This window comes from Physcomitrium patens, chromosome 7, assembly GCF_059467195.1.
Source record: "Physcomitrium patens ecotype Gransden chromosome 7, ASM5946719v1, whole genome shotgun sequence".
Taxonomy (NCBI): Eukaryota; Viridiplantae; Streptophyta; class Bryopsida; order Funariales; family Funariaceae; genus Physcomitrium; species Physcomitrium patens.
This window is the reverse complement of record NC_143416.1, coordinates 8997669-9065788: the sequence shown is the minus strand read 5'-3', so window position 1 is coordinate 9065788 and position 68120 is coordinate 8997669. Positions and strand designations below refer to the sequence as shown.

Here is a 68120-nt window from a genome sequence, read left to right as displayed (position 1 = left end):
CTGTCACAACTACAAAGAAGCTACAAATAAGGATTGAAAGTAGAATGTTATCTTGCCTAGATCTTGTTTCTTATATAAAGAAGGTTTTTATCTTAATTTTGATGGATGTCGTTCATAAAAAGCCTCCATCGCCTTTGTTGCATTTGCAAGATTCTTTACTGGCTCCCATGTGCATTCACTAATATCATATCTGTGCCAATGGATAAGATATTTCAATTTATTTTGGCGCCGCCTTGAATCTAAGACTTCTTCTACTTCAAACTCTTCATTATTGTCTACTTCTCAAGGAGGAGGTGGAGCTTGTCTTCTTCTTGGTATGTCCACTGTCTTGTATGGTTCAAGAAGAGACACATGGAATATTGGATGGATTTTCATTGATTCTAGTGTCGTAATACGTGAAGTCTTGCTTGAAAATGCTCCGGATACCTGGTTGTAGAAGGAAGAATGGAAATTGCAACAACAAAATCTTGATTCTAATAGAATACTAATTAAACTCTAATTTGATCATAATAATGCTAAGCAAGCTTCAATCAAATTCAAAAAAACCTCAAGAAATTTTAAACAAACAATAAGAATTCTTAAAAGAATATTAAAAAGATAACAAATATCACTCAAATACATCTCAATTCAATCTTAATTTAATTCTACTTAAAATCCTATTGAACTTCATTCAAACTTTAGGCCAAACCTAATTAAATCTTAAATCCTAATAAAATCCTAAATCCTAAATGAAATCCTAAACAAAACTTAAACCAAATCCCAACTAAATTCTAAACCAAACCTTAACAAAATCCTAACCAAATCCTAAACTCTAAATCAAACTCTAATCAAATCCTAAACCAAATCCTAATACAAATCCTAAACCCTAAATCAAATCCTAACCAAACCTTAAATCCTAAACCAAACTCTAATCAAATCCTAAATCCTAAATTAAATCCTAACCAAACCCTAAACCTTAAATCAAATCCTAACCAAATCTTAATCCAAATCCTAAATCCTAAACCAAATCCTAATCCAAACCCTAAATAAAATCCTAACCAAATCCTAAACCAAATCCTAAATCAAACCCTAAACAAACCTTACACCAAATCCCAACCAAATCCTAACCAAATCCTAACCAAACCCTAAACCAAATCTTAATACAAATCCTAAACCCTAAACCAAATCCTAAATCCTAAATCAAATCCTAACCAAATCCTAAACCCTAAATCAAACCCTAATCCAAATCCTAAATCCTAAACCAAACTCTAACCAAACCCTAATAATTCCTACAACAGATTTAAACCTCAATAACTAATGAATAAACTATTGATCTTAACTCAAATTTTGTGCACTTCTTAAAAATTAGGTTAGAAACAAGAAAAAAAAAAATTTAAATGATCGAAGTTACCAAATTGATGTTAACTTCAAAAATGTGCTCGGGTATTGGCTGGCCTCCTTCTCCAATCTTGATGCCAATCTTCCAAAGCCGATATCTCTCTTTTGCACTGTTCGATTGATCTCAAAATTCTCAAGCACATAGAAAATCAAGTCTAATATCCTCTTACATAAGTTTCATTCCAATCCAACTAGTAGATTGCAAGAAATCTTAAAAATCCCAACTAGACTTAAAATTCTACTTTCTACGACCTTGATCCACTTAAACCTCAATATCCTTCAATTCAACTATTAGATTGAACTCAACTTCACAACACATATTGAACACAACTATAACCATAAAACCACAAAATTTCACTCATAGATCTACTAAAAAACTCTTGAAATCACCCAAAATGTAAATCCTATTTTATTTCATAAAATCCAAGTCATCCAAAACAAACCTTGACTTGGCAAAGCTCTTATAAAGTCATAACAACTCCAAATCATCCAAAATCAATGCCTATAGAAACCCTATCCAATTTGCTATCAAATTCTACTCTTCGATTTGCTAAAGAGTCCTAGAATCATTGTCGAGACTGAGTTTTGTGCCCTAGGGTCTGATTTCGACCCTGATTCATAACCGGCCCTCTCCGGATATCAATATCTAATGTTTCTGAGTAATTTTTACTGGAATTTATTCTTAACTTCCTCCTTAAGATGTGTATATTATTTATTTTTCCAATCTACATTGTTTTGCCTTATTTATGGTCCATCAAAGTAAGTAGAAGTCACCTTTCTAAAAAGGTAGCATTGCTACTAAAAGTTTTACTACCTTCCTATCTTTTATCCATATTTTTCTATTTTTTCTTTTAACTTGGCTCTTCTATAATAAGATCCAGGCTATCATCTTTCACTATATAGTCTTGTTACAACACGACATTGGTAGGTATAAACGATATGTAACAGGATTGATTTGTGCAGAAATAGAAAATGGTCCATGCCTTTGATAGTCCAACTTGTCAAAAGGACGAGTGGTCTTGACATTGTGATGAAGTAACAATACCTTATCACCCATGTGGAATAGTGGTTGTTCCTTACGATAGACATCCACATTGACCTTTTGTTATTCTTGAGCTTCTTTTAATTGTGCCTTCATTGTTACATGTAGCACTGACAAATGAATTATCAAATCTTTTGCCACAGGATTATCAACTTTTGAAAAGTCAAAAGTATCAAGTCATAGATGATAACCATAATTGGCAAAGAAAGGTATTTGTTTTGTAGAAGAATTTACTGTGCTATTGTAAGCAAACTCTACTAATGGCAAAAGAGTTGTCCAATCATCTTGTGAGTAGTTGATGGTACATCTTAAAAATTGCTCCAAAACTTAGTTCACACGCTCCAATTGTCCATCAGTTTAAGGATGGAATGTCAAAGATAGTTTTATATCCACTTTTAGAATCTTAGAAAGAGTTTGACAAAATCTTGATACAAACTGAGTTCCCCAAACTGATATAATATCCTTAGGTAGTCCATGATAGAGATAGATATTATCAAGAAAGAACTTAGCTATTTCTTCACCTGTGATGGATTTTGTATATGGTACAACATGTGCTATCTTGGTAAAACGATCTACTATCATGAATATAGAGTCATAAGAACTTAAGATTGGAAGATCTGTGACAAAATCCATGAAAATAGAAGACCATGGTTGTTCTAGAATGGGTAATGGCTAAAGAAGTCCGTAAGGTCGATGAAGAGGAATTTTTCATCTTGACCAAACATCACAAGATTGTACAAAATCTTTGACTACTTTCCACATTTGGGGCCACGAAAAGTCCCTGGATATTAGTTCCAAAGTTTTATTGTACTCAAAATGTCCTGCTGCTAGAAAGTCATGAAAAACTTGAAGAACACATAATCGAGCTTCACCTTCTGGAACATATAGGCATTCCTTGAAATATAGTAGATTGTTCTTAAATTCAAACTTCAAAGTATCATGAGATTTTGAAGGATTTCCCTTAATATCATGAATTAGAGGATCAGAAGACATATTTGACCGAACTTACTTGAAGATGTTTGAGGATCAGGTAAGTTGAGCATTAATTTTTTTACCTCCTATTATAATTCGTAGAAAAATTGGCTAACAAGTGTAGCATCATCCCACTTGATATCAGTTGCAAGTTGTCAAAATTGTGAAGTGTACAACGTTATTGATCGATTGCCTTGTCTCAAAATATGGATCTTATTGGTTGCAACATGAATTGCATCATGTTCTCTATACATGGATTGAAATTCTACCAGAAAAGCCTCTAGATTATCCAATATTAGATCTCGTCATTCAAGAAAAGATAAAAACCATGATAATGTTGAACCTGAAAGAAGCATACTAATGAATCTAATTTGCAATCCTGAAGTTGGATAGCTTTAGGATTGAAGTTCAATCACAAGTTGTATTTGATTGATAAATCTTCTAAACTTTGATCTGCTGCCATCAAACTTCTCAAGTAGGGCAATTCTAGGTTCTCTAACACTAGAAGGGTATTCCACTATAGAAGAAGGGATATGATTTGGTACAGATGTTGAAGCAGCTCTAATCATTTCTATATCTTTATTTCTTGCCAATCTTGTTGCTCCTTGTGGTAGTAAATTGAATGATGCATCGCAAGCATTAACTCCCTCAATTGCTCTTGCATTTGTACCATTGTGCTCTTTATTTCAACAAGTTCTACCATGATAATACTTAAAAAAAAGATGTCTAATATTGCTCAAGACAAATAGAAGAGAGGACTTAAGAACAAAAAAAATACTAAAAACAATATCAGTTTAGAAGAGGATAATCTTCAACTTCTAATATACTTATATCTTATTAATAGAAATAGATAATCCATTCTTAATTAAGATTAGACAAAGTTATGATATTATAAGTGTACTCTTGTCAATCTAACAAAGAAAAGAACTTGATAAAAATAAATAAATAAATGAAACTTTCCTCAAAAAAAGATGACAAAATAGAAATAACTTGATATGTATATTAAGAAAGAAACTAGAATGGCTATTGCCAAAAGACAAGAAAACTAGAGACCCTTGAAACTAGACTAGAAGCAAGAAAGAAATTGACAAGTATGAAGAGGGCTTCACTCTTGTCTCTATATATACTATCTAACTATGGGCTATGTGGCAATGTTCTATAGGACCTCCAATATGTGTTGACTTTGTAAGACACATGCCTTAACTTAGAAGGCAAGTTTTTCTACATGTGGGCCACATAATAAGCTTGGTATTCAAGCTAACAACTTGTGTGACACATGTCCAACTTGTTGACTACGTTTCTAATTCAAAAAGCCAATTAAAGACACTTATAAAGGCAAAGTAGCATCTATGAAGCTTCTAAGATGCTTCTATAGTAAATATTATAGAATTAATTTTCTTTTACTTACTTTTACTTACTTCTACCTATTTATACATGTAATTCTTGGCTTACATGCATATATCCGTGACACCTTGTTACATCCAACTAAGTCTTAAATTTCTCTTAACTTAGCCACCACCTAAAATCCTAACTACCATCATAGTAACTTGCTTTAATCCTTCAATACCTTTTGATTATTAGAAACTTACTATGGTTTTACTCTATGTGGTGGCAACTATGAAGATCTTGCTGATCTTCAATACTTCTTCTTTGTTAATTGTCAAAAACTTTCAAGCCTAATACCTCTATTAGTTCATGGTATCTATCCTTTATCAATCCTTTTGTAAGTACATCAACAAGCATATTTTTTGTAATATAATATTTCATACTTATTATACCATCTTCAATTTTTTCTTGTATAAAAGAATGTTGAAAATCAATGTAATTGGTTCTTGAATGGTGTTTGGAATTCTTAGCAAATTCAAGACATATTTGATTGTCACACATTATTGGAGTTGTTTCCAATTGCACTAGTCCAATGTCTTCTACGAGTTGTCTTATTGAACATGCTTCCATTGCACAATGATTTGCTACTATGTACTCATCCTCCATAATTGATCTTGCAATAGAAGGTTGTCTCTTATAATTTCATGAAATGAATCCCACTTGAATGAAGAATATATATATCTCATTATAAATCTTCTATTATTTTGATTTGCAATCCAATCCACATCACAATAAGCTTACAAATCAATATTTCTTCCACCAATGTATAATTTGAAGTTCTTTGTAGCTTTTAAGTACCTCAATATCTTCTCTATCATTGTTCAATGCAAAGGTTCTGCTTTAGACAAAAGTTTATTTACAACACTCATACTAAATGCAAGCTCTACTCTTGTGGCTACTATTACATATATAAATGAGCCTATTATTGCTTTATATAGAATACTTTATATTTTATCTTCAACTTCTCCATATTCTTCATCTATGAGCCTCATCAACTTCAAATTGGTCTTGAAAGGTATTCTAATGGGCTTGCAATCCTTTATATTGAATTATTTCAATATTTCTTCAATGTATTTGTTTTGGCTCATTATAATAGTCTTGTTATCACAATCTCTTACAAATTCTATTCTTAAGCAATAGTAGAATTCTTCAAAATCACTTATCTCATATTTCTTTTCTATTATGGTGCTCATCTAATCAAACTTTTTTATATTATTAGCCAAGATGATTGAGTCATCAATATAGAGGATTATAACTAGCAAGAACTTTTTAGATTGTATCACATATAATAAATGATCAGTCTCACTCCTTATAAATTATTTATTGATAAAAAATATGTCAATATATTGATACTATGCTCTTAATAATTGTTTCAATTCCTACAAGGATTTCTTCAACTTGTATATAAGGTGTTCTTTGCTTTGTTGTACAAATCCTTGAAATTGATCTATATTAATGTCTTTTTGGAATTCTTCATTCTAAAAAGCCATCTTCGCATCTATTTGATACATTTCCAAGTCCATTCTTATGCCAATTGCTATAATGGTCCTAATTATGGTGAATTTGGCAACAAGTGCATAAGTCTCATTAAAGTCAATATGAACAACTTATGAATATCCTTTGACAACTAATCTTGCCTTATGCTTTGCCACCACATCCATTGCATCTCTTTTAGTTCTAAATATCCACTTATAACCAATACTAGATCAATTTGCTAGAAGAAGTACCAATTTCCATGTATCATTGTCCATAAAATATTGATATTCTTCTTTTATAGCCTTCTGCTACTTGATTGTATCTTGGAACTTTATAACATCACACAAAAATAATGGATTAAGAAGGAGAATAATATTTGCATGTTCTTCACTTACTTAATAAAAGATGTGATTCTTCCACCATTTGCTATGTCGTCTTCTTTCTCTTAAAGAATATTTCTTTTTATTTGAAGAAGATTCATCTTATTCCATTCTATACTCTCTTCTAAGGTTCTTCTTTCTTAACGTTTTGTCTTTTTTGATTCAAAGGTTGATATTCATTATCATTATCATCATTATAAATTTCAATATCTTCATTGCTAGTCTTAGGAATTTATAAGGTCTTTTTCATCTTCTTTGCCTCTTAATCTTTATTCATACCTTCACCATCTTCATTTTCTTTATCTTATTCTTTATCTTTATTAAATTTAAAGATATGTCCAAAAACATACCATTATTCTCACTTAAACACATTTCCAAGTGCTCACAAGCACTCTTATGCTCCAAAAACTCAACATCACGACTTTTGATGATTTTTTGGTATCCAAACATATTAGCCTATATGCCTTGGTACCTTTATAATATTTCAAGAAAATATACTTTGTATCTTTTGTATTAAGTTTGGACTTCATATAATTTGATGTCTCTACATATATAATGCATCTAAAGGTCTTCATATGTGAAATGCAAGGTTGTCTCTTACTCTAAGCTTCTTGTAGTATCATTGATGTTAGAGTACTTATTAGACACTTATTCCTTGTATATACTACATTCACCACAACTTTTATCCAAAATTCATAATTAAGATTTTGAATATGAAGAATATTCTTTATTATCTCTACAATGGTTCAATTTATCATTTTAATAACACTATTTTGTTTTAGAGTGTATAGAGATATTTTTTGTCTAGCAATTCTTTCATTCTTCAAATAAACATCAAATTACTTAAACATGTACTCACCTCCATTGTTCATACATAATACCTTGATATTGCACTCATTTTTTTTTAACAAATATCTTAAATTCTTTAAACTTCTAAAAGCATTCACTATTGGCTTTATGAATCTAAATTCAAATCTTTTTTGAGAAATCATCAATGAAATTGAATATTGGCTCTGCAAATACTTGTGATCTTCATAGATCTACATATATTAGAATGGACAATCTCCAATAACTTTATAGCATATATTGTTATACTACTTGGAAATGAGGCCCTTTGTTGTTTGCCTTATATACATCCTTCATATATAAGTTGTATTATATTTAGGCATATTTTTCCAAGATCTAAGCTATTTACCATAGAATTAAACTTTGTCATATTTTTTATATTCAAATAGCCAAAGAAATGATGCTATATATTCAACTTATCTTGATTTAATATAAATTCATTAAATGAAGCTATTTCTACTCTGTTGACGTTCTTACACTTGAGGTAGTATAAATTTCCCTCTCTAGAACCCTTGGCAACCATGCTTCTACACAATGTTCTTACAAACCATCCATTTTTGTTGAATTGAATCATAAAACCTTCCATTACAAATTTACTCATCAAAAATAGGTTATGCTTCATCTTGGATTAATAGAGGATGTTTCTGAATCAGATTCTATTAGTTTATATATTCACAACCAGCTTTACAAATAATAGAACTAATTCTAATGACTTCACATGTGCCATTATCCTCCAAAATCACATTTGATGCAAAAATAACTTCATAAGTGTCAAATAAATATTTATAAGGTATCATATGCTTGGAGCAACTTGAGTCCATAACCTATATTGGTATAGCAGCCATGGAGGTACTATTTATTGCCATAAATATATAATCTTATCTTTCAAACTCATCTTGCATATTATTTACATTCTCTCTTTTTATCTTTCTACCTTTGTAATAATTTAAAACAAAATATCTTACTTTGCCACAAATGAAGCAAGTTTTGATATTACCTCATTGATTTGAATAATTGGCATTGTTTTGTCATGAGTGGAGTATTGAATCTTCACTTTGAGGCTCTTTTTATTTCCTCTTAGTCACTTCATGACTAAGTCTTGTTGTCACTTTGTCATATGTTGTGATTTTCTATCTAAAAATACACCATGTACTTATTTGCAAAGAGTTTGGCTCTAACTTATTAGATAAGTTCTAAAAAATAATGTATTCTTATTATAGATACCAAATAAATATAATAATAAAAAATCTATTAATAAATCTTTTATATTTAAGAAGCTTTATATATTAGGCTTTCTATAGCATCTAAAAATATTCTAACATCCTTTGCTATACCAAGTCATCACAATACCATTTACTCGTAAGCTTAATTTCCATTGAGCTCAAACAAAATCCATAATCTTCTTACAAAAATTCATCTTTACATCATAATTTTGTAATAATTTTAAATCTCTATCTTTAACATATATATAAAGTCTTAACTCCCAAAACACCCTTTCTTTTGCATAAAATGCCCAAATTATAGCACAACCCTTTTAAAATGATTTTTTCCTTTCAAAGATTTTTTCTCTTTGAACCAATAGTTTGGAATTTAAGAAAGAGAAAATAAAGATACACACACTGCCTAGTAAATAATATAAACACTATAAAGAATAAAATTGCATAAACACTTGGAATTTTCTACATAATATTGATGATGTAGTTTTTATACCACACTGAATGGAATAAATAGCATGTAATCATTAATATTTTCAACTAAAGTAGACACCAAAAGAAGAAAATAAAAATGATTTAAAATACTTTTTGTCCAAAAAAAAAGTGTATTTAGAATCAAAATGAAAAAGAAACTAACCTAACAATACGCATATTTATAAAACACATAAAAATGGTATCTAGACCTGTCAATATTGATTTAAATATTCACAATTAACTATTCCAATCGCATCTTCTACAAACAAAGCTACTCCCACCTACATATTTCTAAACTAAATTTATGATAAACATTTGAACTATTAGAATGTGTTGAAAAAAACAATATAAAAATTTGAAAACCAAATGGGGGAGGAGGGGAAATGATGATGGTGTGGGACTCTCGACCAAAAATGTGATAGCAAGCGTTGGTGAAGTGAAGTGGGAATGGGGGTGGGTCCTCCAATGCAAAGCAAAGCAAGGAAGCAAGATGAATGAAATCAGGAGAGAGCGGATGAATGAGTGGCATGGAGGACGGCTGGGCGGGGGGCGCCAAAGGGACACGAAGAATGAAGCCAAGGGAGGGAAGAGCGCCATGAAGGAGGAACAACAACAACGACACCACCAACAACGTGGAGCGAGAAGAAGAAGAAGCACCTTCAATCATCGCCATACAGCTTCCTTGCTTGCTTGTCTTGTCTTCTTGCTTTGTTTTGTATTCACTTTGGCCCTTTTTCTTCTGTCTGGGTTAGGGTTTCTTTCTCCCCCCACCCCTGTCTCTCAATCCGATTCCCTCCGGGACTGTCCCCGCTCCCTTCACCCCCCCCCCCCCACCTTGCTGATCTCCGCTGCATTGCTCGGTCCATTTGTTGCGGTCCCTCCGTCCCCAATTTGGTCGCATTTGGCTTCGGGTGCTGCTGCTCTGGCGCGACAAGTGCGAGGTCGGGTGGTGTTGGGCACAAAAGTTCTTGGAGTTGCTGGTTTACGGGGCAGAAGGCGTTCGCGGGAGCGTGCGAGGGGAATTCAGGCGATTGCGCGAGGCGAAGGAATGTGAGTGATTGGGGTGGAATTGTTTTTTGGTCTGTTTGGGAGTCTGGCTGGCATGTAGGAGATGGCGGGATGTGGCCCCTCGCGGTTCGGGTTTTGCGATGAGGGGTGCTGGGAGGAGGAGGACGGGGCGAGGTTCGGTGTGCGAGGTGGTTCCGGTTGGGTGCATGTTCGGGCGTTTCGAAAGTTTTTTCTCCCGCCTCGTAATTCCGAAGAGCGCATGTAGGTGTGTAGGGCGAAAGGTTTTGAGGGTCGGGGGCGTGAGTGCAGGTGCAATGGTTGGCGCGGTTTCGGTGAGTGCGTATCGGGTGTGTGTGTAGGGGCGACCACGAGGCGGTGGGGGTTCCTTGTGGTGATTAGGGCGGAGGTTCGAAATCACGGTTAGGGTTTTGGAGTGCAACTATTGAGGGAGGGCTGCGAGGTTGTACCTCGGCGGGAGCGGGCAGGCTTGCAGATGTGACCCCAGGTTATGGCGAAGAAGAAAGGAGGAGGCGGGAGAGCTCCCAAAGCAGGGGGCGCTGCTGTGGGGGCCTCCGTGGAGGCACCGTCCCGGGAATTTAACGTGGGTGACCTCGTGCTGGCAAAAGTCAAGGGTTGGCCGGCGTGGCCCGCGCAGGTGCGTTATCATGATTCAGCGAAAGAGCATTACCAGAATCTCGTGCAGAGGCTTGAGTGATATTTGAGCGGCAAAGTTTGTTTCGCAAGCAGGGAGAAACATGGCGTGAGGAATTGGCCTTGGAGCCGGATAGAATGTGTTGGCTCCTTCTCGACCCTCTCTTCTTGTTTCGCTGGCCGGGGAGCGGTGTCATTATCGTCGCGGCCGTCGGGGCGAGTTTGCACGGTTGCGTGGGAGGGTTGTGGGTTGTGTAGGCGGGTGGTGTCGTCGATTTCCTGGAAGTTTGACCGTACTGTCGGACCAGGCGAGGGTTGGATTGGATTGGAGTGGGCTGGAAGTTGTTCCATGTGTTCGGTGTCGTAAAGCTGAGAGAGGTGACCCTGCGCGCGCGCGCAGGCGTAGTGGGTAGTTTGTTGTCATGGTTCGGCTAGCGACGGGGTTCTGCTGTGTTGGCGGAGGTTCCATTGTTTCGGGGGCATCCGGCTATTTCCTTCCATGTCTACTCCATTTGGGCACTGTAGTTCTTGTCCCTGGCGTGCCGGGGCAGTGGATCACAATTTTGACTTCATTTTGGAACTGGACGTTGGCAGATTGGAAGATTGGAGACGCAAGGGAAACACGCTGGCAAGTATTACGTGACCTATTTTGGTCCAGGACAACAAATGTGAGTTTTTCGTCCGTGCTTTTGTCGCACAGTATTTTTCACATTCTTTGCGGCCGTAGAGATGCTAAGTAGTGCTGGTGCTGCGGCAGTGGTTGGTGCCTGCCGGTTGAGCTGTCGGAGTTTGATGCGGATCAGAGAGAAGCCTCTGTTCAGAAGTCGCTGAAGAAAACTGCGGACAAGAAGTTCATTTTCGCCGTGAAGGAAATATGTGCTTTGCAAGATGAGCGGGCAGGGGCCTCGCCCAAGGACTCCGCAGAAGAGGATGGGGAGGTATCCGATGACGACGGTCCTCGGGATATTGGCTCGGACGGTGGAGAAGAGGACGCGGTGGACAGGGAGACAGGTTTTACGGAGGAGGTTAAGCAGGACAGGTATCCCATGCCCGTCGTGACATTGAATCAGCAATGCGAGTCCGTTTATTTCAACGAGGGAAACGGTGAGGAGGATGTCGAAGATGGCGATGGCGACAAGGATTGGAGCGAGAGGCGACGCTACAATGATAGCGGTGTACAGACAGGGAACGATTCGGATGGAGGAGGGCAGGAACAAGAAGCGAGTGCCGATGGCGCGATAGGGGAAGGGTTGAAGCCGTTTGTAGAGCTTCAAAAGCCTGACTCGGAGTCGGTTGGAGGGAGGAGGCGTGCTTTCGGAAACGCGTTGGTGAGAATTAATCAGACTTCCGAGGAAGGTGTGGAGGAAAAGGCCGCGATGCCAGAAGGCGAGACCCAGGTGCTGACATACCAGTACGGGAGGAAGAAGCACCGGAACAAAATTAACAAAGATGTATTGCCTGGTGTTGTGGATGGGTTGGCGTCAAACCTTGGACAAGGAATCGTGGAAGACTCAGCTGCTGTGCATGCCGAAGCCAGCGATGTTCCGAAGAGGATGAAACCCAAAGTGGGCAGATCGTCCAAAGCCAATCAACAAGGTAAAGTGGGACAGGACAGCAAGTCGAGTGGTCACGCGGTTAGAAAGCCAGATGCTGGGGCGAAGAGATCTGAAATGGAAAAGGGCAGTGGAAGAGGTGCACATGAAGGCATCGGGAAACCTGGAAAGGACAATGACAGCGTCGTAAAGAGGGTTCCGTCCGACAATGGGCACAAGAGGAAGGGGTCTGATTTGAAGAAGAAAGACATGTACAGCCCTGGTGTGAAGGGAGAGGTTTTGGGCGGGGAGAAACGTGAACGCAAGTTGGAGGCGAAGAAGGACGTGAGGGAAGTGGCGGCGGAGGTGGGCGGATTGAAGAAAGAACCAAAGAAGTCGCAAGTGTCGAGCAAGGGTTCGGAGGTGGGTCTCGAGTTGTCAGGACTTGTGGTTTCCGTTTTGTGGTGTCATTGTTTGTTTGGAATTCGGAGTAATGGTGGATTATGAACCTTGATTTGTGGTGGCGGTTTTGGATGAGCGATGTGCAAGTTTTCGAGGCCGCACTCGCCACAGGGCGATGCCTCGTTACAGGTGCTACTGAGGTGTTTGTGAATACTGCTCCTTGGTGGTCCCGCTGTGATCGGTACATGGTGGAGTGACAGCGATGCGGAGTCTGGGAGGTGGTGTGCCGTGCACCAGTCAAAGGGAATGAGTGCAGTGAATGTTGTGCAGGGAAGTGGCGAGTTTTGGTATTGAAGGTTTCATGGTTTTGCAGGAAGTAAAGAAGCATTCGGCTACACCGAAGCAGCTGGGGGAGCACGTGAGAAGCGGTGTTGATGACTCGGAGAAGAAAGTTCCAAGCTCCTCTCCAGGTTGTTTTGGAGGATCGAAGGTGAAAGTTGAGGTGAAAGGGGAGGGTTCTGTGAAACGTAGAAGGTTGTCCGATGGCGAGGGCGAAGGGGAGGAAGGGAGTGCGGGAGGGGAGAAGGGTGATGGGGGGACTAGCGTGAAAGTGGAGAAGGATGAAAAAAGCCTTCCTTTGTCGAAGAGGCCTAAGATGGTCGCGTCGGAAGACAAGTCGGCGGAAGGAAAGCAGAAACATGTGTCCATCGGGCGTTCGAGTGTGGATGGAAGCAATGGCGAGAAGGATTCGCCCAGAGATGGCAAGTCCAGAGAAAGGGGAACCAGTCTACCCCCGAAAGCAGACAAGGACCGGATGAGGAAAGCGGCTCTGGATGGCGAGGCTGCCCTCCCTCCTTCGAAAAGAAGGCATCGGGCGTACGCAGCGATGAGTGCTTGTGAAGCGGAAGCCGCTACAGCAAGCGCGGCGGAATCCAGGGAGCAGGCAGGAAATGGAGTGGCTTGTAACCAAGACGGCAACGATGTGGATGCAGCCGCTTCCTCCGAGGGTGCGAATAGAGAGGGAACATCTGCGCTTGGGCACGAGGCCGGGAGTGTGGGTGGGTCCTTGAAGGATGCGACGGCGGCGCCACACGCTTGGGAGTCCACAGACGGAGGGCATAAGCAGCAGAAAGTAGAAAGCGGGCACGATAACGCGAGTGTCGAGGACAGGACAGAAAGCAAGAAACATCCACCCCTGAAAGACGCACAGGCAACAGATTCACCAAGAAAGCGCAGCGGAAGTGGGGATCCGAGCAAGGTGCAAACCGCGAGGTCAGAAGGTAGAGTGAAGAGTTCCAAATCGAGGAGTCCTGGTCCCACGAGATCGAGCTTTGAAGTGGCGACGGAGAAGCGGAAGGGGCATTGGGGCGGGTCCGAAAGTGGCAAATTGAGCACAAGTATGTCCGGGGGGACAGAGGCGTTCCCATCCCATGCAAAGTCAAGTTTCGAGGATTCAAGTATAAGAAACGCGTGAGTACCTGAGCATCATTTCGTACGCTGATGCGGTTGGAGTGACGCACGCAGTTGGGTGTGAGGGCCCCGATCCTTGATAGGGATTTTGAGCGTGTGCATTGACGTGATGAGTTTTTGGAGAGAGCGGTGGGTGTTCAACGTGCGTGCTGCACCGCATTGAGCATCACTGAATGCTTCACGTAGTGTAGATGTGGTGACACTGTTTGGAACTCGTGGAACGAGCAACTTTGTCGCCCTGAAGTCGTGTTTCTACTTTGGTTTTTGTTGTTGTCATGGTTGGAAAGGGCGGTGAGGTTTTCGTCCTATCGTGCGTGCGTGGCGTGCGGAGTGGTGGATGTATGAACGTTAGTGACGAAGGGGAGTTGAATGGAGTCTGTGGATTGTGTGCGGGCTCACGAGAGGTGTGTTGTTGGTGCAATCAGGGTTGCTCTCGCTAACGAGAAGAGGAATGCGCTGAAGAGGGAGGGGGATTCATCTGCCTCGATGAAGGCTCTGATCGCAGCAGCTCAAGTTAAGCAGCGAGCCAAGCAGAACTTCACAGGTGACAATTTGTGGTTCTTGTACCGTCCTTGTGGTTCTGAAGGTTACGCAGTTGACGGCGCACCTCGAAGGGTGTATTGCGGTGTCGGCGGTTGCACTGAGAGATGTTTGGGGATGTGTGCAGGCGGGTCTGGGCCGTTCGTGTTTGCAGAGCTCGACAAGTTTCCAAACAGCATGGTATGCAGCCCTTCTCCTTCACAAAGAAGAGGGAGTTCAGGGCTGACTCCACCAGTTCAACATGGGCAGGGCGGTGTCTTGAGTCATGAAGGACACAAAAGGCAAGATCTGGAGTACACTCGATACGGAGAAGCAGCGGTGGATACGGAAGCCACTATTGCACGGGATACCTTTGTGGGTATGTTGGAGACAGTTTCTCGCACAAAGGACAGCATAGGGCGCACGACGCGGCAGGCCATGGATTGTGCAAAGCACGGCATTGCGGAGCAGGTTAGTTATATGGCAGCGGTGTTGTGGCGCAGCGTGATTTGATTGTTCCGGCGTGCTCTTGTAAGCAGATGGTAAAGTTGGGAGTTGAAGGTGGGTGTTAGCGTGAGGTGGAGTTGTTGTAGGAGCATGTTAGTGTGAGGTAAAGGTGAACGTAGTGCTAACGGTGATGCATTGTCACATAGGATGCGTGGATATTTATGATTACTAGGCGGCTTCATGTTTACTAGTGTTGATGGAAAAGGCTGGCGTTGAGGCTTACTGAGAGCGGTACCTGAGCTTTTTGTAGATTGTTGAGGTGATTGTACGGAAATTGGAGAATGAACCCAGCTTTCATCGGCGGGTAGACTATTGGTTTCTTCTAGATTCTGTCACTCAAGTCGCCCATACGCAGAAGGGTAAGCTTTCCTTGCTATGGTTTGTGGATGTAATCCTTGATACCGAAAGCAAGGCGTAGTTTTATGATTTGCGTTGCTCGTTTTTCTCGTACGGGGTGGTAGCGACGCTCTCGATTTGTGCATCGTGTGGGATGTAGGTTGTTTGTGGGGTGCACAGGTGGGTGCTTGTAGGCAATAGCGCCGCATGTCGTGTCTGAGAGCGTGCGTGATGTATTGTTGGCGGAGTGGTTTTGATGGATTGCGTTATCGCAAGCGTTGGGTTGTGTGGGTGCTGATGAGTTGTGTTCGTGTGTTTGGGACGCATCAGTGGTGGCATACCTCCCGATCGTGCAATCTTTTCTTCCTCGAATACTTAATGCAGCTGCCCCACCAGGGGGTGGGGCGCGTGAGAATAGAAAGCAGTGTCTGAAGGTAAGCGGTGATGATGGTGGCTGTTGGGGCGTTGTATTTCGTGTGCATTTTCTTTGGTGGTGTAGGTACACATACATTCCAAGCATGCACTCGTTCATTCCTTTTATCGGTGTGTCAGGGGTGGGTGGGAACTTGTGAAATAGAGAGATTATTTGAGCGGTGCGTGGTGAAGCATGGGTAGCTACTAAGCTCCTTGTGCGTGGTCACCGTGTTGGGGTCTGTGTGAACAGCGTCTTGACGGTTGTAAAGCAAGGAATCTTTTGACGGCTGGTTCGTTTGTGGAAGTAACCGATAGTCGTGGTGCGTTGCAGGTGTTGAACTTGTGGCTGGAAAGGAAGGTGATGTCGGAGTCTGTTTTGCGACATTTCATGACTGAAATAGAGTCGCACAATGACGACAAGGGGTTGCCTGGAAACGGTGGCCGCCGACTTTCTCGATCTGAGCGTGCAGTGGACGATCCTATAAGGGACATGGATGGCATGCTAGTTGACGAGTATGGAAGGTAATGCTCCTGTTTCCATATCGCGTTGTGTAATTATGTAGTGAGCAATTACCTCATTTGGACGAGCTATTGAGTTGAGTATACTAAATCAGAACGCCGAAGGTAGATGTTGCGGTTTTCCACCGCTTTGTGGGTGATGCGATTGTTGAGGCGCGTGGGATTTTTGTACATGGAGTCGAAGTGGAATGTTGTGTTCATGGCCAGGCTTGGGGTGGTACAGAGCGTGTAAGCTTGTGCGGCTTGAAATGACAGTGAAGGGTGGCAACCGTCGAAAGTGTTTGAGGTTTTGTGGTCGAAGCTCGTAAGGTCCGGTGCGGCGTGAGGTGTAAGACGTGAATTTAGTGTAGAGGTTTTATGTTGGAAAGTCGTGCAAGTGGTGCGCTTTCATGAACGGTGGTTGTGTTCACTGCCCAGCAATGCGTCGTTGAGTTTGCCGGACGGGTTTTCCATCATTCCTCAGTTATACGAGGACGAGGAGGAAGGCAGCGAAGATGGGAGCAGGCAGTTGGAGACGGAGTCTGTGAGTGCCATCAACACCACGCGTTCAACCGAAGGGGAGGAACCGATCGACAGGCATCGAACCGTGCTGGAAGATGTGGATGGAGAGTTGGAAATGGAGGACGTTTCTCCAACAGCAGAGTCAGAGGTTTCAGGTATGAAGCTAAGGGAGCAGCTTTTGGGAGATGGTTATTCGGAAGACGCAAGGACAAACTGTGGGCAGCCTCCTCTGCCGTTGGGTCCTCCCCCTTCTGTTCCATCGCCACCTCCTCTGCCAGCAGATCCTCCTCCTTCACCCCCTCCACCCCCCCGATCCCCACCTCCGCCAGTGACTGGGTCGCAGGCAGCGTATCCAAGTATTGGGCGGAATCCGGCTCATTCACAGGATTCAAGTACTCATCAAGGGAGCGATTCACCGTCTACACCAAGTACCTACTCGGGCTTAGCTGGGTATCAAGGTCAAGGGAGCGGTGGGTTTTCTCAAGTAAGTGAAATCGGCCAGCGGTTTTGCACGCATTTTCACTGCAGACGCAGGTCCGATTGAACGGGAGCGTAGGTGTTTTGGAAATTGTTGTTGACAGTGCAGATGTGACGGCGTTTGTTTGCAGGCGGGGTCCAGGTCGAATGCGTATTCAAGTGGTGCAGGGAGTCAATCAGGCGCGTCGCTGGGTTCTCCGATTCCTCCCCTACCTTCTCAACACAGCAGTCCAGGGTTTGCCCTTGGAACACGTCTTCCACCCCCTCCGCCTCTCCCTGCGTCGTATCACCCTCAACGGGTGTGGTCGGAATCCCGGACTTCTCCAGGCGGCGATTCTGACGTTTCTCCCCGATCAGGGAGGGGCGGGGAGGAACCAGTGCGACAAGGAAACCAAGAGGTGTCTGGCAGCGAAAGAGTTGGGCAGTTGGGCGGCGGGCGACACGATGTTGGACCCTTCCCAAGTGGAGGTTGTACAAGCTCTGGACCTTCAGAAGGTGCAGAGGACTTCATCTTTTACACCTGTGGTTCCGGTGGGCCGCCGTCAGTGGCGTATTTGTGCTCAGTTTTCCGATGGTTTCTGGTTGGGCAGTTATAATGCAGCTGCAGAAGCGGATTGTTTTGACATCTGCTTTTGCATGTAAGGGGAGTTTGGTCATGTTGTGGATGCTTTCGTGTGTCGGAAGTGGCCGCTAGTGGAAGCTGTGGAGTGGACGTGGTATGGTCGGTGAGGGCAGTGCGACGGTGCTTGATGTGGATGTATGCCCGGCGAAAGTACTCTTATCTGCGTGGGCTGAAGTTTAGTTCCACGATGGTGTGCACGTGTGCAGGGGTGCAAGCGGGAGATCAGGGATCGGGAGTTGGCATGTCTGGTTATTCTTCGAATGGTCCACTTTACGAAAAGGAGGATAAATCATACAGAGTGAATGCGGGTGTTCGGCCTGGACCAGCAGGTGCCCAGTTTCCGTACGGGCCTCCCGGAGTTCAACCTGCGATGCGTGGTGGACCAGTCGGGGGACATTTCGGTTCACATGCACAATACCAAGGACCTCCCATGAACCCGTCAGGTACGCTTTGAGTGGCTTGAAGGGGCTGGGCGGAGGCTCTCGCTAGAAGCATGTATGTAGGACAGTTTGGTTCTGGAGGAGTGAATGGCTTCGAATCGGGTAGTTGCAGGCATTTGTGTGAGGTGTTGGTGTCAGGGGCTCTGTTTTTGAGTGTTGTGAATGTCTTGCAAGACGAGATGGTTGGAGATGTAGTGAGAAGGGTGTTGGGGATTGTATGGGATGGAGGTGAGCAAATGAGGAGGTTATGCTTGCTGAAGAGCTATTTTTTTCTGGTTGCACGGTCTGATGGGTGGGCGGCGATGTTTATAGGTGGTCAGGGGCCGATGCCGACGCTTGGGTTTAGACCCGGGGGTCCCTCTCATGGTTCGTGGAGGCCGAGTTAATTTATCCATTGGCGAGCAACGGGCAGATTTTGCCGCCTGCAAGGTAGGGAAGGTGTGCCTTCCGCTGTATAGAAGCTACGACTACCCGCAGGAGTGGAAGAAATGGTTGCTGGAGCTCTTGCTCGTAGTGGATGCCGACGATGACCATGCATTCATTGTTTACCATCTGGCAGGTTCATGTTTGGCGTTTTAGTGAAAAAACTGAATTTCCGAGTACGAACAGTGAACCTGGAGTTAAATGTGAGCTTGGTCACAAGTTGGGCTGAGATTCTCGAATCTTGGGAGGAACTGTAGAAGCTTTGAAGTTTGGGCAATGAGGCGATTTCATTGTTGGAGGGAGGTGTCGGGATGGAGTAGTATATCAAGGTACTGATTGGATGCTCGAGAAGGAAGCAGCAGCAAAGTAGGACGTTTTCCCCTGTTTTTTTTTTGGTTCTTGTACATTCTCTACTTTCCAATTAGAGGCTGCTGATTGCAGCCATTAATACTATGTAGATTTTGGGTCTGTATGGAAGAGTCTCGGTTACGTTTGCTTACGATGGTTTGTGGTTTGCGATCGTTTTGCATTATTGCGCGGTCTCCGTTGTTGGACTTGGGGTGGGTTTTACCGCATGTTTTTGTGCACGACAATTGTACGTTTGGACCCGACTGATTTGGCTAGAGTGCAGCAGTTGTGGTGCAATTGGACGTTGGGGGTGCACCTGTGAAGTTTTATGAGGATTGCCTGGGCGAATGTTTGGAATGCTTCTATTTTAGTTGTATGAGTCGTGGGTTCTGAAACGTCGCTTTTGAATCGGCAAGTGCCTGCGTGTGTGCGTTGTGTTTATTGTTGTTGTTTTTGTTGTTATTTTTGTGTCATTTTGTTGTTTGGTCTGTTTTCTTTGTGCACGTGTGCCTTGGTTCCGCCAGTGTTGTCTCTGGCTTTAGGCCCTTGCCTTAGCAACAACTGCGAGTTTTGTTTTTGTTGGAACTATGATCTCAATTTATGTCTTGTCTTATCATCCATTCTTGGATGAAGAGCATAATTAGTCTATGTCGTACTGTTGCTGTTGAGATTCGGAACTTACTCAACATGTGTATTTTTACTCTCTATTTTTACTCTGGGCTCAAAGTGGTCTTTTGTTGAATATATGTTTCTATTTGGCTCTTTGGGTCTCTCTGTTTTTTCTTACGTTCTGTTCATGTTGTGTTTATTTCCTTATGGTATTAGAGCGAATTTCGTTGCATAGTTTGCTTTTGAATCATTGAGATTTTTTGTTATCAAATTTTATTTTATTTTATTTTATTTTCTTCTTCTTCCATTATTTTTTCTTCTTCTATTAACACTGTCTCTTTTTCTACTTATCCATCGCACTCTTATTTTTATGATAAACTAGCATTTACAGATACTATTCCTTGTCCTTGGTGTATTCCAAGGTTTTTTTTTTTTTTTTTTTTTTTTTTTTCATACTTGTGAAATAACAAGCTCCTTCATAGACGACTTCTTTTCTCCTTCAACCTATATCTTCTTATGATACAATAGTATCCACAAATACACCACTACTTCCACTTGGACACATCTCCCACTTTTTACTACCACTCTTATGCTCCAAGAATTCTACATCATGACTTTTGATGATCTTTTTGGTATCTAAACACATGAGCTTATATGCCTTGGTGCTTTCACAATAACCAAGGAATATACATCTTGTGCCTTTGCATCAAGTTTGCCTCTCATACTATCTAGAACCTTGACGTATGCAATGCATCCAAAAATCCTCATGTGGAGTATGTAAGGTTTGTTATCAATCCAAGCTTCTTGGGGAGTCATTCCTTCAAGTGCACTTGTGGGACACTTATTTCTTGTATACACGCCATTTATCACAGCTTTCGCTCAATACTCATACCCAAGTTTTTGAGCATGAATCATACTCCTTGCCATCTCCACAATAGTGCGATTTACTCTTTCAACAACTCCATTTTGTTGTGGGGTGTAGGGAGTGGAGGTTTGTCTTACAATACCTTCATGCTTCAATAACTCATCAAAGTGTTTGGACAAATACTCACCTCCATTTCTCGATCGCAACACCTTAATCTTGTGCTCACATTGCTTCTCTACAAGTACTTTCCACTCCTTAAACTTGGGAAAACACTCACTCTTAGCCTTGATGATGTAAATCCATACCTTCCTTGAAAAGTCATCAATAAATGTGACAAAGTACCTTGCTCCACTCATAGATGGTGTCCTCATGGGTCCACAAACATCCGAATGCACAAGCTCCAGTAATTGGTTTGCTCTTGCTGCAACTCCACTAGGAAATCATGTCCTATGTTGTTTGCCTTGAATGCATCCTTCACAAGTAAGATTCATGGTAGAATGGCCAAGGTCTAAGCCACTTACTATAGATTAAAGCTCCTTCATGCTTTTGGCATTCAAATACCCAAGTCTTTGATGCCAAATGCCCACCTTGTCTTCATTTGATGGAAATTCAGCAAAGACAGCAACCTCCACTCCATTGGATCCTCTTGTAATTGATAATATAGATATTGCCATCCCTAATCCCTTTTGCTACTTCTTAGCCTTCCATGGTTCTCACAAAACATCCATTCATGTTAAATTGCACTTTGCACCCATGAGTTACAAGTTTACTCACCGAAAGGAAGTTCTTCTTCATCTTTGGCACATGCAACACATCCTTGTCTCAAAATTTGTGCCACACTATCTTTGACATTCAAGATTCCAAAACTGCTTGGAATCACAACAAGAACATGTTCCTTACTAACACTACATCTGACACCATAGTTGTACTCAATTGCTAGGAGTACACTACGATGCTACTTCCTTTATGCAACATATAAATGATGTTATTAGAGATCTAATAGTTGTTAATTTGAGGCAACCTTTAGAAGTCATAACTTATAGAATACTAAATTGTCTACCAAAGCATTTTAAAAAACCATCTATAAATGAGTTGTGGAATCGATTGCATGTGGAAGAAATTAAAGTGGCTTTTAGAAAATCTCAAAATTACAATATAAATCAAATATTTTTACATTAAAAAAGCATCATATAAATATTACATTCATAATTTTTTCTGTTGTAAAATTTTATTAAGGCTTATAGTGTCGCAAAGACCTCTATAAACGTTTTTATTTTTCAAAAATATGTGTTTCATTTTCTATAATTTAGGGTTTAGAAATCCTAAATAGGGTCTTCAGACCCTGATTAGAGATCTGACTTTCATATTTCTTCTCATGTGAGAACTGTGTATGGAATCTAAATGCATACAAAACTTTGCTTATCCAAAGCAATCCCCGATAGATAGTTTATTCATCTAGTCCAGGTCCAGAGAGTCCATCACGCTGCTCGTCCGTATGTCTTTGCATGTTCTCCACCTGCTATACCTCCGGCTCCCCTTCCATTAGGATCATCAGAGCATTTTTCAACCTACTCTTTTACTTTTCGTATGCTCTCTTCCACTTCAGATATTTCCTCTTCCACTCTTCCTATGTACTCTTTCAGTCCTCGTATCTGCTCTTCCATGCTTCTTCCTTGCTCTTCCAAGTTTCCACCAGCATCATCCATTCTCCTGCACAACCCAATGCAATAGACAACCAACGACCAGATTCCACTTCTTACCGGATTCAAGAATGAAAGATCCATAATATGGTGTTTGAAATCAGGTGGAGTGAGGACCTCCTAGAACCCAAACATGCGCCTTGAGAATACCTTCTCTTGCAATCCAGGGCCTCTATTGAAAGTACTCCAAACATGTTCAATATATTTGCAAGACTAATGTGAAAATACATAAGATAACTAGTCCATAAGCACAAGAGACACTAAACACTAAAATGAACATGCACCCACCACAATTCGCTACTTTCGAAGCAAAACTCAACGTAATCAAAACCTCTACCACATGACATACTTCAAAAATTTCCTCTTCCACTCTTCCTATGCACTCTTTCAATCCTCGTATCTGCTCTTCCACGCTTTTTAGCTGCTCTTTCAAGTTTCTACCGGCGTCATCCATTCTCCTGCATAACCCAATGTAATAGGCAACCAACGATCAAATTTCACTTCTTATTGAATTCAAGAATGAAGGATCCATAATATGGTGCCGAAAATTAGGTGGAGTGAGGACCTTCTAGAACCCGAACATGCACCTTGAGAATACCTTCTCTTGTAATCTAGGGCCTCCATTGAAAGCACTCCAAACATGTTCAAACTATTTGCAAGACTAATACAAAAATACACAAGTTAACTAGTCCATAAGCGCAAGAGACACTAAACACTAAAACCAACATGCACCCACCACAATTCGCTACTTTCAAAGCAAAACTCAACGCAATCAAAACTTCAACCACATGACCTCACTTCGGAATTCTCGATGTTGAATTCTAGCAACTAAATTGGTATGAATCAAGATTTAGCTCGAATATATAGTAAACACTATCTAGACTAGGTGACACATGATTGCGGATTGTATGCAATCTATTAGCATTCTATAAAGAAGTGCTGCCACCGTTCAGACATCGTAACGCAGTATGAATTACCTTTCTTTGGATTATGATATATTTCAAAAATATCCATGTTTGAAGCATTGTTGCAGGCAACAAGCTACAAATACTTCGTTTCAAATGTAGAAATGCCTCATGCTCACAAAAGATGATTAGACATTTCATATTTGGTTAGGTGATAATGGTATGGTACAAGCCATTGAAATGGGCACCATTGTAGTGGAGGTGGTGGTGAAGGGCATAAGCAAGAGAATCACTCTCAAGGAACATGTTCTTGTTGTGATTCCAAGCAGTTTTGGAATCTTGAATGTCAAAGATAGTGTGGCACAAATTTTGAGACAAGGATGTGTTGCATGTGCCAAAGATGAAGAAGAACTTCCTTTCGGTGAGTAAACTTGTAACTCATGGGTGCAAAGTGCAATTTAACATGAATGGATGTTTTGTGAGAACCATGGAAGGCTAAGAAGTAGCAAAAGGGATTAGGGATGGCAATATCTATATTATCAATTACAAGAGGATCCAATGGAGTGGAGGTTGCTGTCTTTGCTGAATTTCCATCAAATGAAGACAAGGTGGGCATTTGGCATCAAAGACTTGGGTATTTGAATGCCAAAAGCATGAAGGAGCTTTAATCTATAGTAAGTGGCTTAGACCTTGGCCATTCTACCATGAATCTTACTTGTGAAGGATGCATTCAAGGCAAACAACATAGGACATGATTTCCTAGTGGAGTTGCAGCAAGAGCAAACCAATTACTGGAGCTTGTGCATTCGGATGTTTGTGGACCCATGAGGACACCATCTATGAGTGGAGCAAGGTACTTTGTCACATTTATTGATGACTTTTCAAGGAAGGTATGGATTTACATCATCAAGGCTAAGAGTGAGTGTTTTCCCAAGTTTAAGGAGTGGAAAGTACTTGTAGAGAAGCAATGTGAGCACAAGATTAAGGTGTTGCGATCGAGAAATGGAGGTGAGTATTTGTCCAAACACTTTGATGAGTTATTGAAGCATGAAGGTATTGTAAGACAAACCTCCACTCCCTACACCCCACAACAAAATGGAGTTGTTGAAAGAGTAAATCGCACTATTGTGGAGATGGCAAGGAGTATGATTCATGCTCAAAAACTTGGGTATGAGTATTGAGCGAAAGCTGTGATAAATGGCGTGTATACAAGAAATAAGTGTCCCACAAGTGCACTTGAAGGAATGACTCCCCAAGAAGCTTGGATTGATAACAAACCTTACATACTCCACATGAGGATTTTTGGATGCATTGCATACGTCAAGGTTCTAGATAGTATGAGAGGCAAACTTGATGCAAAGGCACAAGATGTATATTCCTTGGTTATTGTGAAAGCACCAAGGCATATAAGCTCATGTGTTTAGATACCAAAAAGATCATCAAAAGTCATGATGTAGAATTCTTGGAGCATAAGAGTGGTAGTAAAAAGTGGGAGATGTGTCCAAGTGGAAGTAGTGGTGTATTTGTGGATACTATTGTATCATAAGAAGATATAGGTTGAAGGAGAAAAGAAGTCGTCTATGAAGGAGCTTGTTATTTCACAAGTATGAAAAAAAAAAAAAAAAAAAAAAAAAAACCTTGGAATACACCAAGGACAAGGAATAGTATCTGTAAATGCTAGTTTATCATAAAAATAAGAGTGCGATGGATAAGTAGAAAAAGAGACAGTGTTAATAGAAGAAGAAAAAATAATGGAAGAAGAAGAAAATAAAATAAAATAAAATAAAATTTGATAACAAAAAATCTCAATGATTCAAAAGCAAACTATGCAACGAAATTCGCTCTAATACCATAAGGAAATAAACACAACATGAACAGAACGTAAGAAAAAACAGAGAGACCCAAAGAGCCAAATAGAAACATATATTCAACAAAAGACCACTTTGAGCCCAGAGTAAAAATAGAGAGTAAAAATACACATGTTGAGTAAGTTCCGAATCTCAACAGCAACAGTACGACATAGACTAATTATGCTCTTCATCCAAGAATGGATGATAAGACAAGACATAAATTGAGATCATAGTTCCAACAAAAACAAAACTCGCAGTTGTTGCTAAGGCAAGGGCCTAAAGCCAGAGACAACACTGGCGGAACCAAGGCACACGTGCACAAAGAAAACAGACCAAACAACAAAATGACACAAAAATAACAACAAAAACAACAACAATAAACACAACGCACACACGCAGGCACTTGCCGATTCAAAAGCGACGTTTCAGAACCCACGACTCATACAACTAAAATAGAAGCATTCCAAACATTCGCCCAGGCAATCCTCATAAAACTTCACAGGTGCACCCCCAACGTCCAATTGCACCACAACTGCTGCACTCTAGCCAAATCAGTCGGGTCCAAACGTACAATTGTCGTGCACAAAAACATGCGGTAAAACCCACCCCAAGTCCAACAACGGAGACCGCGCAATAATGCAAAACGATCGCAAACCACAAACCATCGTAAGCAAACGTAACCGAGACTCTTCCATACAGACCCAAAATCTACATAGTATTAATGGCTGCAATCAGCAGCCTCTAATTGGAAAGTAGAGAATGTACAAGAACCAAAAAAAAAACAGGGGAAAACGTCCTACTTTGCTGCTGCTTCCTTCTCGAGCATCCAATCAGTACCTTGATATACTACTCCATCCCGACACCTCCCTCCAACAATGAAATCGCCTCATTGCCCAAACTTCAAAGCTTCTACAGTTCCTCCCAAGATTCGAGAATCTCAGCCCAACTTGTGACCAAGCTCACATTTAACTCCAGGTTCACTGTTCGTACTCGGAAATTCAGTTTTTTCACTAAAACGCCAAACATGAACCTGCCAGATGGTAAACAATGAATGCATGGTCATCGTCGGCATCCACTACGAGCAAGAGCTCCAGCAACCATTTCTTCCACTCCTGCGGGTAGTCGTAGCTTCTATACAGCGGAAGGCACACCTTCCCTACCTTGCAGGCGGCAAAATCTGCCCGTTGCTCGCCAATGGATAAATTAACTCGGCCTCCACGAACCATGAGAGGGACCCCCGGGTCTAAACCCAAGCGTCGGCATCGGCCCCTGACCACCTATAAACATCGCCGCCCACCCATCAGACCGTGCAACCAGAAAAAAAATAGCTCTTCAGCAAGCATAACCTCCTCATTTGCTCACCTCCATCCCATACAATCCCCAACACCCTTCTCACTACATCTCCAACCATCTCGTCTTGCAAGACATTCACAACACTCAAAAACAGAGCCCCTGACACCAACACCTCACACAAATGCCTGCAACTACCCGATTCGAAGCCATTCACTCCTCCAGAACCAAACTGTCCTACATACATGCTTCTAGCGAGAGCCTCCGCCCAGCCCCTTCAAGCCACTCAAAGCGTACCTGACGGGTTCATGGGAGGTCCTTGGTATTGTGCATGTGAACCGAAATGTCCCCCGACTGGTCCACCACGCATCGCAGGTTGAACTCCGGGAGGCCCGTACGGAAACTGGGCACCTGCTGGTCCAGGCCGAACACCCGCATTCACTCTGTATGATTTATCCTCCTTTTCGTAAAGTGGACCATTCGAAGAATAACCAGACATGCCAACTCCCGATCCCTGATCTCCCGCTTGCACCCCTGCACACGTGCACACCATCGTGGAACTAAACTTCAGCCCACGCAGATAAGAGTACTTTCGCCGGGCATACATCCACATCAAGCACCGTCGCACTGCCCTCACCGACCATACCACGTCCACTCCACAGCTTCCACTAGCGGCCACTTCCGACACACGAAAGCATCCACAACATGACCAAACTCCCCTTACATGCAAAAGCAGATGTCAAAACAATCCGCTTCTGCAGCTGCATTATAACTGCCCAACCAGAAACCATCGGAAAACTGAGCACAAATACGCCACTGACGGCGGCCCACCGGAACCACAGGTGTAAAAGATGAAGTCCTCTGCACCTTCTGAAGGTCCAGAGCTTGTACAACCTCCACTTGGGAAGGGTCCAACATCGTGTCGCCCGCCGCCCAACTGCCCAACTCTTTCGCTGCCAGACACCTCTTGGTTTCCTTGTCGCACTGGTTCCTCCCCGCCCCTCCCTGATCGGGGAGAAACGTCAGAATCGCCGCCTGGAGAAGTCCGGGATTCCGACCACACCCGTTGAGGGTGATACGACGCAGGGAGAGGCGGAGGGGGTGGAAGACGTGTTCCAAGGGCAAACCCTGGACTGCTGTGTTGAGAAGGTAGGGGAGGAATCGGAGAACCCAGCGACGCGCCTGATTGACTCCCTGCACCACTTGAATACGCATTCGACCTGGACCCCGCCTGCAAACAAACGCCGTCACATCTGCACTGTCAACAACAATTTCCAAAACACCTACGCTCCCGTTCAATCGGACCTGCGTCTGCAGTGAAAATGCGTGCAAAACCGCTGGCCGATTTCACTTACTTGAGAAAACCCACCGCTCCCTTGACCTTGATACCCAGCTAAGCCCGAGTAGGTACTTGGTGTAGACGGTGAATCGCTCCCTTGATGAGTACTTGAATCCTGTGAATGAGCCGGATTCCGCCCAATACTTGGATACGCTGCCTGCGACCCAGTCACTGGCGGAGGTGGGGATCGGGGGGGTGGAGGGGGTGAAGGAGGAGGATCTGCTGGCAGAGGAGGTGGCGATGGAACAGAAGGGGGAGGACCCAACGGCAGAGGAGGCTGCCCACAGTTTGTCCTTGCGTCTTCCGAATAACCATCTCCCAAAAGCTGCTCCCTTAGCTTCATACCTGAAACCTCTGACTCTGCTGTTGGAGAAACGTCCTCCATTTCCAACTCTCCATCCACATCTTCCAGCACGGTTCGATGCCTGTCGATCGGTTCCTCCCCTTCGGTTGAACGCGTGGTGTTGATGGCACTCACAGACTCCGTCTCCAACTGCCTGCTCCCATCTTCGCTGCCTTCCTCCTCGTCCTCGTATAACTGAGGAATGATGGAAAACCCGTCCGGCAAACTCAACGACGCATTGCTGGGCAGTGAACACAACCACCGTTCATGAAAGCGCACCACTTGCACGACTTTCCAACATAAAACCTCTACACTAAATTCACGTCTTACACCTCACGCCGCACCGGACCTTACGAGCTTCGACCACAAAACCTCAAACACTTTCGACGGTTGCCACCCTTCACTGTCATTTCAAGCCGCACAAGCTTACACGCTCTGTACCACCCCAAGCCTGGCCATGAACACAACATTCCACTTCGACTCCATGTACAAAAATCCCACGCGCCTCAACAATCGCATCACCCACAAAGCGGTGGAAAACCGCAACATCTACCTTCGGCGTTCTGATTTAGTATACTCAACTCAATAGCTCGTCCAAATGAGGTAATTGCTCACTACATAATTACACAACGCGATATGGAAACAGGAGCATTACCTTCCATACTCGTCAACTAGCATGCCATCCATGTCCCTTATAGGATCGTCCACTGCACGCTCAGATCGAGAAAGTCGGCGGCCACCGTTTCCAGGCAACCCCTTGTCGTCATTGTGCGACTCTATTTCAGTCATGAAATGTCGCAAAACAGACTCCGACATCACCTTCCTTTCCAGCCACAAGTTCAACACCTGCAACGCACCACGACTATCGGTTACTTCCACAAACGAACCAGCCGTCAAAAGATTCCTTGCTTTACAACCGTCAAGACGCTGTTCACACAGACCCCAACACGGTGACCACGCACAAGGAGCTTAGTAGCTACCCATGCTTCACCACGCACCGCTCAAATAATCTCTCTATTTCACAAGTTCCCACCCACCCCTGACACACCGATAAAAGGAATGAACGAGTGCATGCTTGGAATGTATGTGTACCTACACCACCAAAGAAAATGCACACGAAATACAACGCCCCAACAGCCACCATCATCACCGCTTACCTTCAGACACTGCTTTCTATTCTCACGCGCCCCACCCCCTGGTGGGGCAGCTGCATTAAGTATTCGAGGAAGAAAAGATTGCACGATCGGGAGGTATGCCACCACTGATGCGTCCCAAACACACGAACACAACTCATCAGCACCCACACAACCCAACGCTTGCGATAACGCAATCCATCAAAACCACTCCGCCAACAATACATCACGCACGCTCTCAGACACGACATGCGGCGCTATTGCCTACAAGCACCCACCTGTGCACCCCACAAACAACCTACATCCCACACGATGCACAAATCGAGAGCGTCGCTACCACCCCGTACGAGAAAAACGAGCAACGCAAATCATAAAACTACGCCTTGCTTTCGGTATCAAGGATTACATCCACAAACCATAGCAAGGAAAGCTTACCCTTCTGCGTATGGGCGACTTGAGTGACAGAATCTAGAAGAAACCAATAGTCTACCCGCCGATGAAAGCTGGGTTCATTCTCCAATTTCCGTACAATCACCTCAACAATCTACAAAAAGCTCAGGTACCGCTCTCAGTAAGCCTCAACGCCAGCCTTTTCCATCAACACTAGTAAACATGAAGCCGCCTAGTAATCATAAATATCCACGCATCCTATGTGACAATGCATCACCGTTAGCACTACGTTCACCTTTACCTCACACTAACATGCTCCTACAACAACTCCACCTCACGCTAACACCCACCTTCAACTCCCAACTTTACCATCTGCTTACAAGAGCACGCCGGAACAATCAAATCACGCTGCGCCACAACACCGCTGCCATATAACTAACCTGCTCCGCAATGCCGTGCTTTGCACAATCCATGGCCTGCCGCGTCGTGCGCCCTATGCTGTCCTTTGTGCGAGAAACTGTCTCCAACATACCCACAAAGGTATCCCGTGCAATAGTGGCTTCCGTATCCACCGCTGCTTCTCCGTATCGAGTGTACTCCAGATCTTGCCTTTTGTGTCCTTCATGACTCAAGACACCGCCCTGCCCATGTTGAACTGGTGGAGTCAGCCCTGAACTCCCTCTTCTTTGTGAAGGAGAAGGGCTGCATACCATGCTGTTTGGAAACTTGTCGAGCTCTGCAAACACGAACGGCCCAGACCCGCCTGCACACATCCCCAAACATCTCTCAGTGCAACCGCCGACACCGCAATACACCCTTCGAGGTGCGCCGTCAACTGCGTAACCTTCAGAACCACAAGGACGGTACAAGAACCACAAATTGTCACCTGTGAAGTTCTGCTTGGCTCGCTGCTTAACTTGAGCTGCTGCGATCAGAGCCTTCATCGAGGCAGATGAATCCCCCTCCCTCTTCAGCGCATTCCTCTTCTCGTTAGCGAGAGCAACCCTGATTGCACCAACAACACACCTCTCGTGAGCCCGCACACAATCCACAGACTCCATTCAACTCCCCTTCGTCACTAACGTTCATACATCCACCACTCCGCACGCCACGCACGCACGATAGGACGAAAACCTCACCGCCCTTTCCAACCATGACAACAACAAAAACCAAAGTAGAAACACGACTTCAGGGCGACAAAGTTGCTCGTTCCACGAGTTCCAAACAGTGTCACCACATCTACACTACGTGAAGCATTCAGTGATGCTCAATGCGGTGCAGCACGCACGTTGAACACCCACCGCTCTCTCCAAAAACTCATCACGTCAATGCACACGCTCAAAATCCCTATCAAGGATCGGGGCCCTCACACCCAACTGCGTGCGTCACTCCAACCGCATCAGCGTACGAAATGATGCTCAGGTACTCACGCGTTTCTTATACTTGAATCCTCGAAACTTGACTTTGCATGGGATGGGAACGCCTCTGTCCCCCCGGACATACTTGTGCTCAATTTGCCACTTTCGGACCCGCCCCAATGCCCCTTCCGCTTCTCCGTCGCCACTTCAAAGCTCGATCTCGTGGGACCAGGACTCCTCGATTTGGAACTCTTCACTCTACCTTCTGACCTCGCGGTTTGCACCTTGCTCGGATCCCCACTTCCGCTGCGCTTTCTTGGTGAATCTGTTGCCTGTGCGTCTTTCAGGGGTGGATGTTTCTTGCTTTCTGTCCTGTCCTCGACACTCGCGTTATCGTGCCCGCTTTCTACTTTCTGCTGCTTATGCCCTCCGTCTGTGGACTCCCAAGCGTGTGGCGCCGCCGTCGCATCCTTCAAGGACCCACCCACACTCCCGGCCTCGTGCCCAAGCGCAGATGTTCCCTCTCTATTCGCACCCTCGGAGGAAGCGGCTGCATCCACATCGTTGCCGTCTTGGTTACAAGCCACTCCATTTCCTGCCTGCTCCCTGGATTCCGCCGCGCTTGCTGTAGCGGCTTCCGCTTCACAAGCACTCATCGCTGCGTACGCCCGATGCCTTCTTTTCGAAGGAGGGAGGGCAGCCTCGCCATCCAGAGCCGCTTTCCTCATCCGGTCCTTGTCTGCTTTCGGGGGTAGACTGGTTCCCCTTTCTCTGGACTTGCCATCTCTGGGCGAATCCTTCTCGCCATTGCTTCCATCCACACTCGAACGCCCGATGGACACATGTTTCTGCTTTCCTTCCGCCGACTTGTCTTCCGACGCGACCATCTTAGGCCTCTTCGACAAAGGAAGGCTTTTTTCATCCTTCTCCACTTTCACGCTAGTCCCCCCATCACCCTTCTCCCCTCCCGCACTCCCTTCCTCCCCTTCGCCCTCGCCATCGGACAACCTTCTACGTTTCACAGAACCCTCCCCTTTCACCTCAACTTTCACCTTCGATCCTCCAAAACAACCTGGAGAGGAGCTTGGAACTTTCTTCTCCGAGTCATCAACACCGCTTCTCACGTGCTCCCCCAGCTGCTTCGGTGTAGCCGAATGCTTCTTTACTTCCTGCAAAACCATGAAACCTTCAATACCAAAACTCGCCACTTCCCTGCACAACATTCACTGCACTCATTCCCTTTGACTGGTGCACGGCACACCACCTCCCAGACTCCGCATCGCTGTCACTCCACCATGTACCGATCACAGCGGGACCACCAAGGAGCAGTATTCACAAACACCTCAGTAGCACCTGTAACGAGGCATCGCCCTGTGGCGAGTGCGGCCTCGAAAACTTGCACATCGCTCATCCAAAACCGCCACCACAAATCAAGGTTCATAATCCACCATTACTCCGAATTCCAAACAAACAATGACACCACAAAACGGAAACCACAAGTCCTGACAACTCGAGACCCACCTCCGAACCCTTGCTCGACACTTGCGACTTCTTTGGTTCTTTCTTCAATCCGCCCACCTCCGCCGCCACTTCCCTCACGTCCTTCTTCGCCTCCAACTTGCGTTCACGTTTCTCCCCGCCCAAAACCTCTCCCTTCACACCAGGGCTGTACATGTCTTTCTTCTTCAAATCAGACCCCTTCCTCTTGTGCCCATTGTCGGACGGAACCCTCTTTACGACGCTGTCATTGTCCTTTCCAGGTTTCCCGATGCCTTCATGTGCACCTCTTCCACTGCCCTTTTCCATTTCAGATCTCTTCGCCCCAGCATCTGGCTTTCTAACCGCGTGACCACTCGACTTGCTGTCCTGTCCCACTTTACCTTGTTGATTGGCTTTGGACGATCTGCCCACTTTGGGTTTCATCCTCTTCGGAACATCGCTGGCTTCGGCATGCACAGCAGCTGAGTCTTCCACGATTCCTTGTCCAAGGTTTGACGCCAACCCATCCACAACACCAGGCAATACATCTTTGTTAATTTTGTTCCGGTTCTTCTTCCTCCCGTACTGGTATGTCAGCACCTGGGTCTCGCCTTCTGGCATCGCGGCCTTTTCCTCCACACCTTCCTCGGAAGTCTGATTAATTCTCACCAACGCGTTTCCGAAAGCACGCCTCCTCCCTCCAACCGACTCCGAGTCAGGCTTTTGAAGCTCTACAAACGGCTTCAACCCTTCCCCTATCGCGCCATCGGCACTCGCTTCTTGTTCCTGCCCTCCTCCATCCGAATCGTTCCCTGTCTGTACACCGCTATCATTGTAGCGTCGCCTCTCGCTCCAATCCTTGTCGCCATCGCCATCTTCGACATCCTCCTCACCGTTTCCCTCGTTGAAATAAACGGACTCGCATTGCTGATTCAATGTCACGACGGGCATGGGATACCTGTCCTGCTTAACCTCCTCCGTAAAACCTGTCTCCCTGTCCACCGCGTCCTCTTCTCCACCGTCCGAGCCAATATCCCGAGGACCGTCGTCATCGGATACCTCCCCATCCTCTTCTGCGGAGTCCTTGGGCGAGGCCCCTGCCCGCTCATCTTGCAAAGCACATATTTCCTTCACGGCGAAAATGAACTTCTTGTCCGCAGTTTTCTTCAGCGACTTCTGAACAGAGGCTTCTCTCTGATCCGCATCAAACTCCGACAGCTCAACCGGCAGGCACCAACCACTGCCGCAGCACCAGCACTACTTAGCATCTCTACGGCCGCAAAGAATGTGAAAAATACTGTGCGACAAAAGCACGGACGAAAAACTCACATTTGTTGTCCTGGACCAAAATAGGTCACGTAATACTTGCCAGCGTGTTTCCCTTGCGTCTCCAATCTTCCAATCTGCCAACGTCCAGTTCCAAAATGAAGTCAAAATTGTGATCCACTGCCCCGGCACGCCAGGGACAAGAACTACAGTGCCCAAATGGAGTAGACATGGAAGGAAATAGCCGGATGCCCCCGAAACAATGGAACCTCCGCCAACACAGCAGAACCCCGTCGCTAGCCGAACCATGACAACAAACTACCCACTACGCCTGCGCGCGCGCGCAGGGTCACCTCTCTCAGCTTTACGACACCGAACACATGGAACAACTTCCAGCCCACTCCAATCCAATCCAACCCTCGCCTGGTCCGACAGTACGGTCAAACTTCCAGGAAATCGACGACACCACCCGCCTACACAACCCACAACCCTCCCACGCAACCGTGCAAACTCGCCCCGACGGCCGCGACGATAATGACACCGCTCCCCGGCCAGCGAAACAAGAAGAGAGGGTCGAGAAGGAGCCAACACATTCTATCCGGCTCCAAGGCCAATTCCTCACGCCATGTTTCTCCCTGCTTGCGAAACAAACTTTGCCGCTCAAATATCACTCAAGCCTCTGCACGAGATTCTGGTAATGCTCTTTCGCTGAATCATGATAACGCACCTGCGCGGGCCACGCCGGCCAACCCTTGACTTTTGCCAGCACGAGGTCACCCACGTTAAATTCCCGGGACGGTGCCTCCACGGAGGCCCCCACAGCAGCGCCCCCTGCTTTGGGAGCTCTCCCGCCTCCTCCTTTCTTCTTCGCCATAACCTGGGGTCACATCTGCAAGCCTGCCCGCTCCCGCCGAGGTACAACCTCGCAGCCCTCCCTCAATAGTTGCACTCCAAAACCCTAACCGTGATTTCGAACCTCCGCCCTAATCACCACAAGGAACCCCCACCGCCTCGTGGTCGCCCCTACACACACACCCGATACGCACTCACCGAAACCGCGCCAACCATTGCACCTGCACTCACGCCCCCGACCCTCAAAACCTTTCGCCCTACACACCTACATGCGCTCTTCGGAATTACGAGGCGGGAGAAAAAACTTTCGAAACGCCCGAACATGCACCCAACCGGAACCACCTCGCACACCGAACCTCGCCCCGTCCTCCTCCTCCCAGCACCCCTCATCGCAAAACCCGAACCGCGAGGGGCCACATCCCGCCATCTCCTACATGCCAGCCAGACTCCCAAACAGACCAAAAAACAATTCCACCCCAATCACTCACATTCCTTCGCCTCGCGCAATCGCCTGAATTCCCCTCGCACGCTCCCGCGAACGCCTTCTGCCCCGTAAACCAGCAACTCCAAGAACTTTTGTGCCCAACACCACCCGACCTCGCACTTGTCGCGCCAGAGCAGCAGCACCCGAAGCCAAATGCGACCAAATTGGGGACGGAGGGACCGCAACAAATGGACCGAGCAATGCAGCGGAGATCAGCAAGGTGGGGGGGGGGGGGTGAAGGGAGCGGGGACAGTCCCGGAGGGAATCGGATTGAGAGACAGGGGTGGGGGGAGAAAGAAACCCTAACCCAGACAGAAGAAAAAGGGCCAAAGTGAATACAAAACAAAGCAAGAAGACAAGACAAGCAAGCAAGGAAGCTGTATGGCGATGATTGAAGGTGCTTCTTCTTCTTCTCGCTCCACGTTGTTGGTGGTGTCGTTGTTGTTGTTCCTCCTTCATGGCGCTCTTCCCTCCCTTGGCTTCATTCTTCGTGTCCCTTTGGCGCCCCCCGCCCAGCCGTCCTCCATGCCACTCATTCATCCGCTCTCTCCTGATTTCATTCATCTTGCTTCCTTGCTTTGCTTTGCATTGGAGGACCCACCCCCATTCCCACTTCACTTCACCAACGCTTGCTATCACATTTTTGGTCGAGAGTCCCACACCATCATCATTTCCCCTCCTCCCCCATTTGGTTTTCAAATTTTTATATTGTTTTTTTCAACACATTCTAATAGTTCAAATGTTTATCATAAATTTAGTTTAGAAATATGTAGGTGGGAGTAGCTTTGTTTGTAGAAGATGCGATTGGAATAGTTAATTGTGAATATTTAAATCAATATTGACAGGTCTAGATACCATTTTTATGTGTTTTATAAATATGCGTATTGTTAGGTTAGTTTCTTTTTCATTTTGATTCTAAATACACTTTTTTTTTGGACAAAAAGTATTTTAAATCATTTTTATTTTCTTCTTTTGGTGTCTACTTTAGTTGAAAATATTAATGATTACATGCTATTTATTCCATTCAGTGTGGTATAAAAACTACATCATCAATATTATGTAGAAAATTCCAAGTGTTTATGCAATTTTATTCTTTATAGTGTTTATATTATTTACTAGGCAGTGTGTGTATCTTTATTTTCTCTTTCTTAAATTCCAAACTATTGGTTCAAAGAGAAAAAATCTTTGAAAGGAAAAAATCATTTTAAAAGGGTTGTGCTATAATTTGGGCATTTTATGCAAAAGAAAGGGTGTTTTGGGAGTTAAGACTTTATATATATGTTAAAGATAGAGATTTAAAATTATTACAAAATTATGATGTAAAGATGAATTTTTGTAAGAAGATTATGGATTTTGTTTGAGCTCAATGGAAATTAAGCTTACGAGTAAATGGTATTGTGATGACTTGGTATAGCAAAGGATGTTAGAATATTTTTAGATGCTATAGAAAGCCTAATATATAAAGCTTCTTAAATATAAAAGATTTATTAATAGATTTTTTATTATTATATTTATTTGGTATCTATAATAAGAATACATTATTTTTTAGAACTTATCTAATAAGTTAGAGCCAAACTCTTTGCAAATAAGTACATGGTGTATTTTTAGATAGAAAATCACAACATATGACAAAGTGACAACAAGACTTAGTCATGAAGTGACTAAGAGGAAATAAAAAGAGCCTCAAAGTGAAGATTCAATACTCCACTCATGACAAAACAATGCCAATTATTCAAAACAATGAGGTAATATCAAAACTTGCTTCATTTGTGGCAAAGTAAGATATTTTGTTTTAAATTATTACAAAGGTAGAAAGATAAAAAGAGAGAATGCAAATGATATGCAAGATGAGTTTGAAAGATAAGATTATATATTTATGGCAATAAATAGTACCTCCATGGCTGCTATACCAATATAGGTTATGGACTCAAGTTGCTCCAAGCATATGATACCTTATAAATATTTATTTGACACTTATGAAGCTTGTGATATAAAAACTTCATTATCAATATTATGTAGAAAATTCCAAGTGTTTACGCAATTTTATTCTTTACAGTGTTTATATCATTTACTAGGCAGTGTGTCTATCTTTATTTTCTCTTTCTTAAATTTCAAACTGTTCCTCTATATTTATATTTTTTTTGGTTAAGCTTGACTCTAGTTTTATAATTTATATTAATTGAGGATCTTCCCTTTACACTCTGGTGAACTGTCACATTATCCATAAACTTGTTATGTCGTGTTTTCTGTATGTCTCTTCATACATGTATATATTTGGGTGTCCGAAATCATTCACGTAATTAAATTTGATGTCTGAGATCAATCGTTATTGATGTGTGTACACAAAGTTATTTATCCTGCATAAAGTGTTGATATGTTTAGATAAATTCAATAAACCATTTTGACTTATTATTGAGGCAGGTTTGGTCGTCGAAGGACAGGAAGTTTCCGGCTGGAATGGCCCTTGGAGGATCGCAAGTTACTGAGACTTCGCAGAATCTGTCGTGTACAGAGAGGATGATTCTGGCCGGAATTGGCCATGGAGGGATGAACGTCACTTATTGCCCGCAGAATCGGTCGTCCTCTACGAAGACCTTTGTGCGGGGAGTGGGGCCTTAGTGCACCGAGGGGTGTTTTATGAAGAGAAGACTCTCGCCCGCCACAGCTCTCCGTGAATGCCCACTTTCGGAATGCTGCTCTGGTGTTCTTGGTCCCCTTGCAATCGTTTACGGGACGCTCTTTGACCCTCCCGCTATGCATTGCCAGGATTCTTCTAGCTGGTTCCGTTGCGTTGTCTGCATTGGTAGAATCAACTCCACGCGTTTCTACTCGTGCGGTGCGTTGTTGCTTTTGTGCCTCTTATGAATAGAGGAACTGTGCCGTCGGGATATTTAGGGCTTGAAAAAGCGATGTCACGTGTTCATTGATGCAGTCGGTGTTTTTCGGAGAATGGTTTAGTGTTCGGGGTGTTCGACTTGGTGGAAACCTGCTGTGTGGGAGGACGAGGAGATGATCCGTGTTGAAGAGTGTGTGGTGATGTGGAATGGAGACCGTTTCTGTGATTTGCGTTGGCGAGGATGTATTGGTCTTTGTGCAATTCGAAATTAGTAATGCCTGGGTGGTATCGTATTCAGGACTTGGTGATCTGTGGCGATCTGCTACGATCAGGTTGTCTTCTTGGTTACTGAAGCTAGGTTGGTGAGGTTCTTGAATGCGTCGTTCGCCTGTTTGGCAGTGCAAGCGAGCATCGATTTCTTGAACGAAGAAAGGATCTCCTAGGACCTGGTGTGTGGCGAGTGGCGTTTTGTGAGAAGTTGATTCAGGGATATACAGCTTAGTTCCAGTAGCGAGCGAATGCAAGATTGAAGTACTGGTGTTCGAGGTCAAATTACGGTAGCTTGCGAGGCACGTCGTGAGGAGGTATTAGACGGGAAGGCGGGATTCCATGTTTTGTTGTTGGAGAGATGAAGTGACGGTCATCCGTTGGGCAGCTAGAGTGTAACGGAGGCCCTCGTGGTCACTCTTTATGACTATGGTAGTGTATTCGTAGTTCTTCGCAAAAGTAGCAAGTGTCGATGGAGGATCACGGCGGAGCAAGTGACTATAAGATGCAAGGGGTGGGAGGTGGGATGCCTTTGGATAGAGTGTACAGCCAGGCGCGACGGGCGCTGCTGATGGTGCGCGATGGCTTGGAGAGGTTAGAGAGGTTGGAGATGGCAGGGCAGCATCCCAGCAGCAGCAGCAGTCCTAGCTACAGGGGAATAGGTGGCGTACAGGATTTGCAGGGGCAAGGGCCAGCGGCGCCAGATCTTGTAGAGCACCTGAAGAAGGAGATCGGACAATTGCAGATGTCGAGCGCCGATATGGACAGGATGTGGCGGAACCAGATCTTGGCGAAAGGGCAGCGGGACCTGTGGAAGCGACGTATCGAGCAAGTTGCGGAGGAAGTTGAGTCACTGAAGGCAGGGCTTGATCGATACCTTATGCGGCAACACCGTCGGCAAGTTGACGCTCAAGAGCGTGCGGAGCTTTTCCGTCGTGCGAGAGGAGACGGAGCCCACATAATGCAGGTAAGCTCCTTTCAAATTTGATATTTCGCAATTGGTTAGCATGTTATTTATTTATTTGTTTATATCGTCTGATGTTGTAAAGGTTTTGATCGATGTGCATAGATCGAGGATGTTGTACAGCTTATTCTTCTCAGTGAGAGAAACCATATAATTACCACTGATTCTTGTCCATGTGGATCACTGCGATTGTTTAGTGAAGAGTGTGTGGTCGTGTAGTATCAGCTGATAGTTGTGGATTCCGTTATGTGAAGGATTTTCTTAATTTGTAACTTGCTCCTTTGTAACTTCATTTGTTATGTTGCAGGTGCACGACCTCGACATGCAGGCACTGCAATCTGCAAAGAACTCATCACGAATGATAGACGATGCATATGCGACGGGAGTGGCTGTCTTGGCGCAGTATGCAGTCCAACGAGACCGCCTGAAATCTGCACAACGCAAGGCATATGACCTGTTGAACACTGTGGGGCTGGGCAACAAAATGATGCGGATTATAGAGAGACGACATAAAGTGGATCGATGGATCGCTTATGGGGGCATGTTTGTAACCATCGTTATTCTTGTTGTTGTGATCAGGTGGGTCCGATAAAGTCAAGTCTTTTAGGGTTTTCGTGTAGAATAGCAAGCAGTATGATAGGTGATCCAACCATCTGCTGTCTACCTGCTGTCTGTCAGCAGGTTGTTCTTCACAGCAAATACAAGTTTGCTGACAAATTATGTTCATTTCTTTGCTCAACATTTTTGCCCATTTGGTGCGGCGGACATGCTGAAGTTTTACGAGAATATCACCGCTGGATTTGCTTGTTTGTTTGCTGGCTTTCATATGAGAGTTTGTACACGATCTTTGTCGTAGCATTACTGCAGAGCTGTTTGCAAGGTTCTTTCTGTCTTTTTTTGTTCTTTCTTTGTTACGTTACTTGCTTGGCATGCATATGGTGAATTTGGAGAAGTACGCATGCAGGTTCCATGAAGTGACATAATTTAGCCAATAATAATAAATAGTAGTTTTATTAATTAATAGATTAGATTTATAAAACTATTTATATTTGTTAATATCAAATTAACAACTTAATAAAAAATAAATAATAACTTAACAAATAATTAATAAACAAATATAGAGACTATGAGCCTAGTATCATTGAGCTTCTTTAGTTTATGCCACAACATCACATCTAAATTCTTCCTAAAATGTTTGAGAAAAAACTTTTTGTTACTTTTACAAGTCATGTATTGAAGAAAATTTACACATAGAGACCTTTCTTCTATTAGAATATATTTTCATTTATTTTTTTCAATTTATCCTCCTACTTTGACATCTCGTAATGGGTCAACTCCAACACATTAACAACAAAGATTCAATCACGTTTTATCAAGAGTTGGGGACTTCACTTAGACAATTTTAGCTTCACTTCTTTTACCATTTATTTTATAAGTTTTTGCAACTTATTAGGTGACAGGGACAGAATAACAAAATATAACTTTTACTCTAGATATATTTAGATCATCTAAATATCAACTAGCTGAAACTAAGTATCCAAAACTCAAACAAAATATATGAGAAAGAAAACAAAAAATCAACCAAAGATTCAATGAAAAAGATTTCATAAGTCCAAACCTTATAGTGGTGATATTGCCCGAGTCAGACTTTAACAATTATGCACCTCATAGACAACATTTCATTTTTCGTTGACGAAAAAATCTTTTAACTTAGTAGCAATACAAGTCTTCACATAGTATTAGCAATCAACTCCAATTCTCAAAAAGCAATATTATAATGAAGATACAAGATAGAAAAAGAAATATACTACATAACAAATGTTTGACAATTAGTGTTAAAACCTTAACATCCAGGAATGTAACAGTACATTTTAAAAATCCACAAATACAATCAAATGTCAATGACTATAATACACAGAGGTAGCCTTCGAAAGGATGATCCTTCAAAAACAACTTAAATATGCAATGGAATCATCACTAGAACCGGAGCTATAATATTCCATCACACGTTACAATATTGTCAAATTAGGATACATTAAAAAATAATGAAAAGTTAAAAAAAGAATAAGAAGCAAGATTCCACATAATAGTAGAATGAACGAAGAGGATGCAATCGGAACAATGAGACAAACAAAAGCGCCCAAAAGAGAACACCATTAAACACAATCATGATAAAAGGATCTTGCAGCAACTGGAAGTAAAATGCAAAAATTGGAAACAAAGGAAAGCAAAATCTTTTGCGAAATATCAAGATACTCTACATCAAGCACGCTTCAAAACAATTGTGAGGAATCCAAATGTGTAGACCCTCTTCATTCTCAAGCCCATTAATCTCACTATAAAATATATATGCTCGTACAAATAACAAATACAAATGCACTCCTGCTTCTTTTTAGAAGCACAGCTTGAGGGTTCAAAGAGGCATCAAACTTCTGGAACCTAATAGGTGTTGATGATTGATTTGACCTTCCATTGTCTTACACTTCTGAAAAGTCGTTCGCAGTGAACCAGTTACAAGACTAGTTAGATTTCCAAACAAGCTGACGCGGACAACAGTCGAATGCCTCGGGAAATCTGTTGACTTCCTACACAAACCAAATTGGCAGACCTGATTGGTTGCTTCCTACATCTGTGAGGCTCTATGTAATCAGCCAACTCGTGACTGCTGGTATCCCCAACTCAGACGTTGAGAAAACAGATGCAACTATGATGACACTAATGCAAGATGATATTGAATCTACAGACTTTGGATGACATAAATTGCAGCAAAACGCATGAACTATTACCACACGAATTCCCATTGATACTCTGACCTGATTGCCTCCATCTCTCCTTGTCATATACCATTTCTCCTATTTCCTACCTCTAAAGAAATGCTGCACCAAAGCTCACAAGCAATGCAAGACTAAGAACCAACATCAAGATAACTACTGGAACTTATCGAGAGGTCTATTATTTACCAGCTGACCCAATACCACTTTTGAAGTTCAAATTGAACCACTTCTTCGACTGTTTGGCTTTGTCAGCACTTGATTCCTCAGTGGTAGGAGATTCGCTCTCATCTGCACTTACAGTGGAGTCTTCCCCAACGGCCTTGCCATTGCTGGTGCTGCTCACCTTCTTGGGGGCCGTCGGTACGGACGTGAAGGATTCTTGGATCTTTTCACGAGCTTTGAGCAAATCATCCACCTGTAACCCAAGGAGAAACAGGTTATCATCGCTTCTCCACCAAAGCAAGTCAGTTTGTCATAGTTTCGGAATCTTAAAAAACTTGTCTGTATGAGTTAGAATTATACCGCTTGTTTCTCTTGTGTATACTTGTTTGTAACAGCTTGAAAACGAGCCAATACCTGCACAAAAAAAATTATGCCCGTGCACAGGCTGTGAGATAAGTTATGATCATCCAAGCCAAACAGAAAGAACACGAAGAAAACTGGCAACCACGACGAAAGAAGGCGGTAGCAGCAGACATGAAAACACATCGTTCTAAACAAACATTATAATTACGCTTTCAAAAATAAATTCCAAATCAACTTACATCCCGATACTCTTTCTCAAACTGTCTTAGCTCGTTGCGTTTTGACAGTATCTGAGCTTCAACTTCCTTCAACTTGACTGCAGTTTCCAAGTATGCCTCAGCACAGATGGCCTCGATTGTGTAGCTGGCGCTTTTAAAGAAATTATCACCTTCAAAGGAGCAATAGCACTCGTCAGACTCAAAAATTGCTAAAATCACATAATAAGGTAAAACAAATAATGTGCCCTCCGAAAGAACGTGCCAAAATAGAAACTTAGTATTTCGAAAGCAAACATATCTGATACCGGGAGATCAGAGCATTACTCACCATACACAGCAAAAATGTGAGTGCCTGCCTTCAATTCTGACATTTCACAGGGTTGCAGACCTTCCAACCTCTTGAAAAAAACAGCATCTGGATCTCTTGATATTGCAAGCTGCATTCGCGCATGAAAAAGAGGTCAAGTACGGGCATATGAATAACAAAGAATGAAACCAATATTATACGAAGTAAAGGAGAATAAATGTAATTGCAATAAGTTACATGCATCGATTTCTTTAAACTATTCAGAGAGAGCGCGTTCGGTCGAGCACGGGGACATATAGCAAGGTGGAAGATTCAGAGGAATACCAAAAACTGAGGAGACTACACAAACTCCACCTTAATCAACAGAAGAAACACTAACCACTGTTGCAAACTACAGTTTAACTAAGCTTCAGAGGTGGACTGACTGTTAAAGGACAACTTTTAAAATTTCTTTAAAGATGTTCAAAATTACCAAAAATGAAGAAGTTGCCTGAATGACAAATAAAATCGATACAACAACTTGGCACTCGTTCAACCACTATATAACTTGAATAACTGATTGCAGCACAGCAAAGAATGCAGCAACTTACCGCATTGACTGTTGGGTCCAACCGATAAACTTGAAAATGTAAGAAATACATGCCGGCAGAAGTGACCTTTCCTGTCTTCACACTGTCTTCCTGAGCATGTTTTTTTAAGAGAGATAGTAAGAATATTGCGGCTTCATTCAATAGATTCGTCAAACGCAAAATCAATGTTCAATAACTTTTGAATAGTACATAGCATTGAGGTCTTAACCAACAAGACAAAATTAAAAAAAAGAAGAACAATAACAGTTCAATACGATCTTGCATGCTAAAGAATAAGCTGAGCGCAATCAAGAATCACTTGGAAGCGCAAAAGTATATAGCTGCTCTTACTGCGTTACTCTAATGAACGCATGAAATAATTGCCCATCACCTAAAACTCTTATATTTGCATCAAGACTGTCCTCAATTACCTGTAGCGCCAAACCTAATCCACCATTCTCTTCTTGCTCAAAGTATAATAACTGCAAAGACAGATACAGAACTACGTGAATGGTCGACTTTTTGTTATTATCCTTGGAAAAGACATAAGCAAGTATTAAAAGGTCACCACCTTCGTAGAAGAAATTTCATTAGAAGTTTGTTGAGTTCTGTAATATGCATACTTTGAACTTGCTCTGTACGTTTGAGACCACCCGTATCACAACACCTGCTTCTGCTTGTGCTTCAGAGATTGTAATACCAAAAAAGTTAGCCCCCTGCTTTTCAACCTGAAACAACCAGAAAATATACTTAACAAGACGGGAACCAAAGGAAAAAAAATATAAAAATAAAGAGATATTCACAAAAAAGAGAAAAAATATGAAAAACAAAAAGAAGAAGAAGATAAAAATTCTGTTCATGCAAAGTGTCACTCCGGAAACCCAACTAATCGATAAAGATACTGTATTGCTTCAACTAAGGGTGTAATCCAACCAACAATCCAAACCGCAACCACGGTTCAGAAAGTAATCCACGTAATATTCAGAAACTGGTGCTCCATTCAGCACGACACGAATTCTCAATAAGAAGTCTAGACTTAGAAAGCCAAATTTGGCTCACCTTATCATTCACAGGTCGTCCCAAGGGAAGCGGTCTTATTGTTACGGTACCGTTGAGAGCATCTTCCAGAACAGTGGCTGAGACAGTTGTTTTGATAGGAACACCCAACTTGCTGCTAGGAAAATGTAGCATGTCATCTCGAATGGCACTTCATACAGTATATAACACAAGACAGCGCTCATATTCAATCGTGTTCTGTAGGTGCGAGAAAGTTATACAAAGACGTGCAAAATGTTGTCAGAGGGGGGAAAGGAACAGTCCAGAAGGCATGACATTCAAGAGTAGAAGCCATACCTGAACAGCGCAGCAAACATAGTATTCACAGTCCCAAGGTTCGAAAGGTCCAGCTCCATGTCTAATCCCTCTAAATCAACAGCCTGAAACCATGCAAGAATTCCCAGGTTCATGAAGATTCATCGTCATTCGAATTTCAACTTTAAAATTCTTTGACCAAGGAAACCCTGAACTAATGGCACGTCAAACCACAAAAAAGTCATAATCTATGAACTTTGAAAACACAGAGAGTCCACCGCTAAAACATTGCGACCTTTGAAACTTAATTGGTGAAAAAACTATCATATAGTTGCATTTCAAGTGAGATACGGAAGACAAGTAGGACCAGATAGCGATACGTTAGATGATTATAACTACATTCTGAATGTATATACACAGAAGATAGTGACACCATCATCTGAATTTGAGGAGAAAACACATACATTAAATCCCGCAGAATCATACTGCCTCCGCTTCTCAGGATCTGATAGGATGCCATATGAATAAGCGACTTCCTTAAACTTTTCTGCAGCCTCTGGATTGCCTGTATTTTTGTCTGGATGATATCTGGTTTAAGCAACAATCACCGTGAAATAAATTTTCCAATTGTTTGGAAGCGCATCTTATGGAGGTCAACCCCAGCCGCAAAAATCAGAGTAAACCCGTGCAGTCCTCTACAGGAAACATGTAAAACCTACTGCAAGAAACTCGCACCGCCTTAATAATTCCAACTCCAAGTAATGAATCACATAAATGATGCTCTTGAATCTGGAGCCCTAGCTCATTTGCGATAAAAAGCATCAATCTCTGCACTGAACGCGGACAAACTCGATCGCTACTCACTAAAGAAAACCATGAATCACTTTTAATATACAGGGTTCCAGCTCCGATTGAAAGACAAACAAAGCATTTCTTCACTTGGTCCGACTAGGCTGCCTAACATTACTAGCATTGATAATGACTCAGTAAACCATGTTTTCAGCTCCAAGCCTCATACTTGGAAGGACATCCATCCTTCAAGGTAAGCCATTGCTCGAAAACAAATAAACACGAAAAAAAACAAACAAATATTAAATGGAGGGAGGCATGTTCCTAAATTTAAAATCTGGGATGTAATATTGTTTTTAAATGTTGCTGGGCAGCACTGTGTGACAACAATGCAGCAGACAGCGGAAACTCTAACAGGACTCAAAAATAATTTGTATCATCCCGACATGATGTTTAGGTCATAAAATTAATAATTGAACTTCTAGGGAAAGGGGAAGAGTGCACCACTTCATGCCAATTTCTTCTTCTCAAGGCTATAGTTTAGAATTTTATTAAGATAACGTTCATAATCCTCTAGCTAAAGATGAGCAAGCATCAAATCAAGAACACGTCCACTAAGGTTACATGGACACTCACTTCAACGCCAGCTTCCTGTACGTGCTCTTGATTTGTTGATCTGTTGCATCACGCGGCAAACCAAGGACCTCGTAAGGATCCCGACGCCCGGCATTAGGGCGGGAGACGACAGTATTCGTATCCTGGCCCCCAGCATCAGCCATGTCGTCCCACTCTCGCACTGATGCCTTTCACGTGTTCGTTGAACTCAATCCGAATCCGCAACGTATGATTTGATCGTCTCAATCACAGCTTATAATTTTGTACAGAACCATAAGTGTACCACCGTAATCATCTAAAGCGACCAGGAGGCTCTTCGTCGCACACTAGCTGTCCAACCGATCACTCTCACTTCATCTCACCAACAAAACACATGAAATCCCGCCTTCCCGTCTAATATCTCCTCACGACGTGCCTCGCAAACCAATGCGATTCGTCTTCAAACATCTGTATCCCAATATCGCATTCCTTCGCAACAGGAACTAAGCTGTTTGAATCCCCGGAATCACCTTATCACGTAACGCCCCTCGCCACACATCAGGTTCTGGGAGACCGCCTCCTCGTCAAAAAGTCGATGCTATCTCGAAGAGCCAACAGGTTGAAGACGCATTCAAGAACCTCGACAACCTAGCTTCAGCAAGCGAGAAGCCAACCTGCTCGCAGCAGATCGTTACGGATCACCAAGTCCTGGATACAATACCACGCAGGCATTACAAATTTCAAATCGCACAAAGACAAAAAAGATAAAAGATAAAAGAAAAAAAGCAACAATAATCACACAAAATGAATCGGCATCCGAATCACACCACGAACAAAACCTCATCAACGAACGTCACACAAAAATGGCCTGCTCTACACACACACACACGACACACACACATCGACACAAATCATCTCCTCATCCTCTCCCAACACAAGTTTCCACTAAGTCAAATACCTTAAACACTAAACAATTTTCTCACAAACACCAGCCGCATCACTGAACACCTAATTACAACTCTCAAGACCTAAATCTCTCGACGACAGAGTGGTCCAGCTTGAAACAAAGCACAACAAAAGCAAGAACGCGTAAACCGTACACTCAAGTAGGCATGGCCGAGGTTGGCTGTGCCTGCATCGATGACGACGCAAACAAGTTTGAGAAAATGAGCCCCTGGAATTGAACAGCTAGCAGATGATCGAATGAGCTCTTATGATTGCTGGACGAGGAAGACGGCAAGAGCAGCAGCACTCCAGGGGCAGTACATTAGTTGAGCGATGGCGGGCCCAAGTCTGCTTCTCACTGCAACAACGTCCGAAGCTCTGGACCCTTCGCTGCTCATGTCGTAGGAGATGCTAGCGGACGACAATTCTGGACGCAACTGACGTCGTCTCTGCTCGTCCACAACCTGTTCCGCGCAGAATCTGCGTCTCCCACCCCGACTTGACCTGGTGGCCATGTGGATTTCGAATTGTGCGTGTGACTATTAGGTGGCTTGGGTTTCCAGTTAAAATTGCCATCTGACGAGTTCCTTGCGACCCGTCATTAAGGAAATTTTTGTCGTAACTGTGGCTATGGTTTCGAAAAGAATGGCAGCCTCGGTAGCTGGATATCCTGAAGGCTCAAAAGATAAGATATATCCGTTATTTCTTTAGGGGTACAATCTCTTTCAAATCCGAACGAAGTGTCTGATGGCTTTCCAACCATCGATCCCACCTTATGCTTGGAATGCATCTCACTTGAATATGCAGGTTAAGGTATTGTTCGTAGTTTCAAATTGGAGGAATTTGATAGCTGTCGTGAGATCCCATCTGGGGCTGAATTGGGTGTACAATTGGCCTAGTCTTATCTGGACATTTAATAATTTGTGTGCAAGTGCTTCTTCCGAGACTTGCGGCTGGTTTGTTGTTCGATCTCGTTTCCTCGCATTTGTGCTCAGTGTAGATCAGGGTTTGTGTGAAGGGTTGGGAATTTGAAGCGGACGTGCTAGCTTGGGTCGATTGGTTGAGTGAATAGGGGTGTTGTTGAGGGTGTTGATGTGTTGGTCACCACCAGTTGCGCAGAGTGGCTTAGGGTTAGCCAACATTCTGGCTCAGGTCGTCATGCTTTCAGAGAAAGATATTCGTGGTGTGCTTTCGGTTGAGATCATGGAGCTTGTGCTGTCTTTTCTGCTGCCGACCGAGTTGTGCACATTTCTGTGCACTTGCAAGAGATGGAACGGACCGATCGGCGAGCCGAGCTTTCGTGAGGCTTGCATTCGAAGTTGGAGTAATCAATTATATTTTGTTTACGATGTGCGGTTTTGATCCCTAGTTTAGCATGTCTGGCTACTCCCACTTGACGTGTGCTTTCTCAAACTGGATGCAAGGAGCTGGTATTCAATTGAAGTTGTCTCTCGCGTGTAGAAGGATCTCTTCTGTACATCTTGGCTATGGACGACGGTATTTTTCTGCAGTCTCCCTCAAGATTACGCCACATGGACTCGATTACCCTTTGGCCTTTTTCGACCCAATTTCGACAATAAGGACACTGCTAGCTTCACATCATCTTTGAGTTTTTTGCCGATATAGCCACTTCTATGTAAGAAGTCACTCGCAGGTTCTAGGTATCTTTCGTGACGAGGTCACGAAGTCCTCAGTTTTGAGTGTACCTGCACTAATTATTTTCTAATGAATGGCGGGGATTAGAATAGCTATTTTATGAGCTTGAGAAGATGATTCCAGTTCCAACCGCTGACTGACACAGCTGCCAAATATCATGGTGCAGTGGATAAGGCATTAGTTTTTCCAAGCTACGACTGTCAGAAAAATGCGTGGGTCCATGACTGGCGGATTAATCTGCCCTGGGTTCTCTTGCTCGTTGTGGAGGACGAAGACTGTGTGATCGGGCAGGCAGCTAGATTTGATGTATGGGATGATTGATGTCTGGACAATAAAAAGGGCTTGAAGGCAGTACTGATAGCTCAGATAATAAGATCTCAGCTTCAGCTACTGTTTAGTGAGCAGGTCTCCCAGTTTCATCTTCCTAATGAAGGTTCTTGTTTCGACCGCACTGGCTTCTGCAACTCTCTTATTTATGTCAAATCTAGCAGGAAAGTTGACCGCGCATGATGGTCAGAGAGCAAATCTTTTGACACGACCCAGCTGTCAAGATCTCAATGAGAGCTTACTATCTCGTTGAAAGGCCATAAAGCTGAGTTTAAGTATTTCATTTTCAAAGGGCCGAGTCGCAAGCAGTTCATTAGGATGATACTGGGAGTTACGCGGACTTTGCAGTAATATTGCGATCGTCGTGGATTTTACATCGTGAAAATCCAGTTTGCAGGTAATTTGTATCAATTGTTTTATGTGTTGGCACATCCGTGTGACTGGATCTTTGACGCACATGATAGGGCGATCCAATCTGCACTAATATCTCTGATCTAGACGTTGTAATAACTTCATACTCTGCATCTCAAATTACAATTTTCGAACTGCAATTTGGAGCTGTCAGGTTTAGTAGAGAAGTCCACAATTGAGTTTCAACACATGAAATGTGGCACTGATTTCTAAATACCCTCACTAGTGAGAATGCCGCAATTAAGAATAGCTGGTATAGTTAAACCCGTAATTTTCAGCAGACTGGACAACTTAAGGTGTTCTCTCACAGCTGGGATTTACCAGTGAGTTCGATTTCTCTCATTCGACCGCTGCTCCGGACTTATCTGAGTGTTATCAAGTTGCTTGTTTCACGTCCTGCTAGCCAGCACATCAATGTTCGGCTGTGGTTTTTTTGATGTTTTTGATTGATATTCTAACTAATGTCGGAGATGTGGTAAATGCAAGCACCTCCCTGATGTGGGAATTTTAACTCACTGCATAATTGACGAAATTGCAGGATCACAAAGGTGGTGCGGATGGAAAGATCCATACAGTGGGAATGAATCTGAGATGCACAATGCGAACTTGCAGCATGAGAAGTGGGACGAGAAAACAATCATGCTGCATAAGTTTAACAAAGAAAGTAGGTCCTCCATGTTACTGAACACCCTGCTCTGCAAAGGCATGCACCCAAGATCTGAGACAGTGAGAGCCCACAGACTCACATCGCACCTGGAGGGGTGAAAGGTTTATTTTGCTACACGGTCGTGCGTGCATTAATACGAATATTCTAATAAAAGTCGCATTGAAGGCTGATCGCATCACAAAAAGCCGATGAACAGGAAAAAGATCCAGTGCTGCCGCTTTTAGCAAGAAACCATTCAAGTGGACTGAACGAAACTCGGAGGGAGTCGTGGATCTATATTCACACGAGCCGGCAATTTCTGAGCCCTAAAGTGCTGTTCTTAAATAGAGGATAAAGAAAATGCGTCTTTTGCAGCAGGGTAGCGATAAACCGAGGGAAGATCAAAACCATGCCACGGTCTGAAAATCCCATGTCATGGCGAAAAGAGGACCTCCAGTAGGCTTACCGGGGTCGTCCGACGGTTGAACCCAGTACGCTCTGTCTACATCCATGGACGCCATCCCAGTAGAAGCCCAGTCTAGATGATCTTTCGCCCTGCCTTGAAAATACTGGAAGTAAAACATGTTTGTCATGTTTTAGGCTAACTTGAAGCCATTTTTACTAACCTTGCACGGCGTGACTTTCTCGTAATGGATCCTCCCAGCCACATGGTTGCTTCAGAAAGTAGGGATGTTCCTGCTACTTTTTGTTGCTCTCATTCCCAACAGCCCTAAATTATCCGTAGTAACCATAGACAAGGAATCCGGTGAATGGATGTTCGTCGGAATCCCTCGCGTTGCGAACCACGAGTGCCGCTATTCGTGCCCTTCTTCATCGGGCGGCTGGAACTCGCACGGGTGCACATTCGGCGGCCGATCTTCAGCCCTGCAGTGACGCAGGTTGCGGAGCCCGACCGACGGAAGAATGCATCAGATGCACAACGGTCGATGCGCCGGATGTAAAATATAAAGCCAATAATTCTGTACATTTGGAGAAGTAGATAATTAAACAGGGAGACACAATCGTAGCTGATCCGCGTGCATACATATTTCAAGCTTGTGTCACCACTTGGTGCCTCCATTATTTGTTTATTTATTTATCGTTTCCCCACTCGTTACATGAGTTTCAGGCAAGGGTGGAAAGTATAGTTCACCACGTACTAATAATGAAGCAATTTTCTCAAGGCTGCTTTACAGTGGGTACTATGCATTCTGAAGTTCACTGAGCGGTTGGCGAGTCTAAACCTTTTCATAACACCACGATGCTCGACGGAAAATAACAAAGTTGTAGCCAGTTCATGCTGCAAAGAGAGTATAAAATTTTGGAGTAAAACTGAGCCTCAAGTTCTGGTGCAATTGTTGATAATGTTGTTGTCGGCCACGGTCTTCTGGATTTTCCAGTTCTCTACCGTCATCCAAATGCCTTCAAATAGTGACTGATGATGTCAACAAACGAGTACTTCCTGATGAAGCACAGTTCCAATCGTTCCAACATGAAGAACTAATGGTTACCCAAAATCATGCCACATGCGTTACTCAATATCATGTCACACACTTATCCGTATCATGCTTCGTGCTGCCACTTCCACAGTCAAGCCTGACACTATTGACATGTTGACAAAAAAAACCAATTACAAGCTATTCAATTCTTGGAGTACAATCTAGTCGTAGCTGGTTCATGAACAAATAATTAATAGAAGAGCTCCTTACGATTTGACTTCAATGACTCAAATAGATCGTCATTGTTCGCAAATGAATTGCAACTTGAGATTAAAAGATGTGACCATCACGTCCTGACAAGTAAAACTCATATATTCTTTTGTCGGCAATAACCAGGGGAACAAATACTTGCAAAATCGTAAGATTGTGGTGGGTAGCTTCCGTTCTAGGTCGGGAGTCGCGGCTAAGATTAGTTCGACCACAACCTCCATTACGGGGAGAATAGGCAGGCGCTGCATGCTGCCCAAGGTCTTATGTAGTCCGACTGCTGATTAGAGCCAATTTATGTGTAAAACATTGCGCGAAACATGTCACCTAATATGGCTGGTAAGCTCTGCAACTCTGCAGCCATCTCTAAATTTTAACAAGAAACATCTTAAGAGGAGCTAATAATAATCGTAGAATGTCAATGTGCTCTTATTTTGCATAATGTCTACAATTTCGTCCTAGGGTACATATTATTGGCGACTGCGCAGTCAGCTAAACCACGCCAACTAAATCAATCCAGGCGGCAGATTTTTATCAGCACTGCTCGGCCGGATGCAGCCTAAAAACCCATACACAAACATCGAAAACACCCAGCTTGTGAGTGACATCAGTATAAGCACAGCACGGATTCCTTCCAACTGCGTGAACAAGCTCAATTTCTACCTAGTTCTAAAAGACTGACAAACGAAGCCCATCGACTACGCGCCAAGAAGCTAGCATTTGACATTGCGACCCTCCCTGTGGTCCTACGCGGCCTGCCGATCTGCCACAGGCACAGCGCGGATCGTAGGAGCCATCATTTTCAATCAAATCCCTTCTCCGTGCAGACTGGCAAGACTGATTCGTCACCTATATTGGGCGCCCTCCCAGGTCTGCCCGAATTGCCAACCGTGACCAACTGCATTGTGGGTAGTCACCTTGCGCCGATCACCCGTCGTGATCTGGAAGGAAAGCGGCCCCTCCATCTTTTTTTGCACAGTCCAAAATGCACCCCAGTTCCGGTACATGTCACACCAATCAGAAGTAGGGCACTTGATCTTCACAGCTACCACATCACCTGCGCCAGCTACGTTGTGGATGAGGATCATCAGAAACCAAGGGTTCCCTCCCATCGTGAATCGAATTCCACCTTGCTTCGCACACCTGACCCTCCTGTAGTAGATTGGAACAACACCTCCCTCGCGTTTTGCAAGGGCCGTGAAAGCGGGCATTGGCAAGTCAAAGTGATGCTGAGGAGGATCGCACCATCCTCCCTCAGAGCCTGGAGGGCACAAGTTAGTAGCGGTGATGGTGATCCTTCGACCCACCTTCCAGCACCAATTTCTCTGGAGTAAATTCTTTGGAGTTTCGTGCACTGGAGCGCATTGGAGCTGATAACACGCCCCACATGCTGCTCCGCCGTTAAACAAAGGAGTGCTCAGAGCCGCAGTCATGAACCCGTACCCCAGTGACACTGTGTTCTGGTATCCGCAAGCGCCTCCCTGGGTTCCTCCACCGTTAGGCGAGCCGTAGTAGGTGATTCGGCCACTCGACCACCCTCTCGGTGGCGCACCAAGCACAGCAGGCGCAAACAGAACCAACTGAACGAGCAGGAACACCGCGAGCTTCATACAGGATGCAGCACTCATCTTCCTGTTGCTCGAACTGCAATTGAACATTGCCAACATCATGAAGAAGGCTGGAACAAGTACATACTCTTCCAGACCTTTCAAAGGAGGCTACAGCAATGATACCACCTTACAAGGCACGCAGCCTCTCTTATATCGACGCCTCACGCCAGCCAAAACTGCAATCTCGGCAACTACCACTCCGGATTCGGGGCGGTGCACCCGCTTCGCGTCACCAGTGGAGCGTCAACGAGCCTGCCGATGGCCCGAAATTTGCGTTACGATGTGGCCTTCTCGTATCACGGAGCTCTGAGGAGACTTCGGAATATTTGTCCGCAATTGCGAGTTCCGCCGCCTCCGTGACTCGAAAGTACAACCACAGCGGTCCTTTAGTACCATGCGGTAAGTTAGTAGGTAGATCTGTCCACGAGTTCATTAGTAGTTTCCTTTCACCTCACTTCCCTCATCGAATTTGCGAATTTAGCTGCCGTTGATTGTGAAGCTGTGGTAGTGCAGTCGATTTTCTGTTTGCATGATCGCACACACGCAACTGTTGGCGCTGTCGTCACGGGCATGAAATGAGGGAATTGTCCCTCAAGCGCCCACGTTTCCTTCTGAAATTTAATGAAAGCATGTTAAGGGGTTGACCTTGTCCATGGCACAGATCCGAACTGGAGTCAAAGCGGCCTCCCTTCGTTCGTCGTTGCGATCTCGCGGTTTGTCTAGATCGCGGCCTTTCCCCCGAGCGCTCACCGTCACGGCGACGACGACGACGCGGGGCCTTCCACGACCACGACCTCACGTTGCGGGTCGGAACTGGGTCCCCGCGTTGTGAACATATTAATAATTATTGTTTTACATCAATCGAAACCAAAACAGCACGAGCTAAACCCAATCTTTATTACATGAAGAATGTCTATACAAATGACAGATCTCCCTCAAACTTTCTTACTCTATCCCTTTTACACAAGGAGAAGTTATTCTTTTACTAGTTACATACTAGTTACTAAAATAATAATAATAATAATGATGGGTGGTGGTGGTGTTTGAAGCAAGACAAGTTTTCAGTGTCTTTAGGAATTTGGGTATTAAATATCAATATCATGTATAGATCTCGTCATTGACAATGCAAGGTATCTTAAAGTCGATTTCACTTTTTGAAAGAAAATGTTGATTATTTAATTTGTTTAAAAAAAATATAGTAAAATCAAAAAACAAAAATGGTTTTATAATATTATAGACTAGAATTCATCATGTATTTTCCAAAAGCCTTTATTTTATTTTAAAAATTAGCTTAAGTACTTATCATTGCATAAATTAAATTACCAACTATTTTTTTATATAGAACATTCTTCATTGTTTTAGCTTCTTTAAGGATATATATATATATATATATATATATTATGTCTCTTGAAATCTACTTAATAAACCTTTAAATATTCAATTGCAATAAATAAAAGAAATTTATTGATTGACTTTATTTTATTTATTATATATATATATATATATATATATATCTATTACTTCTACATATAATATAGAAATAAACTCTTTTTTTGTAAAATTATATTAAATCATTAGCAATCTATTAAATTTTGACAATCTAAAAATGTATCTAAGTTATTTAATATTTCTTAACTATTTTTTATAATAATTTTTAGAAAAAAATTATTTTTAAGTTTTAAATTTATAATATTATAATTTTATATAATTAAGAAATTAGTTAGAAGGTTGTAATTTTAGTAAAAAAAAGTAGAAGAATAGAAAGAAAACATATGGATTGAAAATAGAAGATTGTTTGTAAATGCAAGCCTATATGATGGATGGAAGGCTAGAATAATGAAGATATCAAGGACATGAATCACAATAAATAAAACCTCAATACTTTCTTGTGTCACTTGGAAAAAATAAATATTCACTCAAAATTAATATAGTATTGAAATTAAAATGACTATTGCCAAAGATAAGAAGACTAGAGACTCTTAAAACAAAACTAAGATCTAAAAAGATGTTAACAAGAGTGAAGAATGTTTTACTCTTATCTCCATATATACTATCTAACTAGGAGTCATATGAGAATATTTTATAAGATCTTTGATACATATCCAAATTACAAGATACTTGTTGAATTTACAAGCTAAGTTTCACATGTGCACCACATGACAAACTTCTACCACAAGTGGCAAATATTTGTAATATATAGTCAACTTGTTGGTTAAGTTTTCAACCTACCAATCACCTACAAATACAAATATAATCAAATCTATTTACTTTTACTTCTATTTAATTCTTTTGGTTTAAATAAATATGTATGTCCATAATAAAAGACCACATTGAAAAAGATTATTGAAAAATTCTATCCATACAATAAAGACATTTTGTCAAGATCATGAATCTTGAAGAACTAAAAGATAAAGATACTCTTATATCAATCAAAAAGGTTAGATAATCACTCAAAGATGATAGAATATTAAACTAAAATGGCTATTGCCAAAGACAAGAAATCAAGAAAGTCTTAAAATAAGACTAAAGACTAGAAAGATATTGATGAGAGTGAAAAAGGCTTTTGTAATGAAATATGGATAAGATATTTGTATTGTTGACTCATAGAGATAAATAATTGGAGCCATGTTTGGGAATTTTTTAGAAGTTTCAAGAATTAGGAGTAGGTTGGTGGTTTATATGAAACCTACCATAGAACAGTCTAGGATTTAGCATGGTTATCTAAGTAGGGCTCATTATTATGAACATTTTAAAAAGTTCCAAGATAGTTGTACAAAGTATAAATAACATTGACTAGGATTATTTGGATATCTGATCAAATATAACTTTGGTTCTTTTCTTTTAGTAAAATTTGGTTTTGCACTTTTTTGTTCAATTCTATTATATTCTCTCTTGCTCTATTTTTCTTTTTATATTTTATTTTATTTAATTTTATTTGGATTTATCTTATTCTATGCTATAATAAGATATATATTACTATAGATTAAAAGGATCTTAGATCTTAGAGATAATTCAATCCCATTTCATTGATATCAAAGCAAGTGTTAGTTTATTCTTTGATAGTGTGTTAATAGCCACTCTTTAATTGTAGTTTAGTTATTTTAATCACATTAGATACTATTTTGGAGCTATCAAGCATTATTTTTAAGAGGTCAGTTGGAAGAAGAGAAGACATTGTAGTGTCAAGGACATACACTAAGAAGTTGTAGAAGATTCTAAAAGATTTTAGAGAAGCTTTGTAGTTTGTAGAAGCTACTTGAGAAGTTTTCAAGCTCATGGAAGCTGCTTGAGAAGCTTCCTAGCTTGTAGTATATATAGGAGCTGAGACTAAGGGGATCCTTAGTCTCGACAAAACACCTCTTGGAGCTCTAACTCACCTCTCTAGTGTTGTTCTTGTACTTATCTAATTAATCTAGTCCTTGCCAATTCTTCTTGAGCTTCTTGTTTAGATTTCCAGTCAGTATTCTAAATTCGTGACAGTTTGTCGAGACTACACTCATCTTTCATATCAGAGCTAGTTCCTTCTTATTAGAGTGGAGATTATCCCTCTACTTGAAGGTGCTGGTATTTTAGAGGTTGTGGATTATCCTCCTCTAAACTAATATTTCTTCTATTATAATATTTGAGTCTTATCTTTCTTGGAGAGAGTGGATTACTCCTCTTCTTGAAGGTTTTAAGATATTTTAGAGGTTGCGGAATACTCTCTTCTAAATCAATACTGCCTTCTTATACAGTCATTTCTTTCCTTCTCTTAGAATGGCCAGAGGTCAAGATATTAGTATGACTAAAAGTTCAGAGTCCAAGTTGGATGCCATTATAAATGTTCTTGCTACGTTATCACAGAGAACTATAGAGATTGAAAGAATCATTGCAAGACTTCATGATAATGGAGCATCCAAGATGGCACAATTGAGGATTCACCAACCTCAAGCTTTAGCACGAAGAGAAGTAGCTTTGCCTCTAGCTCAACAAGGACTGTTGGTCTTACAACGAAAGGAATCCCGAATTAGCCTTCCAAACAAGTTCGATGGTATATGTTCTAAGTTTTGAGGTTTTATCAATCAAATTAGATTGATAACAGCTTTATAGTCCAAACGCTATCTGACGGAGGAATCACATGTTGGATTGGTTGGAACTTTGCTCACGGAGCAAGCTCTATCATGGTTTGCTCCTTTGTTTGAAAAAGGATCATCAATTTTGAACAACTTTGAAACTTTTTTGGAGGCGTTTGTAGAAGCATTTGACAAACATGACAAGGCATGATGGGCTACAACAAAGATCCGGTCACTACAACAAGGAGCACGCTCCATGTCAGTCTATGCATTAGATTTCAAACAATTAGCGTGTGACATCAATTGAGACGAGAAAACATTGATGAGTCAATTTTATTGGGATTTGAAGGATGACGTGAAGGATTTGTTATTATGTCTTTTTAATCCACGAACGCTCAACGAAGCTATTAGCGAAGTTGTGAAGTGCGATAATTACCTATTCCAAAGTTACCAAGATCAACGCTTAAAACAACATATGGCTCAACATGCTCCAACTATGTCAGCAAGCAGCTTGAATTCACATTCAGAGATGGAAGACATACAAATTGACGTGATACGTGTCAAATTCCTAACTCTAGAAGAAAAAAAATGGCATATAGAGGAAGGACTATGCTTGTATTGTAGTGAAGAAGGCCACAAAGTTGGAAACTGTCCCAAGAAGCAAAATCGATGCATTATCAGGACTAGAGGTACATTTGTTCAAGAAAACAAGGATGGTTAGCTATAATAAGGACTGTGTGGCTGGACAATTCAATACCACAATAATAATCAAGTTCCTCTCTTTTTGCTCAGCCTGCCCATTGTTTTACCATTCCTCTATCTTTTGGCCCTCAAAAATTAAAAACCTTAGTGTTATTAGATTCATGAGCATCTGCTTGCTTTTTAGACAAAGAATTTGCTAAGCGTCAAGAAATTCTTCTAATACAAAAATCTAAACCCGTTCACGTAGAAATAATAGATGGACGACTTTTATTGTCTGGTAGTATCACATATGAATCAGAATCTATAGAGGTGACGTTTAAAGACCATAATAGTTATATTATTTTTAAAATTATTAGAATCCCATCAAACCCTGTTATTCTTTGTCTTTCTTGGTTAGAAATGTATAATCCATCCATAGATTGGAAGTTACGAAGGATGACATTTCTTGTAGAACATTCCGAGAGTAAGCCTATTAGAAGATTCCAAATCAAAAAATCCTTATTTATTGGAGCAAGAGAGTTTGTAACATCGTCCAAGGAAGGCACATCCTTTATCATTTATGTGACTCCAACTAGTTGAGAGAAGATTTTGACAGCAAGTATATCGAAGCAATATAAAGATTTCGAAGATGTATTTCAAAAGAAGAATGCCAACATGCGACTAGAGCATTGATCATACGATTGTGCCATAGACTTGCATAAAGGAGCACAACCACCTCTTGGCCTAATCTACAATTTGTCGCAGACAAAGTTAGCAGAGTTACAAAAGTACATTGACCAGAATCTAGCCAAGAACTTCATTCGTCATTCAAAGTCGCCACGTGGGGCACCAATCTTATTTGTGAAGAAGAAAGATGGCTCGCTATAGATGTGTGTGGATTATTGAGGTCTCAACAAGGTGACAAAGAAGAATCATTATCCATTATCCTTGATATCAGGTTTTTTAGAATAATTTGGGCGTGCAAGGATCTTTATAAAGATTGATCTAAGGAGAGCTTACAACCTCGTGTGAATCAAAGAAGGAGACAAATAAAAGATAGCTTTCTGTACAAGGTATGGCCAATTTGAATATAATGTCATGCCTTTCAGTCTTACCAATGCTCCGGCGATCTTTCAACACATGATGAATGATATCTTTTGGGAGCACCTTGATGATTTTGTTGTCATCTATCTAGATGATATTTTGATATTTTCCAAGAACGTAGAAGAGCATGAAAAACATGTTTGTCTGGTCGTTAAAAAACTTTACGAGCAAGGATTTTACGCCAAGTTGGAAAAGTACTTGTTTAATTAAACTGAGATGGAATTTTTGGAATTCATTACAAGTACAGAAGGCTTGAAGATGGATCCTAAGAAGGTGGAAGCAATTGTATCATAGGAAGTTCCAAAGACGATTAGAGATGTACAATGCTTTCTTGACTTTGTTAACTTCTATCGGATCTTCATCAAGAATTATTCTCAAGTTGCTGCTTCGCTCACTCAGTTGACATGTAAAAACAAGCTTGAATGAGGACCTCTAGCGAAAAAAACATTTCAAGATCTCAACATGACATTTATTATGGCTACAATCTTGGTACTTCCGGACTTTACAAAGGCCTTCTATTTGAAGACCGATGCTTCAAATTTTGCTATGGAAGCTATACTTTTGCAAATAGGTGCATACAAGAAGCTTCATCTGGTTGCATTCTACTCTTAGAGGTTTTCTGCTGTTGAGATCAATTATGAGATCCACGATAAAGAACTTCTTGCCATAGTAGATTCTTTCCAATAATGGCATCACTTTTTTGAAGGAGCTGCGCATCCGGTGATTGTATACACGGATTATAAGAATTTGGAGTACTTCATGTCAACTTGGGTTCTGAATCGTCGTTAAACTCGATGGAATTTGTTGCTATCCAAGTTTGATTTTGTTATTACTTATCAACTTGGGAAGCAATAAAGACTATCTGATGTATTATCAAGGAGATTGTATCTAGCGCCAAAGGCTGGAGAAGCAGCATTTGATCAACAGTGTATAATATTGTTGAAGTCAAAATAATTCAGGCTTTGCTCTACTATAGTGCCAATTGATGCTGACTTCATCAACCAGGTATGTATTGTAATTATTGGAGATTTTGTAGCCCTTGATATCACGTAATATGTCAATAATGACAAGTTCAAAGTAGAAGGAGATCTTTTATACTTTGAGGAGTGGTTGTATATTCGAAAGGGACTAGCATGATTCTAAGTTCTTCAATCTCGACACAACTTTCTAACTGTAGGACATTTTGGATTCAATAAGACATTGGAATTTATTTCTTGAGATTTTTGGTGGCCCCAAATGTGAAAAGATATGAAGGATTTTGTCCTCTCATGTGACATTTGTTCAAAATCCAAGAACCCTTGGCATCAGCTTTATGGTCTTCTTCAGCCATTGCCTATTCCACATTGGCTATGGTCTTCAGTTTCCATAGACTTCATTACGGACCTGTCGCCATCAAATTCATTTGACAACATCTTTGTTCTGGTAGATCGGCTTACAAAGATGGCACATTTTATTCTTTGCAAGAAAACATCGTCAAGTAAAGACACGATAAGGCTCTTCTTTGATAGTGTATATCGATATCATGATTTACTAGGTGATATTGTGTCGGATTAAGGAACCCAATTCATATCAAAGTTTTGGAGATGTCTCTTTGACATATTGAAGGTGGATATTAAGCTTTCTTCGGCTTTCCATCCTCAAACTAATGACCAAACAGAATGGATGAATCAAACTTTGGAGTAGTATTTACGATGCAATTTCAAGTATCAGTAAGATGATTAGACTGCATATCTATCGTTAGCTGAGTTTGCATATAACAACACCTTTGATGCGTCGACTCAACAAGCACCATTCTTTTGCAACTATGGGTATCATTTGAAGCTTGATTTGTTGAGTTCGTCAACCAATAACAACCCGACAGCTGAAGGGTTTGTGAAACAACTATCGGAGCTTCAAACTATGTTGAAACTTTAATTGTAAACCTTCAAGAAGCTTACAAGGCATCCATAAACAAATTTCAGAGTCAAGCACATACTTTCAAAATTGGACGTAAAGTATGACTGCTTCAACGGTATATCAAAACCAAGTAGCTATGTGACAAGTTGGACTACCGGAGATTGAAACCATTTGTCATCCAGAAGCAAATCAATCCAGTGGCATACCATCTGGGGTTACCGGTTACTATGAAGGTACACCTAGTCTTTCTTGTTTCTTTCTTGGAGCCTTATCGAGAGTCATCTTTTCGTGGAAGAGTGTAATGTTTGCCACCTAGTATTGAAATTGAGAACCACAAGAAATATGAAGTAGAAAAGGTATTAGATTTGCAGCGTAAGTAGGAGAAATTGGAATACTTAGTGCATTGGAGTAGCTATGATATGAATGAGCACACATGGGAACTAGCAAAAAATCTTATCAATGCATCGCAAAAGGTACAAGAGTTTCATCGATGCTATCTTCAAAAACCTAAGCCCTTTCGATGAAAGTTTTTCAGTGAAGTTCCTTCTCCTTGAAGCCTCTTAATCCTTAGCCTTACAAAGAAGAGGAAGAAGGAACCTCTAAAAGACATAGTTAGAAACTATAAATCTGTAACCTGAGTCCATGTTTAGTGCTTGTATTTTTTAGTGTGATATGGATAGCCAAGAGATAGATATCATTTTAGTTATGTCTTCTCAACCAAGTATCTCACGAAGACAATCCCCAGATGAAGAACCACTTGTACGATGAAGATGATAGAAGATACCTAGTAACAGGTCACTAGTGATTGTGTTTGAGATAGAACTTGCCTACATTGATCTTCTCAAAGGAGTGTTTTAAGGGCATTTTCACAATGAAGACTCAGAAGTTCATGCTTGGTCAGAAATTGAAGGCGTAGGACACTATCATTGGTTACAAAGACCAATGAACTACTTGCCACACAAATAACAATTGGAGTATATTATAGACACTATGCGACAAATTTTCAACTTCTTACGTTGGTATTGATTCGCAATAGGAGTACTTTTTGAAGACCTCAAAGCTAAAAGGGGGGAGTGATGTCAAGGACATACACTAGGAAGTTGTAGAAGATTCTAAAAGATTCTAGAGAAGCTTTGTAATTTGTAGAAGCTACTTGAGAAGTTTTCAAGCTCATGGAAGCTGCTTGAAAAGCTTTCTAGCTTCTTGAAGCTGCTTGAGAAGCTTTGTAACTTGTGGAAGCTACTTGAAAAGCTTCCTAACTCGTAGAAGCTGCTTGAAAATCTTCCTAGTTTGTGAAAGCTACTTGAAAAGATTCTTAATTTATGGAAGTTACTTAAAAAGCTTCCTAGTTTGTGGAAGCTACTTAAGAAGCTTCCTAGTTTGTGGAAGCTACTTAAGAAGCTTCCTAGTTTGTGGAAGCTACTTAAGAAGCTTCCTAGTTTGTAGAAGCTACTTAAGAAGCTTCCTAGTTTGTGGAAGCTACTTGAGAAGCTTCTTAGCTTGTAGTATATATAGGAGCCGAGACAGAGGAGATCCTCAGTCTTGACAACACATCTTTTAGAGCTCTAGCTCACCTCTCTAGTGTTGTTCTTGTACTCATCTAATTAATCTAGTTCTTGCATATTTTTCTTGAGCTTCTATATTCTAGTGTGTATTCTAAATTCGTGACATGTGGTAGTAGAATTCACTAAAGAAATTGCAATATGAAAGATATGACACAACAATTACAAATAGAGACTCAGATACAATACTTCTTAGGCCTAATAGCTACTTTGTAAGGACAAATGGAAGCTTCTAGGACAAGGGAGTCAACATTTGCTATGCTAAAATTAAATAAGTCGAACACATGCTTTGAGATTTCAAAGTAACAAGATGTATGCCAATGGCTATTCAATATGCGACAATATCTCCAACTATTTAAGGCAAATACCACCAAATAAATTATATATGCAATCAGTTGTTTGAAAAGTGCGGCAGCCATTTAGTAGTGACATTGAGCTCAAAGCTATGGAGTTCAAGATATATTTTATAACTGAAAGATATTTGAGACCGAATTTAGGAATCAATTTTGGCCTATCATTGCAAGAAAAATAGCACGTGATCAATGAATAACCTTACATAATTCAGATCAAAGCAAGATTATGTCTCCTAATTCAAGTTCATATGTCTCTAAGTTGACAATGTTTTAGAGGTAGAGTTTATGGATTAATTTATATGAGGGTTGAAACCTGTGGTCAAGGAAGATGTAGAATAAAGAGATCTACAAACATTTGAAGATGCGATTAACATTACAGAGATGGTCATTGCTATAGATTTCAAAAATTGTAGAGTACAACCTATAGTATAAGGTCTTATGTCGCTACCCAATATTATAGGACAACAATCAATGCCAATAGAGATTGATACCTTATAAGGATTATTGACACTATATAGATGACAAATATTGGAGCAAAAAGGATTGTATTTTTATTCTTGAGAAGTAGGCCACTAGATTGGAAGTTGTTTAAAATGTCAAAATTCAAGCACCAACAAATCAAGGAAGAATTACAATCTTGAAACTCACCAAATTGATAACAAAATAGAGCAAGAAAATAGAACTTCTTAATAAAGCCACCAAGGGCCAATACTAGGAATAACTACTATCTCTTAAGTACAAATGGTATGGTCTTAGATAACTATTAAGAAGGTCAATTAGTATGTCTAATAGGTCGACTAAAATGAAAACCATGTTAAATACTTATGGATTGCGATTCTACAAAAAATTATATTTTAACTAGGATTACCAACCGACTTTGGATCAAAACTATCGTAATCAAATGAGAGAATATATACCTAACAAATGATCGAGAGTACATATTGTATGAGACATGTGAAGAAAAAACCTTGAAGTTGAGTGACACTTATGCCTTACGATAACAAAGCTAAGATATGATGTTATCCTTGGTATGCTATGACTAGAGGTGGCAAATAAGTAAGTTGATTGCTTAGGAAGGACGATCTCCTTCAAAGATGATAGATGCAAGGTAATTCTTTGTACCTCCATATTAAATGAGGTAAAAAAATGATTTCCAACTAAAGGCTTCATTGTAGAAATGATCTTTATAAAGAAGAAAATAAAAAATAAGTAATCAATATATATATTGGTTCCAAATCTTACCTTAGTGGTAAAAAAAACAACCAAATTAATAAAATGGACAAAACAATTCATATGTGAATATTAAAATATCTTTCCAACCAATTTATTTAGTGGCATGCCACTTAATTAAGGTGCCTCTTTTCAAATAGAACTAATGCATGGGGCCAAATTAACAAGTCGACTATTTTATTGTTTAATACCAAATAAACTTAAAGAGCTATAAAAGACATTGGACGAATTCTTTAAAAAAGGCCTCATTCAAAAAAAAACATGTCACTATAGAAAGTACTTGTATTCTTTGCACTTAAAAAAGATGGTAGACTTTGGCTTTCTATTGACTATTGAAGCCTCAATAACCAAATTCTGAAGAATGCATATTTACTTCTATGTGTGGATGATCTTCTTGACCAACTCCAAGGTATAACCATCTTTAGAAAATTAGACCTTCAAAGTGGCTATTGGTGGATAATTATTGGAAAAGAAAATATAAAAGGTAGCCTTTTGTACACACTATGGACATTTTAAATGGCTTGTTTTACCTTTTGGCCTTACTAATGCTCCAACCTCTTTTATAAATCATATAAATAAATTATTTTGGAACCTTGTAAAGAAGTATGTAGTAGTTTTCATCAATGATATCCTAGTTTATAATAAAACACGTAAAGAGCATAAACAACATCTATGAAAAGTATTGTGCCAGCTACAAGATATTAAATTTTATACCAAGCAATTAATGTGTTATAGACATATACATTTACTTCAATAATTACTTATATGATTAAGTAGAAGTAGATTAATATAGATTAATTTCAGAAAGTCTTTTAGTGAAGTTTTTAGAAGCTTCATAGAAGCAATTTTGACTTTAGATGTATTTGTAGGTCAGAAACTTAGCCAACAAGTTGATCACATGTTGGTAGCTTGAGGGATAAGTTAACTCCACATAATTGCTTGTAGAATAAGCTAACCATGTCACACATACATAGATAATTTGCCTTACAAGTTAAGACATGTGGCTAGCAAAGTCAACATGTTTTAGAGGTTCTATATGATATCGCCACATTATCGTAATACGTAAAGTCTTGCTTGAGAATGCACCACGCACCTGATTGTGGAAGATAGAATGGAAATTTTAACAACAAAATCCTAACTCTAATAGAACACTAATTAAACTCTAATTAGACCATAATAATACTAAGCAAACTTTAATCAATTTAAAGAAATCTTAAAAGAATTAAAAATAAATAATAAGAAATCTTAAAAAAATATTAAAATGATCACAAATACATCTCAAATAAATCTCAATCCAATCTTAATTTAAACCTAGTTAAAATCCTATTGGACTTCAATCAAACTTTAGGCCAAAAGCTAACTAAATCTTAAACCTTAAACAAATCTTAAACAAATCCTAATTCCTAAATCAATTCCTAACCAAATCCTAACTGCTAAATCAAAACCTAACCAAATCTTAAATCCTAAATCAAATCCTAATTAAATCTTAATCCTAAATCAAAACCTAACCAAATCCTAAATCCTAAATCAAACCCTAACCAAATTCTAAATCCTAAATCAAATCCTAACCAAATCTTAAATCCTAAATCAAATCCTAGCCAAATTCTAAATCTTAAATCAAATCCTAATCAAATCCTAAATCCTAAATCAATTCCTAATCAAATCCTAAACTCTAAATCAAATCCTAACCAATTCCAAGTAATTCCTATAATAGATTTAAATCTCAATAATTAATAAATGAACCATTGATTTTAATTTAAAATTTTCATATTTCTTAAAAATTAAGTTGACAACAAGTATAAAAAAATTTGAAAAGGATCGAAATTACCAAATAGACGATATCCTCAAAAACGTATTCGGATATTAGCCGGCCTCCTTTTTTGACCTTGATGCCAATCTTCCAGAGCCAATATCTCTCCTTTTTACCATTTAATTGATTTTAAAATTCTCATATACATAGAAAAACAAGTCTATTATCTTCATACATAAATTTCACTCTAATCTAATTAGTAAATTATAAGAAATCTTAAAAATCCTCACTGGACCTAAAATTCTATTTTTTGAGACTTTGACCCACTCAAACCTCAATAACCATCAATTCAACCATTAGATCAAGCTTAAATTCACAAAATATATTAAGTAAAATTATAACCATTAATCTACAAAATTTCTTTTGTAGATTTCTTACAAAACTCTCAAAATTGGCCAAAATGGCAATCCTATTTTATTTCACAAAAATCCAAGTCATCTATAACAAACTTGACTTTGTAAAGTCCTTAAAAAGTTATTACAAATTCAAATCACACAAAACCAATGTTTATAAAAACCTTATCTAGTCTGGTATCAAATTCCATTCTTTAATCTGTAAAAGAAATCCCAAATTGTCGTCTAGACTTGATTTTGTGCATTAGGATCTGTTTTTAATCTAGGTTCATAACCAACCCTTTCTGGGTATTAATATCTTATTTTTCTAGGTAATTTTTGCTAAAATGTATTCTTAATTTTTTCTTAAAGATTTCTATATCATTTATTTTTCCAATCTACTTTATTTTGCCTTATTTTTGGCCCTACAAAGTAAGTAGAAGCTATTTTTCTAAAAAAGTAGCATTACTACTAAAAGTTTTATTATCTTCCTATCTTTTATCTATATTTTTTTACTTTATCTTTTAACTTGGCTCTTCTATAATAAGATCTATATTATTATCTTTCACCATATAATCATGTTACAACATGATAATGTAGCTTTTAATTAAGAGTATATATGGAGGTAAGAGTGAAGCCTTCTTCACTCTTGTCAATGTTGTTCTAGTCTTAGTCTTGTTTCAAGACTTTCTAGTCTTCTTATTTTTGGCAATAGCCATTCTAATTAATATTATATTACTTTTTGAGTGACTTTTTAGTTTTCTTCACTGACACATGAGTATATCAAAGATTCTCTTTCTTTGAGATTCATGTCCCTGACAGTTTGATAAGAGTGCTAACATATTATTTTAGTCTTATTTTAAAAGTGAGTAGATTATCCCACTTCTATTGTTATATTTTAAAGGTTGCAGACTATCCACCTTTTAAATAAATAAATAAAAATCTTATTTTTTAACACTGATCTTTTCTTAAAAAGAGTAGATTACCTCTCTTTGTAGAAATTTTTATTAGAGGTTGCAGTTTACCCTCTTCTAATTTAACTTTTGGATTTGTTTGAGTTGTCTATGGAGGAAAAGATTATGGATGTTACAACTAGCAAAATTGAGGACAGATTTGTAACTATTGCAGATCTTTCTGAGCTTATCAATACTCTTAGAATAAAAATCTTACGTATATCTAACATGAATCTTGGAGGTACTATGCCTACACCTATAAAAAAAAGTTCAGAATCTATGGCAAGAAGTTGTGCAATTGAAGGAAGTAAGTAGATCGACCTCACAACCAAATCTAGGGAGTTTTGCTTCTATAAGTATGATGAAGAAAAGGATTAGTATGCTTGAGAAGTTTGATAGAACAAGATCAAAATTTCAAGGATTTTTGCAACAAGTCAAGCTCTATCTAAGATTATACCTTTTTTAATATCTTGATGGATTTACTCAAGTTGGA

The 68120-nt window shown here is 41.4% G+C and overlaps 6 protein-coding genes and 1 long non-coding RNA gene across 10 annotated transcripts; 3 read left to right on the top strand and 4 right to left on the bottom strand.

The window, feature by feature from the left end:
• Positions 1 to 9772: 9772 nt before the first annotated feature.
• On the top strand, positions 9773 to 19460 carry LOC112284642 (uncharacterized). The gene is made up of 14 exons (XM_024524641.3): positions 9773 to 10217; positions 10485 to 10830; positions 11421 to 11494; positions 11584 to 12781; positions 13134 to 14230; positions 14656 to 14774; positions 14898 to 15220; positions 15507 to 15615; positions 15923 to 16026; positions 16338 to 16528; positions 16943 to 17510; positions 17635 to 17998; positions 18332 to 18568; positions 18878 to 19460. Exons 2-14 carry the CDS (start codon positions 10684 to 10686, stop codon positions 18949 to 18951), a joined length of 4605 nt encoding a protein of 1534 aa, XP_024380409.1. The 5' UTR covers positions 9773 to 10217; positions 10485 to 10683; the 3' UTR covers positions 18952 to 19460.
• Positions 19461 to 25959: 6499 nt separating this feature from the next.
• LOC141044431 (uncharacterized) lies at positions 25960 to 34888 on the bottom strand. The gene is made up of 13 exons (XM_073535355.2): positions 34591 to 34888; positions 33927 to 34000; positions 32640 to 33837; positions 31191 to 32287; positions 30647 to 30765; positions 30201 to 30523; positions 29806 to 29914; positions 29395 to 29498; positions 28893 to 29083; positions 27911 to 28478; positions 27423 to 27786; positions 26853 to 27089; positions 25960 to 26542 (listed from the first exon to the last, which is right to left on the bottom strand). Exons 1-13 carry the CDS (start codon positions 34735 to 34737, stop codon positions 26469 to 26471), a joined length of 4605 nt encoding a protein of 1534 aa, XP_073391456.1. The 5' UTR covers positions 34738 to 34888; the 3' UTR covers positions 25960 to 26468.
• Positions 34795 to 35875, bottom strand: LOC112284976 (uncharacterized). The gene is made up of 2 exons (XM_024525403.3): positions 35204 to 35875; positions 34795 to 34936 (listed from the first exon to the last, which is right to left on the bottom strand). The coding sequence occupies exons 1-2, from the start codon at positions 35761 to 35763 to the stop codon at positions 34822 to 34824; spliced, it is 675 nt and encodes a 224-aa protein (XP_024381171.3). The 5' UTR covers positions 35764 to 35875; the 3' UTR covers positions 34795 to 34821.
• Positions 35876 to 37874: 1999 nt separating this feature from the next.
• LOC112284710 (membrin-11) lies at positions 37875 to 40052 on the top strand. Its single transcript, XM_024524814.3, has 2 exons — positions 37875 to 39269; positions 39574 to 40052. The coding sequence occupies exons 1-2, from the start codon at positions 38775 to 38777 to the stop codon at positions 39856 to 39858; spliced, it is 780 nt and encodes a 259-aa protein (XP_024380582.1). The 5' UTR covers positions 37875 to 38774; the 3' UTR covers positions 39859 to 40052.
• Positions 40053 to 41696: 1644 nt separating this feature from the next.
• LOC112284708 (chaperone protein dnaJ 15) lies at positions 41697 to 47525 on the bottom strand. Of its 4 annotated transcripts, none has more exons than XM_090251896.1 (12): positions 47312 to 47525; positions 46396 to 47061; positions 45435 to 45558; positions 45013 to 45095; positions 44719 to 44866; positions 44283 to 44387; positions 44091 to 44141; positions 43681 to 43770; positions 43112 to 43220; positions 42805 to 42953; positions 42563 to 42616; positions 41697 to 42455 (listed from the first exon to the last, which is right to left on the bottom strand). In XM_090251896.1, the coding sequence occupies exons 2-12, from the start codon at positions 46536 to 46538 to the stop codon at positions 42219 to 42221; spliced, it is 1293 nt and encodes a 430-aa protein (XP_090108022.1). In that variant the 5' UTR covers positions 46539 to 47061; positions 47312 to 47525; the 3' UTR covers positions 41697 to 42218. The 4 variants fall into 4 exon arrangements, with proteins under 4 accessions (XP_090108022.1, XP_090108023.1, XP_024380577.1 ...); XM_090251897.1 differs by having other exon boundaries at positions 44719 to 44830; XM_024524809.3 differs by having other exon boundaries at positions 47454 to 47525.
• A 586-nt stretch (positions 47526 to 48111) lies between these two features.
• Positions 48112 to 51521, top strand: LOC149988546 (uncharacterized). The gene is made up of 2 exons (XR_016504172.1): positions 48112 to 49678; positions 50231 to 51521. It is a non-coding gene; the product is annotated as an uncharacterized LOC149988546 (long non-coding RNA).
• A 930-nt stretch (positions 51522 to 52451) lies between these two features.
• On the bottom strand, positions 52452 to 53928 carry LOC112284709 (expansin-A11). The gene has a single exon (XM_024524813.3). It carries the CDS (start codon positions 53712 to 53714, stop codon positions 52890 to 52892), a length of 825 nt encoding a protein of 274 aa, XP_024380581.1. The 5' UTR covers positions 53715 to 53928; the 3' UTR covers positions 52452 to 52889.
• Positions 53929 to 68120: the final 14192 nt, after the last annotated feature.

Bases quoted from the DNA above. Each gene is read 5' to 3' on its own strand.
- LOC112284642 (XM_024524641.3), top strand. From the start codon at position 10,684: ATGGCGAAGAAGAAAGGAGGAGGCGGGAGAGCTCCCAAAGCAGGGGGC. The intron at 15,221-15,506 runs GTTAGTTATATG...AGCTTTTTGTAG, and splicing joins AGCACGGCATTGCGGAGCAG to ATTGTTGAGGTGATTGTACG. The intron at 17,511-17,634 runs GTAAGTGAAATC...GTTTGTTTGCAG, and splicing joins GGAGCGGTGGGTTTTCTCAA to GCGGGGTCCAGGTCGAATGC.
- LOC141044431 (XM_073535355.2), bottom strand. From the start codon at position 34,737: ATGGCGAAGAAGAAAGGAGGAGGCGGGAGAGCTCCCAAAGCAGGGGGC. The intron at 30,766-31,190 runs GTGAGTACCTGA...TGGTGCAATCAG, and splicing joins GATTCAAGTATAAGAAACGC to GGTTGCTCTCGCTAACGAGA. The intron at 27,090-27,422 runs GTGCAGAGGACT...GCACGTGTGCAG, and splicing joins AAGCTCTGGACCTTCAGAAG to GGGTGCAAGCGGGAGATCAG.
- LOC112284976 (XM_024525403.3), bottom strand. From the start codon at position 35,763: ATGAATGAAATCAGGAGAGAGCGGATGAATGAGTGGCATGGAGGACGG. The intron at 34,937-35,203 runs GTGAGTGATTGG...GCGTGAGTGCAG, and splicing joins ATTGCGCGAGGCGAAGGAAT to GTGCAATGGTTGGCGCGGTT.
- LOC112284710 (XM_024524814.3), top strand. From the start codon at position 38,775: ATGGAGGATCACGGCGGAGCAAGTGACTATAAGATGCAAGGGGTGGGA. The intron at 39,270-39,573 runs GTAAGCTCCTTT...GTTATGTTGCAG, and splicing joins ACGGAGCCCACATAATGCAG to GTGCACGACCTCGACATGCA.
- LOC112284708 (XM_090251896.1), bottom strand. From the start codon at position 46,538: ATGGCTGATGCTGGGGGCCAGGATACGAATACTGTCGTCTCCCGCCCT. The intron at 45,096-45,434 runs GTATGTGTTTTC...GCATGGTTTCAG, and splicing joins ATGATTCTGCGGGATTTAAT to GCTGTTGATTTAGAGGGATT. The intron at 43,221-43,680 runs GTAAGTTGCTGC...GCGCGAATGCAG, and splicing joins TGGACCCAACAGTCAATGCG to CTTGCAATATCAAGAGATCC.
- LOC112284709 (XM_024524813.3), bottom strand. From the start codon at position 53,714: ATGATGTTGGCAATGTTCAATTGCAGTTCGAGCAACAGGAAGATGAGT.